At 39.9% G+C, this 72,089-nt stretch overlaps 1 protein-coding gene across 1 annotated transcript; it reads left to right on the forward strand.

Annotated features, from left to right (window-relative positions):
- The first annotated feature begins 17,208 nt into the window (after positions 1-17,208).
- LOC143555537 (benzyl alcohol O-benzoyltransferase-like) lies at positions 17,209-40,976 on the forward strand. Its single transcript, XM_077045074.1, has 3 exons — positions 17,209-17,487; positions 18,200-19,098; positions 40,001-40,976. The coding sequence occupies exons 1-3, from the start codon at positions 17,209-17,211 to the stop codon at positions 40,974-40,976; spliced, it is 2,154 nt and encodes a 717-aa protein (XP_076901189.1).
- The last annotated feature ends 31,113 nt before the right edge of the window (positions 40,977-72,089 follow it).

The following is a 72,089-nucleotide window of genomic DNA, read 5'->3' on the forward strand; positions in this document are numbered from 1 at the left end:
AGAAACCAACCCAAGCCTCGGGTCAAGCCCAAAATTTAAATGACAAAAATAAGGAAGTGGAGTCAAATGTAATTCCATTTCCTTCGGCTTTACTTGACCCGGGCAAGAAAAATGTGATTTCAAAACGGGGTCCTCAAAAGGAGGAAATGTGGGAGGTGTTTAAGCAGGTTAAAGTAAACTTACATTTACTTGAAGCAATAAAACAAGTGCCCGCTTATGCGAAAATTTTGAAAGAATTATGCACTCAAAAGAGGCAACAAAAAGTGCCTAAACGGGTGGATTTAACCCAGCGGGTAAGTGCGGTTTTAAAAGGAGATCTCACTCCTAAGCTTCAAGATCCGGGAACACCCTTAATTAACATTCAAGTAGGTGATTTTCAAATGTCTAGGGCGTTATTGGATCTTGGGGCCGGGGTGAGTATTCTTCCGGGGGGTTTGTATGACCAATATGACTTTGGTCCTTTGAAACGTGTGGAAACCACGGTTGTGTTGGCCGATGTTTCTCATAAACTCCCCCGGGGAATCGTACGGGATGTGATTGTGAAGGTAGAGGAATTCTATCATCCCGTGGATTTCTTGGTCTTGGATTATTCATCGGGTGACTCAAGTCAACAAGAAAATGTTATCTTGGGTCGTCCATTCTTGAACACGGCTCATGCCATCATTGATTGCAGGTTTGGTACTGTTGACATGGCATTTGGCAACCGGAAAATGCGTTTAAATGTTTTTACTAACGTTGATAATTCTTTGAGTGGTGAAGAATGTTTTTTGGCAGATGTGGTGGATCATTGTAAGCCTCATGAATATGATGAAGATTGTATGGAAGCTTGTATTTGTGATGATTCTGAACAGGTACACGTGTGTGCTTTGCGGTTGGAGGAGCACAAACAAGATGCTTTAGCTTTGCAAGAGAAGAGACCACCATGGACACATCAAACGGAAAGTTTGCCAAGGGAGATCAACTCGGACAAAAAACCATCCTTGGAATGTCCACCAAAAGTGGAGTTGAAGGAGCTTCCAAGTCACTTGAAGTACGTTTTCTTAGGAGAGAATGAAACCCTTCCGGTTATCATTGCCTCTAATTTGGAGGAAGTTCAAGAGCGGGCATTGATGAAGGTGTTGGTAGCACACAAGGTGGCCATTGGGTAGACACTTATAGATTTGAAAGGTATTAGTCCTTCTATTGTTATGCATAAAATAATTACAGATGAGGAGGCTAAACCAACACGAGAGACCCAAAGGATATTGAACCCGAACTTGCGGGAAGTGGTGAAGAAGGAGGTAATCAAGTGGTTGGATGCGGGGTCATTTATCCCATTTCAGACAGTGCGTGGGTGAGCCCGACACAGGTAGTGCCCAAGAAAGCCGGCATCCAGGTACTTAAAGATGATAATGGTGAGCAAATCGCCACCCGACCGGTAACCGGGTGGCGAGTGTGCATCGATTATAGGAAATTGAATACCGCCACCTCAAAAAATCATTTTCCGTTACCGTTCATTGACCAAATAATTGAAAAACTTACGGGTCAAAAATATTATTGTTTTTTGGATGGGTATTCAGGGTATAATCAAATTGCAATCCATCCCGATGACCAACACAAGACCACTTTTACTTGCCCATATGGCACCTTTGCTTTTAGATGGATGCCATTTGGGTTGTGTAATGCCCCGACCACTTTTCAAAGATGTATGATGAGCATATTTTCGGATATGGTCGGGGATTCACTTGAAGTTTTCATGGATGACTTTTCCAGTTTTGGTTCGACTTTCGAGGCTTGTCTCAATGATTTAGAAAAAGTTTTAAAACGATGTGTCGAGACAAACTTGGTTTTAAGTTGGGAGAAAAGTCATTTCATGGTGCAAGAAGGTATTGTGTTGGGACATGTAGTGTCAAGTAGGGGGATGGAAGTCGATCAAGCAAAGATAAAAGTAATTTCCTCCTTACCACCCCCGAAAAATGTTAAAGGGGTGAGGTCAATTTTGGGACATGCCGGCTTCTATAGAAGATTCATTAAGGGTTTTAGTGTAATTTCAAAACCCTTATGTAATCTTTTGTTGAAGGATGTCCCTTTTGAGTTTACTAATAAGTGTTTGCACGCGTTTGATGGTTTGAAGAAAAAGTTAGTGCAAGCACCCATTTTGCAATCCCCGGATTGGTCAACGCCGTTTGAAATTATGTGCGATGCGAGTGACAACACGGTGGGAGCGGTTTTGGGTCAAAGAGTGGACACAAAGTCGGTGGTGATCTATTATGCGAGCAAGAATTTATCCGAGGCACAATTGAACTACACCACCACCGAAAAGGAGCTGCTATCGGTGGTGTATGCCTTAGATAAGTTTCGCTCGTATATCTTGGGAAGTAAAGTTGTGGTATACTCGGATCATAGTGTGGTGCGTTATTTGATGGAAAAGAAGGATTCAAAACCGCGTTTGATTCGATGGGTGTTATTGTTGCAAGAGTTTGACCTTGAAATTCGCGACAAGAAGGGATGTGAAAATGTCGTGGCCGATCACTTGTCGAGAATTACCCTTGAGGGTGTTGATGATCCGAAAGAGATAAACGAGAGATTTCCGGATGAAGAGTTGCTCGTTGTTTCGACCGCACCGTGGTATGCCCATTATGTCAATTATTTGGCCACGGGTGCGATTCCGGAATATTGGTCCAAGAAGAGAAGGCAACAATTTGCAGCCCAAGTTAAGCAATACATTTGGGATGAACCGGATCTCTTCAAGATTGGAGCGGATCAAGTAGTGAGAAGATGTGTACTTGAGAATGAAGTACAAGAGATCTTGAAACACGCTCATTCGTCGGCATGTGGGGGCCATTTTAGTGGCTCTAAAACGGGGTACAAAATACTTATGTGTGGATTCTATTGGCCGACGATTTTCAAGGATGCTAGTGAATTCGCTCGACATTGTTTAGATTGCCAACGAATGGGGGGTATATCGAAACGGAATGAAATGCTGTTACAACCTATTTTGGTTGTAGACATTTTCGATGTGTGGGGCATAGACTTCATGGGCCGTTTCCAATTCGTGCGGGTACTTGTACATTCTTGTTGCGGTTGACTATGTGTCAAAATGGGTCGAAGCGGTTGCAACAAGAACTAATGATCATTTCGTGGTGTGCAAGTTTGTACAAGCCAACATCTTCTCAAGATTTGGGATTCCCCGAGTTATCATAAGTGATGGTGGATCGCATTTTAAGAATTTTGCATTTGGAAAATTGTTGAAGCGTTATGGTGTGAATCACCGAATTACAACACCCTATCATCCTCAAACAAGTGGTCAAGTTGAAGTGTCGAATCGGCTAATTAAAGAAATTTTGATGAAGACGGTTCGAGTTGATAGAAAAGACTGGTCGACTAAATTAGATGATGCATTGTGGGCCTATCGCACGACTTACAAGACGCCGATTGGTACTACTCCGTATCGGTTGGTGTATGGAAAGGGATGTCATTTGCCAATGGAGTTGGCTCACCGGGCATTATGGTCAATTAAGAGTGTTAATTTGGATTACAAGGGAGCCGGTGAGTTAAGAAAGTTGAAATTGAACGAGCTGGAGGAAATCCGGGATGAGGCATATGAATGTGCTTCGAATTACAAAGACAAATTGAAGAGAGTGCACGATGCCAAGATAAGGAAACGAACATTTGAGGTTGGGCAAAAAGTGTGGCTTTATAATTCAAGACTCAAATTGTTTCCCGGAAAGCTCAAGAGCAAATGGATGGGCCCGTTTGTGATCACTAGGGTCGGGAAGTTTGGCGATGTGGAGATTGAAGACATGCAAAGTCAAGCTAAACAAGTTGTGAATGGCCATCGTCTCAAACCATACTTAGATGGGAAAGATGTGAACATGCTTAACAATGACAAAGTGAGTTTCCTCTTAAGCTCACCGGATGGTTCCACAGCATAAAGGCCAAGGTGCGTTGTAGGGTCTAAATAGTTTGCGTTGACATTGGTTTTCAAAGTTACCTCTCTCTCTCGTGGAGTGTGTTTGAGTCAAATGTGGGGAAGTCCTTAGGAATTTCTCTACCGCGTTGAGGACAACTCGGGTTTTTCATGGGGGGTAGGGTAATTTTAGTTTTCGTTTATTCTAAGTATCGATTAAACTTTAGTTGTCTTTCCTTAAAAAAAAAAAAAAAGTTCCACCGTGGACCACGGTTCAACCTTGGGCCACGGTCATGTCAGCGTAAGACACGGTCCAGAGAGTCACCACGGTATGGTGCTTTCTGGAAATTCTGGAATAACATCACCGTGGACCACGGTTAACACCGTGACCCACGGTCCCTCCTGGCTTGATCGTTGATTCTGGTCAACCGTGGACCACGGTTCACACCGTGGCCCACGGTGCGCGTAGAACTGCTGCAGATTGACGGGGGTTAAGGGCGCTAAACGAGTTTTAAAATTTTTACAACTATTTTCAACCCAAACTTTACCAACCCTTTTCTATACCTTCATATTCTATCTTTCAAACCCTAATTTCACCATCTCTTTCTCTCATTAACCCCAAAACCTAAACTTGTTAACCATTTCGTAAGTAAATTCGTGAAAGGAATAACAATACAACTCTCTTTCCTTCTCATTCTCAAAGTGTTATCCTGTTTGTGAGGATTTGAATCCCGAAAAGTTCAAAATTTTTGGGGGTTTCTTGTTTGTTCGTTAAGAATTACTTGTATCATTCTAACACACCAACCAAGGTATGTATTTGTTAATTCTTTGAATACATTGCAGAAATTGTTAGGATAGTGTTAATTTGTGTAAACCCACTTGCGTGTTAGTGATAATGGTTACAAATTAGAGTTGTGGATAAGAAATAAATGCTTGAAATTAGTGATTTTTCATGGCAAAGTCGAAAAATTAAGTGTTTATTGAAGAATTGTGACATTGGTTAATTATAATAACAAGTTGTTTATCCACAACTATGGTGGCAAGCAAGTGTGGGGATGGACATATTGAGTTAACTTGGTTGTCTTTGGTGATTTGTGTGTATAGATGGGAAGGAATTCAGACAAGGGGAAAGGAAAGGCGACATCCTCGAGTAGTCGGGCCGCCCAATCCAAAAGACAACGGTTGCGAGAGGAGCAAGAGCATGTTCAAGTGGAAGTCCCAAGGCCCGACTGGAGGGGTGGGATGCTATCGAGTTATGCTGAAGAATAGCAACCGGAGTTATTCAAGGAAAAGATGAGCGGTATAAAAGAAAGATTGGAAGGGTTCATGTGTGAAAGGGAGGTGACCGACTCGGGGTTTGAGGCATTTGGCGTATTCGACAAGTTCGAAGCTTTAGGTTGGGAAGCTGCTCTCCAGTGTTATGATGGAGAAAACGCGGTGTTGTATGACAGGGAAATTGAGGAGTGGGTATCTACCTTGAGGTGCCCACCGTTTAGGAAGGGTTCGGAGATGAAGTTGATCGGTACTGTGGGTGGAACGACCGTGGAAATGTCCTTTGAAACACTCAATCAAGTTGCTCACTTCGACAACAAGCCGGCCAATTCACATGTATACCCGTCGGTCAAGATTTGTTTGACCATCCCGATAGAAGCCCACAATGGTATGATATACTATCGTCGGTATTGGCGGGGGGTAGAGGTACGGGGTCGAACTTTAAGAGGAGGGAGTTGAGGATTCAAGCTCAATTGTTGACGACGATATGTCTATCTAATGTGATACCCCGCCGGAGTGACGTTTCGGTAGTGAGAAACAGTGATATGCCGGTGTTGGCCGCATTGATGAATTGACAACCGCAGATTTCCGTTCGCTACTTGGCCATGTTGAACATATGGACGAGTAGAGAGAGCAACAAGAGGAGGCTGATCCTGCATTGCCGATTGATCACGGCAATACTAAAGTTGCATGGCGCCATTCCAACAGGCGCGGTTGGGTTGAAAAAGACGTTTACGGAACACGAATTGGATTCGTTGGGCCCGGGGTGGACTTATACAAAAAACGAACGGTTCCATCAATTGAAGTAAGTGGATGAAGAACAAGAGGAAATAATAGAAGAGGGAAGTGACGATGATGAAATGGAGATGGTTGGTGAGGCGAATGTTGGTGGTAGTGGGTCCCAACAAAGGGGTTGGGACTATTCTTCGGGTTACGCGTCATATGAAGACAATTGGGCCCACATGGGTTCGATAAACGAGTTGGTGGAGATGCATCGGCCCTCCACTTTTGATACTTGGTCGGAGGAGACCTAGTCACTTTTCGACCACCAAACTTTCATGGGGGCGTATCATGAACGGGCCGAGAAAGAGAGGCACGACCGCAACGAGATGTGGAACCGTGCTCACGCCTATGCGCGCGAGCACGAAACAAACATGCAGTACATGGATGACAGGAACAGAAGAATGCATGAACAATGGCATGCAGGTGAGGAGGTCGTTCCAGATCCACCAAGTGTGGATTACACATCTTTGCCTCCATACGACGGCTCCGTGCGATACCCGAGTCTCCATTGCACCACTCCATATGAGTGGACCTGATGTAGTCGATGGCACCATCACCACCATCTTCGGGAGAGGGCAGCAGCGGCGGAAGTGGAGCGTTTAACTTTGGTGAATTTTCGGACTTCATGACCTCCATTTTCGGACCGCCTCAACCGCCTTACTATTGATAAGGGCCTCGTCACACCAGGTGCATGTGTTTTTGTTTATTGTGTACAGTTGTTATTTGGTTTTCGGTTTAGTTTTTGGGTGGTGGGGAGGAGGATTGAATTTTTTGAGATCATGTTTTTGTGTATGCTTCTCTCAAAACCGTACATTGGGGACAATGTATTGCAAGTGTGGGGATGGGGAATCTTTTAAATGAAAAAAAAAATAAATAAAAAAAAATTTGATGAAAATGCGGTTGAGTAGTATTCTAGGCAAGGTTAGCATGCTTTCGGTTTATCAAATCACATAACATCCCTACTGTCACTTAGGTATTTGGAAAACAGAGAGCGGTGACGAATTGGTAATTCTCCGTTAGAACTTGTGCCATCAATGCACTTCGAGATCTTAGCTTGGCATAAATGCAAAAATGATTGAGGCACTTAGGTTAAAGCCTCGTCTCGGATGAGTGTGAGTGCGGGTTTTGGGGGTTGGGCCTCATACATTACACATATGAGCGTGGGTAATGAGAGGGGCGGGGGGTTGGTTCCTTTAGAAAACTTGATTGGACCTATTCTTTTTATTTGATCAACCCCGATGTATTTGTGATCCGATTCGGCTTGATAGGTTCTTTGTAAATGTAGTTGTTTTGATGCTAATCTATAGAGAGTAGTATGTAAGTGCTTATGTTAGTATGAAATATATATATATATATATATATATACACATAAAGTTGAAGCAATATTTTTAGTCTTGTGTATCGAGTTGATGATACAAGTTGTGTATATAGTAGTGTGTTCGTTTGTTTATTTTAAGTTTTGATGTAACAAGCCGGGTCGGATTACTTGAGTCACTTTCAATATTCCCCATTCCATACCCTTACACCTAGCCTCATTACAACCCATTTAAGACCTTTTGATTTGCATTTGTGTCAAAGCACGAATAGGTGGAGATTTGACGGTGGTACAAGCGTATGTGAGGAGAATCGAGCTTTATTGTGATATTCGGAGCGGTCACCGATTAATGAGTTAATAGTGACGGTGTGTTATGTGTGAGTAAAGACCGAGAGCATGTTAAGGTTGACTAGAATCCTATGTTTTGAAATGTAATGTCAAGTATGCTAGTGCAACTTTTAATTATGTGGGAATAGGGTATGACTCGGGACCTCAACAGAGCCGGTCTTGTGGTATGTTTGGTGGTGTGTTTTGAAAGCAATTGTGATTTAAAAGTGTTGCTTGAGGATAAGCAACGGGTAAGTGTGGGAATGTGACGGGCGACCCGTAGGAAAGCAACTAAGTGATATAAAAGATATAATTATGCTTACGGGATTAAGTTAAATCCATGGAATTAGTTGACTACGGTTGCTGGTGTGTTTGCAGGTTTAAGGAGCTAGATAGCGGTGTTACGAGAACACGGGCGAAAACGGTGAAGGAAAAAGAGTTGGAAAACGAGAGATACGAAGAAATCAAGTCGCGGAAATGACGGTCCACCTGGTGCAAAAACTCCAGAGGCCACCGTACCGTGGAGAAGAAGGAAACCGTGGAGGCGACCGTGGCCCACGGTCGTGCTGGTAGACCTGTTGACTTTTGGTCAAACGTGGACCACGGTTCACACCGTGGCCCACGGTCCTGGGCGGAGACAAAGTTGCATGTGTTTTAATAGGCCGTTTGGGAGTGTCTTTTGATATACTTTTTCATCTTGGCCGGCCTAGAGGCGATTTTGGAGAACACAAACGTTATTTTGGGTCTTGTATTGATTTGTTTTATGTCTTGGATTGTGAGAAACAAGTTACTTGATGCAAAGATGATCTCCCGAACCATGAGTGACTAGTTACTTCGGTATTTCTCTCGGGATATAAGGTTATTTGCAAAACACTTTTGTTTCTTGTTCTTGAACTTGGATTGATTATCTAAATGCTATGTTAGTATGATCTTGTGCTTGTGTGATTGTTTGTAGCTTGTCCATATTGTTTCCATCTAGCTTTTAGCCATATGTTCTTGGTGTCGTTGGCAATCGAGATTGAGTGGAAAGAACTAGGGAGAATGGTATTGATTGATTGATTAAGTAGCAACCTCGCATTCTAGAAATCCGAGTACTTAGTGCTTGATTAATCACAACAATTGCATACACACAAAACCGAGATATTACGGTTTATTCATTGAGCGTTAACAAAAGTGTTGAATAATAACCCGAACCCCGAGAGGAATACTTGTTTAATTATTCGTTTACAACTTTCATTTAGTTTAATTTAGTGTTAAAAAATCAGATCAAAACCAACTTGGAAATTAATTTATGTCATTTACATTTATCTTAGTTTAATCGTTAAGCTACTTGGTTAACACATTTCCCACAAACTCTTCGTGTTCGATACCCACTTACTGCTATCTAATTTAGTTGTATTTGGTTTAAGTTTAGTGAGCCTTCGACTTCACGTCAGGTGGCAACTAGGTATTTCTTTATTGAGTGACAATGATTACAAGTACATAATTTTGTTTATATAGAGATTGAACTAGGCTTAGTAAATTATTGAGCAAGAAATCTAAACTGGGTCGGGCTTCGGTCTGGCCACCCTACACTCGTCTGTCCTTTGGACTTCAAATAATAAACCGGGAAGGCCTACGAACCCAACATGTTCTTGATGGGAGGGGCTCGTGATCATTTATTTTGTTTTTAATGAAAGTTGTTAAAAAAATATATTATATATAGAATATATAAAAATAAGCAAAGATATTAAAAGAACAAATTAATTATTTTCCAGTTCTTAAGAAATTTAAAATTAAATATTTGGCTATAAAGAGAAATAATTTTATTAAGTACTTTCTGGTTATAGAAAAACAACATTAATTTGATTTATCTACCTATTCTAATAAAGTAAAATAACTGGGACACATGTCACTGGGAGATTCACTCTTAGCCAAATTTTCCTGCTAAAACTATTTTTCTATTTTTAATGAATCTTATTTATGTCAGTGTAATCATAACATATCAATTAATTATTTAATTAAATAATTAATTACCTAAATTATAGAAATTAAAATACGTGGATATTTATTTCAGTATAATAAAAATATTTATATCTTTAATGAAATCATATCTATCTTTTTTTTATTAAATCAATTTATAAAAACTTTTCAGTCAATTAGTTCTCCAGGCGAAAAAACATTAGACATTTCATCTTCTGAAACCAACACTTTTGATGTTATTTGACGTACAATAATTTCTATATGCCTATTATGTATCTGCACCCCCTGGGATTGATAAACCTTTTGGACCTTATTAACCAAAGAGATACGACTTTGCACTATAGTTAGCTCAGCACCAATAAAGAATGCCCAAGGAATTCCAAGAATTCTTGTTATACATTTATTCCAACCCTCAATCCTCTTTTCGAGATTCATCGATATTGAATCAATCGAACGCACTTCAAACACCCGTTCCACTTTTGGAAGACCTTGCGTTATATCACCAGATCTTGATTTTTCATATATAAATGTGACTAATGTATCTCCTTCATAAAGGATTTCCCCATAATGTCCATGAATAGTTGCTCCTAGAGTAGCCAAATAAGGCTTAGTTGATCGTATTACCACAGAGTCAACTTGAATAATTAGAACTTGACCTGATTTTAAATGCGGTCCTTTTTTTTGCTATACATACATTTTGACAAAGAAACTGCCCAAGATTAACGATTGTATATGTCTCTTCATAATAATTGTAATGGAGAAAATACCAATTCAAATTGAATGTATTTAAAATGATGTTACTACATGAATAGGGATTATAAATTTGACCATTTTCATCTAGTAAATAATATTGAAGTATTTGAAAAATATATTTTAAATTGTCCAGTTGCAAATAGTTAGTTACCAAGATCTGATTATGGGTTATTAAATAGGAAAATAAATTAAAATGATAAATTGGAAAGCCTGTTCCTAAGGGGCCTAAAGAATTCCTAATTGGAATTAGGGGGTCCTTTTTTATTAATTCTTTTATCACATGGGGAGATTTTACATCGTTGAATGCACCTATTCGAGAACAATTGGATGATGACAAAATTATCAAAGATTGAGATTCCTTATTTCGATTCAACAATGTATGAATAGTTCCTTGATTTGGATTAAGGGATTCTTGAATCCTTGCTTTTTTATAGGAATAAATGAAAGAAAACGGATTAACATTAGCGCGATCTGATCCATTCTCAGAAATCAATCCTGAACCCGGAAGATCATTCCGTTTTCGGGTATATGAAATAGGTGACTTCTGCTAAGTCGATTCTTAGAAAATCTCTAATCAAACTATTTGTCCTTATTTCAACAAAAGAAGCACAGGCCTTTTCGATCTTTTTGTCTTTGTCCCAATTCAACATTAAACAAGTCTCCTAAAGTCCGCATAAACCATATATGGTTTATGTTAAACCATATATGGTTTTAGTTCTGAAACCATATAATTCAACATATTAATTATACTGGATACTATTGAATCAATAATTATTGATTAAACCACATATGATTATAATTATTGATTCCCATATATGATTTTACCAAGGTTTCAGAACCCCTGAATATAACATATACGGACATGTCTGTGAAATAGACATGTCAACGATACTATTTAGTATCGTGTGGATAGCAATAATGAAATATCAATAATTCAGCACACATATATGTTTATGTGTGCTTGTTTAATATGTTTATGATGGTTTGAGTTTAAATATAATTACGTAATTCAAACATAAATATCAATAATTGCTCCACACATACGTGTTTATTATACAATAAACACATATGGTTCTTGTAAATATAGTATCATTATTTAAATATGTTTACTACCCTAATATTGCATAAATGATCCTTCCGTCCACAAGTATATTTAATATATTAAATATCTTAGTATATTAAAAACACAAATATGTATATATATTTGTTGTAAACATTTAAAAACAGTATGTTTATATACCTTTATAAATATATATTAAATGTGCACATATATGGGTCTTCATAGACGAAAAAAAATTGTTATAATTTAAATTTGTTTTCCAAAAGTTTAAAGCGGCCTCAGGGAACTACAGGGGTGGGGCGTACAAATAAGTCCTAAACATCCTGAATGTAAGGCTTGTAAGTTTGGATGGCATGTAAGTCCAACTTTCAACCTTAAAGCTTAAAATTATTTTTATACAGAGAAAAACTTTTGATCAAGCACTAGGGGGTTGGAGTCAAATTGGGGTCATCTGGGGAAAGCCAAATAAGCCTTGAGAAGAGATAAGGGGCATCACAGGTCCATAAGTGATGTCCATATAAGATTTATGCCTAACTGAATCTAATCGTATCATTGACGCAATGAAAATCATGATAATTACCTGCTATCAACCTTTTCACTATGTCACAATAACACTGAAAATGGATCATTGTGAAAATATCTTAATCAATATAATTTCATGTTCAAATCTTTTCTTAAAAAGTGTTGCTTGTTATAAAACAGGTAAAATTTGATCTCAAAATATATTAAATCTACTGAACGCCAGATGGGTAAATTGTTTTTGTTTTAGTTTAGTTTTTTTTCTAATTTTATTTTATTGTTTAATTTTTACCTCATGATTACTCGTGTCGAAACAAATGTCTTTAAGAAATCATTTTTCACATGAATCGGGATTGTTTTAGCTCATGAAATTTGACGGTTGCTAGTCATGATCCTTGGGCCATTATGTTTGACCAAATGTGTCCATAATATTTGTGTTCTTGGCCCAGCCATCTTTGGCCCAAGTTGTTTGCGTTAATGGTGTTCTCAGCCCATCCGGGTTCTCGGCCTAGATGGGTATCTCAGAAGTTCAAAAGGTTTTGTTTACATATTTGATTAAGTTTGGAAGGGAGTCAAAGGGGTTTATCAAGGTCTTCATCCGTTGATCAAGTTTGGAAGATTTGCTGAGATCGAGGCAGATGTTGCTGCTGGTGGTGCAGCTGTAGCTAAGGAACATGTGGTTCCTGCTCAAAGGTACAACAATCAGTACTTACTGCTGAACAAGTTAAAGAGTTCGAAGCGTTCAAGAAAAAGCTCTAGTTGACTGCATTAAAGCCTCCTCAATCAGTCACTGTGACACATGCTGAAGATGATATTGACGAAGAGCCAGCCACCGATCTTATTCCACGCAAACGACGAAAGAAAGATCCAAGACCAGGTGTGCTGGCTAGTGATGTGATACCAACTACTCAACCAACTTTTGCTGAGCCCGTTACTGTTGAAGCATGGAAAGCTCAAGGCCCATCTAATTCTGCTCAACGTACTCAAGAACAGATTTTTGAAGATATTCTTGAGCACGACTAAAATCAAGCAATAAACCAAGGGGGAGATTGTTGGGCTATATTTATGGTTTATGCTTTATTTTTGGGCTTAGTTATGGGCTATATCTTGTAAACCGAAATCTTCAGATTTAGGTGGGCTTTAGTGTGTTTTGGGCTTCGGTTGGTATAGCTATATATATGATGTATGTAGCTCATTGTAGGGTTGCTCTTCTAGTTGGTGGTTGTTCACTCATTATCCTTTTACCGTATAATTGTTAAGGGCTTAAGCACCCGACGTATAATATACGTGTGTTTGGAAGCTTCTTTATTGTGTTTGGTGTGTTCTTGATTTTTTCTCACAGAATCAACTTAGTGGTTAGTTTCCGCCTAACTGTTAAGTATATTGATATCACATTGAAAGATCCTCCAACACGGGACTTACAGACGCGACGACAAACACATTCTTCACAATGAAGACGATGCTATTATGGACCATAAACGACTTTCCAGCTCGTAGTAGTCTATCTGGTTGGAGCGGGCAGGGCTACAAGGAATGCCTGACTTGTAATGAAGACACTCCTTCAATGCATGTAACAAATAAAGTCGTATATGTCGATCACCGTCGATTCTTACATGCTAACCATGCGTGGAGAAAAAGTTTGGACTTTAACGGCGAGCCTGAGACAAGATCCCCTCCGAAACAATTTAGTGCTGTTGACATAGAAGATCAACTCAGTCATCTACTCTATCGTGTACCGGGCAAGCATCCTGATTTTGGAGGTGTTAAGAGAAAGCGAGAGGATTTCGAGTTGAACTGGAACAAACGAAGCATATTTTTTGAACTTGAGTATTTGTCCTCTCTCCAGCTGAAGCACAACTTAGATGTAATGCATATCGAAAAAAATGTGTGCGATAGCTTACTGGGCACTCTTCTAATGAACGATAAAACCAAAGGCACGGCAAATGCACGAGTCAACTTGAAAATTCTAAATATTCGAAGAACACAATGGTTGGAACGAAAGGGTAACAAGTTTTATAGGCCCCACCCAAAATACTCATTAAAGGTCGGTGATCGAAAGCTTTTCTGTCAATTTATAAAAGATGTTAAACTGCCGGATGGGTTTGGATCTAATATCAACAAGAGAGTCACAGATAACAACTCTAACATTACTGGGTTGAAATCTCATGATTGTCATATTCTCATGCAACGCTTGTTACTGATTGGTGTTCGAGGGTTTTTGACCAAAGATATTTATACGCGTATACTAGACATTTGCACGTTCTTTAAGCAGCTTTGTTTAAGAACACTATTGGTAGATGATATGAAGAAAGAAAAGAAAGCCATTCTTTTGATATTGCGTAAGTTAGAGTTGATATATCCTCCAGCGTTTTTTGACATTATGGTTCATTTAGTTTTGCATTTACCAGATGAAGCACTTCGTGGAGGTCCAGTCTGTATGAGATGGATGTATCCATTTGAAAGGTATATGAAAAAACTAAAACATTATGTCAGAAACAAGGCAAGGCCAGAAGGTTCTATAGCTGAAGGTTATGTTGCTGAAGAGGCTCTGTCATTTTGTTCGATGTATCTTCGAGATGTTCAAACTCGGTTCAATCGCCTCGACAAAAACGAAGATGCAGTTGTCGAAAAAACTAAGTTGTGGGTGTTTGAGTCTAAATGTCGCCCGGCTAGCGCAAAGAAGATCAAATATCTTACTATCAACGAGAAGCTCAATTTCGAATGGTTTGTCCTCAATAGCTGCCAAGAAGTTAGGGACTATATGAAGTAAGTGCTCATCTCTTTAACTTTTTATAATTTGTTAAGTATTTTCTCTTTCCTTATTGGGTCTATATTTTTGTCGTCGACTTAGTGAATTCAAATATGAACATCTCCAAGATGACGTTAAAACTAAATTTCCAAAGTGGTTTCTCAAGAAGGTAATCCATATAATCTGTTAGGTATTTCCCTTTTCATTTAGTTATACATTTACCTGATGAAGTAATACATTATTCTATATTTGTTAGTTATATTCGATGAAAGTACAAAATTCTCCTGAATTCCACCCAGAGTTGTATACTCTTTCCATGGGTGCGGAAATAAAAGCCTTTACTTACAGTGCTTGCATAGTCAACGTTGTTCGGTTTATGGTGCATGGTCGTGACGTAAAACGAACAACGCAAAACTCCGGGGTTATAGCAGAAGGAGTGAACCATGAGAAATACTATGGCCATGTAGAAAAGATCATTGAGTTGTGTTATGGAAATGGGTATTCAACCGTCCTATTTCGGTGCAAGTGGTTTGATACTCGAAGGGGTGTTAGACATGATAATAATATCAACGGTATCAACACAGAGCACGAATGGGACAAAGAAGATCAACTCATATTTGCTTCGCAAGTCAAACAAGTGTTTTACATTCAAGAACCTTGTCGAGGAAACCAAAATAATAACCACCGATGGGTTGTCGAGAATGTTAATCATCGAAAAATTTGGGATCTACCTACATTAAACGATGGCCACGTTGAAAATGCTCATCGAACAAGGTATCAAGGAATCATGATGATCTATTCGACCAAGATGACATGGATGAGGAAGAGTGAGAGTATCTTGGACGACGTTTTATCTAGACGATTGTTATGTTTAATACGGTTGTTTTTGTGTTTATATCTTAACTAGTTAGACGATGTTTTATGTTTATGATATATATGCGTATGAAATTTTTTGGATTTGTGTTGTTTTGAAAATCTGGAAATTATCATGAAATGCAAGAAAACGGGTTAGGAAAGGAACCGAAAATAGAGCAGTTCTGGACAGCATGCCTGCTACTATTAGCGGCGACCTGTGGCTATTAGCGGCGACATATGTCGCCGCTAAAAACCTGTTTATTAGCGGTGAAATATATTATTAGCGGCGACAACTTATTAGTGATGACTGTCACTTATCAGCGACGACTTGTGACTATTAACGACAAATTATCAGCGGCGACATGTCGCCGCTAATACTATTAGCGGCGATTTTGGTAACTATTAGCGGTGACATATGTCGCCGCTAATACGTAGTTTTCTTGTAGTGTCACAAGCAAGATCAAAACACAAGGTTATGATCCAAGAATCTCAACTAGTAGAGTCGAAAGCTCTTATACCAATTGTAGGTCCCGAGAATGAATCTAACAACTATTATTGGATCAATCTAACTTAGTGCTTAGCGGAAATCACACTAAGTACCTTAGGTCTCGGATCTTCTTTAGAGTTTTGTTATTTCGGTTTTTGAGAGATGGGAGAAATAGTTGGATGAATAAGATATTTTTCAAAAAGCTTAGATGTAGCATGCACATGCTTCCTTTATATAGGGAAGGCATGTCATGCAATCTTTCTATTTATTAACGGCCAAATGGGCTTTGTTTACATTGACCTTTTGGTCCAACATGATAATGAGCAAAGACGAAACATACAAAACGCAAACAATACAAAAGACTAATAATAAATAAAATATGGCCCAACACGATACACTAAGTTATCCAAAATCCAAATAACAGATTACACAAAAATCGCTAAATTCGAATTACGAAAACACAAACCACCACAAAAAGAAGTTGATACTAATCAAAACATTTCTATTTATAGGTAACCGAAAGTTCTCCAATGTGTAAAGAAAAGCATCCCGAGGTTCTGGTATCATATAATTAAAATAATGAAACCCTTTGAACTATCATGTATTATTATTAATCCACTATATATCTTGACACAGTAAGAATGTTTAACAAGAAAACCTAATAGAATGTCTCTCAAAACATAATTTCAGTATAACAATAAACGCTAATAATATATATTCTTTCTAATATTCCTGTATTCCTTTTACCCAACAACTCCAAACTAAAGTAAAGTTTTATTTGAACGTGAATATTGACTATAGGGTCAAATGAGTAAATACATTACTCCATTTAAAGATTTTCGTATTTTCATATTCACATCCACGAATTAATGCAATATTATTGTACATTTAGAAATTTGTTAATTACAATATATGATTTGTAAAGTGATTAGCACAAAATTCCACATATTTTGTTCACACTATATGTTGCATGAAATGTGACCATCAGGCCACTTATAAAAGGAGCTATCCACAAACCAAAAGAGAGAAGTACCTCACACCAACAAACTGCAATGGCTAAGATTAACGGCAATGCAGTCACTCAACCATTAACCTTCGTAGTCAAGAGACATGCACAGGAGTTAATAAAACCCGCAACACCCACACCTCGAGAACTCAAGCTTCTCTCCGACATTGACCTCAACCATCGCTTCGGTATTTGATCCCATTAATCTTCTTTTATCCTAGCAACCCGAAAATGGGAGACACAAACCCTGCAAGCGTGATTAGGGATGCTTTGGCTAAGTTGCTAGTGTTCTATTACCCGCTTGCTGGTCGGGTAGTAGAAGGTTCGGGAAAGAAGCTGATGGTGGACTGCACTGGGGAGGGTGTGGTGTTTATCGAGGCGGAGGCAGATGTTACATTGGAGCAGTTCGGGAAGACGCTTCACCCACCATATCCTCCTTGCGTGAAAGGGTTCTTTTGTGATGTTCCGACCTCTAAGGACATTGTTAACTCTCCGTTGATATACATTCAGGTGATACCTTAAACGTACTTACACACTTACAAGTTTTAATATTTAATGATTGGTTAATGATTGTTTTAGTTTCACCAAAATGAAATTAATTATTACTATATATGCTAAACTATAATTGGTAACTTTTAATTTTGTTTGACCTCAAATTATATATGAATATTTTTTAAATTATATATGAATATTTTTTTATATAGAGGTGAGAAGAAATCTGGTTTTGGACTCGACCCGCTCCCGCCCGACCTGTAGGTACAAACTAGGTTTTGGTTCCTAAAATAAATCATACCCGAAGCAGGTTCAACCTCTATCAGGTCAAATATCCGATCATACATGAGACCGGTTTTGTTGTGAGAGTAAAAAGGAAAAAATAGTAAAATAAGTATTTATGAATAAAATAAAGATGCTAAGATAGAGATAGATGGTTGGATGTGAAAGGTTTTTAATAAGTAAACAAAAAAATTGGAGATAAATATGTATTTTTAATTAAACTGTACGGATAGAGATAGTCTTCCAAGGTTGAGATAATAAATGATAAGACATGATTGTTGTTAACATTGGCCACACTCACATAATGCGTACATAAAAATATATTTAAAAATGATTTAACTTAAAGGTTATTTAAACTATCAAACGTATCCTATTTCTTTCTCATTGTTGTTCTATTAATCACAAAAATTGTAAAACATATTTACGGACACAAAATCTAACATATAATAAACTTTATTGTCAGGTGACACGTCTATTATGTGGAGCTTTTATCTTTACTTCACAAACCTACCATACCCTATGCGACGGAACAGGAGTTGCACAATTTCTAATGGCATTGGCAGAAATGGCTCGGGGGGAAGCTGTGCCATCAATATCGCCTTTGTGGCAAAGGGAGTTATTTTCTGCCAGGGAACCACCATCTATCACATTTCCTCATCCTGAGTATAATGATATGGCTAATGCTGAAAGCAACTACCCAATCGTGACGGATGAAATGGCCGACAAAACATTTTTCTTCGGTCCTACTGAGATGGCAGCCCTTCGTAGGTTTGTTCCGGAAAATCTTAAAGCGTGCACCACCTTTGAGTTGTTAACAGTTTCTCTTTGGCGTTGTCGTACAATTGCGCAACAACTAGATCCAGAACAAGATGTCCACCTAACTTTCTTTGCCAATGCGCATGGGAGGTTCAGTCCCCCAATCCCTGTAGGGTATTATGGAAATTGTATCGCCATACCAGGCGTGGTTTCAAAAGCCGGAGATCTATGCAATAAACCAATTGGTAATGCAATAGAGCTTGTAATGATGGGCAAGTCTAGGATTTCTGAAGAGTATGTAAGGTCAGCAATGGACCTAATGGTTGTCAAAGGATGGCCGTCTTTAAAACTTCGTTCCAGTTACATAGTGTCAGATCTCTCTAAAGCTGGATGGAACAAAGTTAACTTTGGTTGGGGTGAAGCACTCTATGCTGGGTGGCCTTATGATGATGAAGATATCCCCGGAGTCTTTAGTGTCTACTTGCCTTCTAAAAATGATAATGGGGAATCTGGAATCGTTGTGATGATTGCTTTGCCAATCTTGACAATGATCATTGTGCTTGACTTCTCTCCTTGCACTAACACCTCTTCGTCATCCGACACCCGGATCTTGACGATTTTCTTTTCACAGTTTATTTCGACTTTGTTACGTGCTAACCAATCCATTCCAACTATCACGTCAAAACTACCTAATTCTACCGGTAATAAGTCAATCAGGAAGGATTGATCGTTCAGAATAAAAGGGCAATTCCGAACTATCTGATTAACTATCATGGTTTTACCGTTAGCGACTTCTACGGTATAAGGTTCTATGGGTTCACTAATCAGAAGGTTTGCTATCGATAGGAACTTAACGGAGACAAAACTTTTATCGGCACCCGTATCAAATAATACAGAAGCGTAATGATCAGAGACGAGGTATGTACCTGTCACTACGCTGGGGTCGTGGCGTGCTTCGTTCGCCCCCATCACAAAAGCTCGGCCTCTCGCCGGATTGGACGACGATGCCTGACCCACTGTTTGTCTCCCATTTCCTCCCTGGTTCAGTTTCGGACAGTCTCTCTTGAAGTGATCTGTGCTGCCGCATTCAAAGCAAGCAGGCTGGTGGTCATCATTTGGTTGCCTTGTGGGTATTGTTGTCGGGCTGGTTGGGTCCTAAATGGCTGCGCACGGATAGGTTGCGGTTGTCGGTTCAGATTGTTCAGGTTCCTCCTACAACTCGGTGCGTAGTGCCCATTCCTGCCACACCAGTGGCACACTACCTCCTTGCACACGCCACCATGATGGTAACCGCATTTCCCACACTTAGGGAACGTCCCTTTCTGCGATTCCTGCCTTCCGCCTGAACTAGTCATGGCGTAGTTCTGGGCAGCGGGCCTAGCACGTTTATTTTGCTGCTTCTCCTGGATCCTATTATCATACGTACCTCGCTTTCCCCCAGCAAACTCTCCTGCCACCTTCAGTGACCCACTCCTCACGAAATCGTATGTGACGATACCAGCTTGCGTCACCGCACCCTCAAACGTCTTGTGTCCCCCAGAGTTGACTATACTCCTTACTATTGGAGTTAGTCCCCATATATAACGCTCAACCCTCTTTGACTCTGGGGTGACCAACCATGGAACCAATCGTGACAACTCATTAAATCGGTTCGTATAACCCAAGTGGTCTGCCCCCTGCATCTCCAGGTTCCACAATTCGTTTTCTAATTTCTGCAGTTCGTTTTTCGGACAGAAATGTTCTAGTACAAGGGCCTTGAGCTCTGCCCAGGTCATGCGGTTTGTCGCTGCCTGACCGCGAGTTTGCACTATTGTGTTCCACCATGTCAAGGCATGGTCCGTGAACGTGCAGGTAGCATACTTAACAACGTAATCCTTAGGGCAGTTGCTGATGTTCACAACGGCCTCTAATTTCTCAATCCACTTAACCAACCCATTTGGTCCCTCCGACCCGCTAAATTCTAGGGGCTTGCACAACATAAAATCTTTGATTGAACACCCCTTTGCTGCAGGAGTCGGCTCAGTGCGGTTCGTTTCTACACTAGGTATAGGACCATTACTGTCTGTAACGACCACCCTAGGCGGTACGTCATTACTCGGAATCGGGTTATCGTTCTGTGGAGGATTAACATTTTGTTCCCCATCATTATTGGTGGTCGTTTGATTGCTCGCAGGGCCTGGATTGGTCGTATTATTAATACTGGCAGCGATGCGCGATACTATATCCGGTATCGCCGCCTCTAACTGCCGAGCAATCAGACGACTCACATCCCCTTCTGACATTTGAGCTGACCGTTTTGATGCCATTCTACACAACATTAAGAAAATACATATAATTAATACAATTTCCAGTCTCAATACACAACACATATTCCATTCATTAATAAACATTAGTACATATTACATAAGCATCAGTACACATTTCATAAACATCAGCCCATAGATCAAGTTTTCATACATCGGTCCTACATCGGCATCATTTCGACATAACCCGCTATGGGTCAGTGCTTGAATGATACACCAAAAGTATCTACAATGATATTCCCAAAAAAAAGACCCCCTATGGGCTAGTGGTTGTACTATAACTACCCAAGATTCACTCTATGTTAGCATCGCCACTAACTGCTTACACAGAGTATCAAAAAGTGGACCCTAACTACTACTATCCTAACATGACTAAACATGGTGGTATACCAACCACACCAACACTGCCACCATCACCACCAACACCGCCACCATCACCACCAACACCGCCATCAATCCCCGAATCCGCGCCTCCATCCTGTCAATCATCCACTGGGAGTATGCGCCCTCCCTCCTCAGCTGGCCAATCGCGTACTGGCTGTCCAGTACGCAGTCCGCCAAGTGATTCCTCCTCTGGATACCCACCGTCAAGGCGATGGTGTGCTTAACCACCTGCTCGTGGAGCACTCGGAGCCATGCAGCCTCGGAGGAGGGACGCTCATCCCTCTCCAGCCTAGGGGTACCCCACACGGGTGGAGGCACAGGCTCAAGCTGGAGGCGGGAGGACTCGCCCCTCTGGTAAGTGGGTCTGGGTGGGGTAGAGGTAGGTGGGACATAAGGGACACTGATCCGCGCCGTGAGGCGGGGACCGGGTCTGGGAGGGGTAGGGGTGACCTGTGGTGCGGGTGGTGTAACACCCCGACCAAAGGCGGATTATACATCGGGGCGCCACATATTGTTTCATTACTCGTGACACTATTGGGTGTCAATATTTAATAAATACATTCATTCGCGCGTGCGCAAAGTAGACATAAGATAACATAAATCATCATAAATCAATATATTATAAATCATAATATTCGAACAGCAATAACTTGTCTTGATACATTTTAATCTAGGTCAAAAATAAAGAAAACTTCCTACGTGTCCACAAGCTCCAAAACAGCTACTGCAAACCTGAACATGTGTTAAAATAAAACGTCAAACACTTGCGTGTTGGTGAGAAATCAAGTTTAATACAATACATAGATAACAATAAATCTGCGCGCAACATGTGTATGTCTGGTTTTCAACAAGGGTGTAATCTGATCGGGACCAACTCTAAGATTCATAAGACTGCCAGTGCTCACAATTGAGCTCACAAACAAAACAAACTGTGCATGTGTAAACAAAAGAGAAAATCATAAACGATAGTTCTCCCGTGTTCATCTAATGGTACCATGAAAACTGCGGAATAGACCGACAAGACGGTTAATGATCCACACATACAAATAAACAGCCAAGTCTACGTCCTCAACACATGGGATACTGCGACTAAAGTTCATAAACAAGTTTAAGACTCTAAGTTTGTATGAACACATGAACATCCCAAAACATTAAAAGCAAAAAGGGATTAGGTACGAGATTACTCACTTGATAAACGATGCGGTGTAAGATAAAGCAAGAACCAACTTTAAACAAGCACAAGTTAACCTATAATTAAAGATTATAGTTTTAACGATTGGTTTTAAGTCTTGATTATAAGTTAGCATAATTAATAAGTAAATTATTATATATAATATATTACCGGAAAAGCAGGGTAGAACAGGGAGGAAGACGGAGGCAGAGAGGGAGGCGGCAGAGAGAGCAAGGGGCAAGAGAACAGGAGAGATTAAGTGTTTGTGTGTGATGTGTTATGAAAATATTATTATTATTTATAGGAAAACCCTAGGGAACACAATCCCTAGAAAAAGGGGAAAAGATCTCAAAAAGTAAAAGATTCCAAAAGCAAAAGATATGGAAAGATATGGCAGCTGCAGAGGCAAGATAAAGCTGTCAGGGAACAGTAAAAAGGCATGGGCGGTCAGAAAAAGGTACTGGTCAAGCATGGCAAAAGCAGATTCTCAAAAGATTATGTCAGTCACTTTATCTGTCAACCAATGGGGTTGGTGCGCATGCTGCGCCGAAAGTAACTTTTCAGACATAAAGCAGATTAGGTCAACAGCTCAAAAGATAAGACAACACAAAAGCAAAAGGCTAGATTAAACAGAAGAAAACTCAAAGGGTTTAGCGCGAGAAGGCTAAGGCGCTAAGGCAGACACAGAAGGTCAAGAGAGCGCGAGCGCGAAGGCAGACAGAACTAACCTTAACGCGTCGCGGAAAGAACTACATTTCTAAGCGCGCCGCGGGAGGAACTAAAATTCCTAGCGCGCCGCGGGAAGAACTATAATTCTTCGCGCGTCGAGGGATGAACTACGATTCTTAGCGCGCTGCGAGAAGAACTACAATTCCTTAGCGCGCTGCGGGAAGAATTACAATTCTTAGCGCGCCGCGAGAAGAGTTCGTCTCGCGTATCGCTGGAACAGATGGTCTTCACGCAGGATTCCTTGTAAGGGGTCTGGCGCGTTGAGCTGCGCAGACAACCTTAGGCGGGAAGGAACAAAAGAGTTAGAAGAAAAAGAGGGAAACAAGGCTTAAGGGCGGGACGGCGACAAGAGGGAAAAGAAGGCGGAGAGAGATAAGAAGAGGGACGGGACGGCGGAAAGAAAGAGAGAGAAAGAGGCGGGAAGGAAAAGTATATATTATTATTAAAAGTAAAATATAAGTATAAATAAATATTAAATCATAAAAGAAAGAGATCGGGTAAGAGAAACGGGTACCTGGGTCGGGTCGGATCGGGTCAGATGTCACAGTCTCCCCTACTTTAAGAAATTTCGTCCCGAAATTTATCTCGAAGTAGGTTGCGCAGAGAACAGGTGCGGGTACTTGATCTTCATTTGATCTTCCCTTTCCCATGTAAACTCGGCTCCGCGCTTGGACTCCCAACGAACTTTCACGATAGGGATACGACTGCGCTTGGTTTGCTTTACCTCGCGATCCATAATCTCAACAGGCTTCTCAACGAAATGCATAGTTTCATCAACTTGAACTTCATCAAGTGGAATGTGAAGGTTCTCGTCAGCTAAACACTTCTTGAGATTGGATACATGGAACGTTGGATGCACATTACTGAGCGCGGGCGGCAGGTCAAGTCTGTAGGCAACTTTTCCCACACGCGCGAGAATCTTAAATGGTCCAACATATCGAGGAGCAAGCTTACCCTTCTTCCCAAAGCGGACAACACCTTTCCAGGGCGACACTTTGAGGAGAACAAGATCACCAACTTGAAATTCGAGAGGCTTTCGCCTACGATCTGCGTAACTCTTCTGTCGGCTTCTGGCAGTCAGCAGATGATCACGGATCTTGGCGATTTTATTGGTTGTCTCTTGAACAAGTTCGGGTCCTGTGATTTGAGTTTCACCCACTTCGCTCCAACAAATCGGGGAGCGGCACTTACGACCGTAAAGTGCTTCAAATGGGGCCATACCGATACTGGAATGATAGCTGTTATTATAAGAGAACTCAATCAAAGGCAGGTGTGAATCCCAATTACCTCCAAAATCAAGAACACAAGATCGGAGCATATCCTCAAGAGTTTGAATAGTTCGCTCAGACTGACCGTCAGTCTGGGGATGATATGCCGTACTCATGTCCAAGCGAGTTCCTAGCGCAGATTGGAGAGATTTCCAAAAGCGAGATATAAAACGGCCATCGCGATCGGATATGATGCTCAAAGGAGTACCATGGCGGCAGACAATTTCCTTGACATAAAGCTGCGCGAGTTGCTCAACACGGTAGTTTTCACGAATGGGTAGAAAGTGAGCAGACTTAGTCAAACGATCCACTATTACCCAAATGCTATCATGTTTGCTTGCTGTCAAAGGTAACTTGGTAATAAAGTCCATTGCTACACATTCCCATTTCCACGTAGGAATTTCTGGTTGTTCGAGCAAACCAGAGGGGCGTTGGTGTTCAGCTTTTACTTTAGAACAAGTCAGACATCTAGCTACGAACACAGCAATATCCTTCTTCATACCGGGCCACCAATAAGTAATGCGCAAATCCTTGTACATCTTATCAGCGCCAGGATGAATAGAATACCGAGATTTGTGCGCTTCACTCAGGATATCAGCTCGAAGATTCTCATCAAAGGGAATCCAGATGCGATTGAGATAGCAGAGAATTCCACTCAGATTAGGGACAAAGTGCGCTTCCGCGCCACACGCTAACTCGGCGCGAAGGTTACCATTACTGATGGATGCGCGCTGCGCGTCACGAATACGCGATTCAAGGTTGCTTTGAATCGGCGCGAAGTGAAGCTGGGTGCGCGGCAAGATACAGTTAAGCTGGCAGGGTTTTCGGCTGAGCGCATCGGCTACCACATTAGCCTTACCAGGATGATACCGGATCTCACAATCGTAATCGCTGATGAGTTCGTTCCATCGGCGTTGTCTCATGTTAAGTTCCTTTTGATCAAAGATATGCTGAAGGCTTTTATGGTCAGTGTAGAGGATACACTTAGTACCATAAAGGTAGTGTCTCCAGATCTTCAAGGCAAAAACAACTGCACCAAGCTCGAGGTCGTGAGTTGTATAATTCTTTTCATGAACCTTAAGTTGCCTTGATGCGTAAGCGATAACCTTGCCTCGTTGCATAAGAACACAACCGAGACCTTGGTTGGATGCATCGCAATACACGACAAAATCATCATTACCCTCAGGTAGCGCAAGAACAGGAGCTTCACACAACAAACGCTTGAGCGTTAGAAAGGCTTCTTCTTGCTTCGAGCCCCAAATATACGGTTTACCTTTGTGCGTTAGAGCTGTTAAAGGCAAAGCGATCTTTGAGAAGTTCGAAATAAATCGCCGGTAGTAACCAGCTAAGCCCAGAAAGGAACGGATCTCGGAAGGAGAGGATGGCGTGATCCAGTTCTTGATTGCTTCAATCTTGGATGGGTCGACATGAATACCCATCTTGTTTACAACCTGACCAAGAAACTGTACTTCATCAGACCAGAATTCACACTTGGAAAGCTTAGCATAGAGTTGCTCAACTCTAAGCTTTTGCAACACCAACCGAAGATGTTGCTCGTGCTCGGCCTTGGTCTTAGAATACACCAGAACATCATCGATAAACACAATCACGAATTTATCCAGGAAGGGCCTACACACCCGATTCATTAGATCCATGAAAACGGCGGGTGCGTTGGTTAAACCGAAGGACATGACCAAGAATTCAAAATGGCCATAACGAGTTCGAAAAGCAGTCTTCGGAACATCTTCATCGCGGATGCGCAACTGGTGATAGCCAGAGCGGAGATCAATCTTCGAGAAACAAGAGGCACCTTGGAGTTGATCAAAGAGGTCGTCAATACGCGGTAAGGGATACCGGTTTTTAATGGTGAGTTTGTTCAACTCGCGGTAATCAATACACATGCGGAACGATCCATCTTTCTTTTTAACGAACAACACCGGAGCACCCCAGGGCGAAGAGCTAGGGCGAATGAATCCTTTAGCAGTCAACTCTTGAAGTTGGCTGGCCAATTCTTGCATCTCAGCGGGTGCAAGACGATAAGGAGATTTAGCCACGGGGGAAGCACCAGGGACAAGATCAATACGGAACTCGACTTCACGAGCGGGAGGGATACCAGGAAGATCATCAGGAAAAACTTCAGGGAAATCACGCACAACAGGGATATCGCGAAGCTTCTTCTCTTCAGCAGGTTTAACCACATGGGCTAGGAATGCAATACACTTCTTCCGCATGAGTCTTCGGGCTTCGGCGCAAGACATAAGTTTAAGACCGCGGGAGGGTTTTTCGCCGTAGATGCGAAGAGCACCATTTTCTCGAGGTATGCGAATCATCTTCTTGGCGCAAATAACTTCGGCGCGATTATGCGTAAGCCAGTCCATACCAATGATAACATCAAAGCTTCCAAGAGGCATAGGGATGAGGTCAATCAGAAAATCGTTTTCGTTAAGGTTAAGCGTGCAATCTTTAATCACAGAGTTAATTAAAACAGTTTCACCGTTAGCCAATTCAACTGAAAAATTTTCTTTTAAATCGCTGCGCGGTCGCGCAAGCTTCTGCTCGAAGGCGCGAGAGATAAAACTTCGATCGGCGCCAGTATCAAAAAGTACAGAAGCATAAAATCCGTTAAGCAAAAATGTACCATTAACTACGTCATTATTCGCTTGCGCTTGGTGCGCGGTTATGTTAAAAGCTCGTCCACGCGTCACTTGGTTCGAAATCTGGTTCACCGGATTCGCTTGTGTGATTTGCACTTGTAGTCTCGGGCACGCGTTCCGGAAATGACTGGGATCACCGCAGTTAAAGCACGATCTGGGTCGTGGGTTTTGGTAGGTTGGTTGTGGGTTCTGCGGGTAGACTGGTGGTGTTGGCGCAATTGGGTTGGCGAGAAGGACTCTACAGTTTTCTGCAAGGTGACCAGTACGGCCACATCGGGTACAAAGTCGACACGGGGTTTGGGTTGGGTGGTGAAATCTACAGGTTGGGCAAAAGGGGTGGTTTCCTGTGTAAGGTTTCTTAGTTGGCGGGGCAGGGAGTGCTGGATTGGTTAAGGCATAGTTGTGGACTACAGGAGGTGTTGGGTAGGTTGACAGAGGGTTAGGCGCATAAACTGGAGGTTGGTAAATGGGTTGCTGGACAATGGGCGGGTTGGTAAGCGCATAGGCCTTGCGCCTGCGCTTGAGGTTGTTACGGTTTGAGGGTTCAGGTTTGGTTTCTGTTGGTTCAGGGACAGTCTTGGTGGGTTTGGTCTTTTCTGTTCCCCGCAGGAACAGGGTTCCTGCTCTGACATGGTTGTCGCTGAGCACATCGGCCAACTCGATGGCGTCAGAGAGGGTTACTGGGTTTCTGGCCCATACAGAATCTTGAATTTCCATGGGGAGACCCCCAAGGAATTTCTCTATGGCTCGGCGGGAAGGGGTAACAAGGTGAGGGACAAGCAGGCTTAGTTCATGGAAGCGCGTCGCGTACTCGCGCGCTTCACCGCTGTATTGCTTAAGATTCCAAAATTCCTCCTCTAGGCGCTTAATTTCGTTGGGAGGGCAGAATTCTCGCGTCAGAATTTCCTTGAATTCCTCCCATGTCATGCTAGAAGCAGCCTCTGCGCCACGCGCATGAGCTACTCCATTCCACCATGTAAGCGCTCTAGATTCCAGGACACTGGAAGCATACAGGGTTCGTCTGTCTGAGGGGCATTGGGTATGGAGGAAAGTGTTTTCTATTTTCTCAAGCCACTGGAGCATCACGGTGGCTCCTTCAAGACCTGTGAACTTTGGAGGGTTACCCGCGTTAAAGGACTTAATGTTATAACTGGAGGTATTGTTTTGGCTCAAGGCTTGGGCTATCGCGGCGGCCATTTCCTGGGAACGTTGCTGTCTACGCATGCGCGAGGCTTCTCTTCTCTGAAATCGGCGAGATAGCGGAGGCATTCTATAAAAGTTTTAATTTTAGTTAATATCTTGGTTTTAGCGCAAAGTTTTAATCTTATAAAGCTTGGTTTCGCGGAGTCAGTTACTGTCAAAAGTTAAAGTAAAATAAATGACCCTAAATGCAGACTTAATAAAGGTAACAAATTCGAATCAAGAATCGACAATTCATGTATCACCATGACTTTCCGAATTCCCAATTTAAAATATACGAGCAAACGAGTATTGGAGATTGACGATTCATGTATCACCATGACTTTTCAATCTTCAATATAAAATACACAAGAAAATGAGTATTAGAGGTTGACAATTCATGTATCACCATGACTTTTCAAGTCTCCAACCTCATAACATAATCGTAAATGGAAATTGAAATTCAACTATTCATGTATCACCATGACTTTTCGGATTTTCAAACCCAACAAACGAATATGTAAGTAAAATCAATAAAAATCGAAATTCAACAAAAATCGAAATATCGCGAAATAAGACATAAAATCATATACTGCGCAAGCGCGAGCATATTTATAAATAACGAGTAATTAACAATAAGCGCGCAAACATGAGATTTCTCTCATGCGCGAGAGGGGACTCTTAGGTATTCTAGGCCGTTACGTCTAACCACCTATCCTAAAGTCAACGAGCTCTGATACCAATCTGTAACACCCCGACCAAAGGCGGATTATACATCGGGGCGCCACATATTGTTTCATTACTCGTGACACTATTGGGTGTCAATATTTAATAAATACATTCATTCGCGCGTGCGCAAAGTAGACATAAGATAACATAAATCATCATAAATCAATATATTATAAATCATAATATTCGAACAGCAATAACTTGTCTTGATACATTTTAATCTAGGTCAAAAATAAAGAAAACTTCCTACGTGTCCACAAGCTCCAAAACAGCTACTGCAAACCTGAACATGTGTTAAAATAAAACGTCAAACACTTGCGTGTTGGTGAGAAATCAAGTTTAATACAATACATAGATAACAATAAATCTGCGCGCAACATGTGTATGTCTGGTTTTCAACAAGGGTGTAATCTGATCGGGACCAACTCTAAGATTCATAAGACTGCCAGTGCTCACAATTGAGCTCACAAACAAAACAAACTGTGCATGTGTAAACAAAAGAGAAAATCATAAACGATAGTTCTCCCGTGTTCATCTAATGGTACCATGAAAACTGCGGAATAGACCGACAAGACGGTTAATGATCCACACATACAAATAAACAGCCAAGTCTACGTCCTCAACACATGGGATACTGCGCGACTAAAGTTCATAAACAAGTTTAAGACTCTAAGTTTGTATGAACACATGAACATCCCAAAACATTAAAAGCAAAAAGGGATTAGGTACGAGATTACTCACTTGATAAACGATGCGGTGTAAGATAAAGCAAGAACCAACTTTAAACAAGCACAAGTTAACCTATAATTAAAGATTATAGTTTTAACGATTGGTTTTAAGTCTTGATTATAAGTTAGCATAATTAATAAGTAAATTATTATATATAATATATTACCGGAAAAGCAGGGTAGAACAGGGAGGAAGACGGAGGCAGAGAGGGAGGCGGCAGAGAGAGCAAGGGGCAAGAGAACAGGAGAGATTAAGTGTTTGTGTGTGATGTGTTATGAAAATATTATTATTATTTATAGGAAAACCCTAGGGAACACAATCCCTAGAAAAAGGGGAAAAGATCTCAAAAAGTAAAAGATTCCAAAAGCAAAAGATATGGAAAGATATGGCAGCTGCAGAGGCAAGATAAAGCTGTCAGGGAACAGTAAAAAGGCATGGGCGGTCAGAAAAAGGTACTGGTCAAGCATGGCAAAAGCAGATTCTCAAAAGATTATGTCAGTCACTTTATCTGTCAACCAATGGGGTTGGTGCGCATGCTGCGCCGAAAGTAACTTTTCAGACATAAAGCAGATTAGGTCAACAGCTCAAAAGATAAGACAACACAAAAGCAAAATGCTAGATTAAACAGAAGAAAACTCAAAGGGTTTAGCGCGAGAAGGCTAAGGCGCTAAGGCAGACACAGAAGGTCAAGAGAGCGCGAGCGCGAAGGCAGACAGAACTAACCTTAACGCGTCGCGAAAAGAACTACATTTCTAAGCGCGCCGCGGGAAGAATCACATTTCTTAGCGCGCCGCGGGAGGAACTAAAATTCCTAGCGCGCCGCGGGAAGAACTATAATTCTTCGCGCGTCGAGGGATGAACTACGATTCTTAGCGCGCTGCGAGAAGAACTACAATTCCTTAGCGCGCTGCGGGAAGAATTACAATTCTTAGCGCGCCGCGAGAAGAGTTCGTCTCGCGTATCGCTGGAACAGATGGTCTTAACGCAGGATTCCTTGTAAGGGGTCTGGCGCGTGGAGCTGCGCAGACAACCTTAGGCGGGAAGGAACAAAAGAGTTAGAAGAAAAAGAGGGAAACAAGGCTTAAGGGCGGGACGGCGACAAGAGGGAAAAGAAGGCGGAGAGAGATAAGAAGAGGGACGGGACGGCGGAAAGAAAGAGAGAGAAAGAGGCGGGAAGGAAAAGTATATATTATTATTAAAAGTAAAATATAAGTATAAATAAATATTAAATCATAAAAGAAAGAGATCGGGTAAGAGAAACGGGTACCTGGGTCGGGTCGGATCGGGTCAGATGTCACAGGTGGGGTGGGGGATCTAGCAACCCTAGCATGGGAGGACAAGCTAGCACTCCTACGGCTAGTCTCACTAGGCTCAGTGCTGGATGCTAGGCGTAAGCTCCTGGAGTTCCGGAACTGACCTCCTCCGGGTCCTCCTCCACTGACAAACTTCTTGATCTCGACATCCCTTCCTGTACACAAGTTAGCAAACATATAGTTTCTTCCATAATGTAAATCATGATTAATATACACATACTTATACAACTTTGTCACATAAAAATATTATCATATACTTACACATATGTTGCCGATTTTACCTATTAATGTTCCCCGTGACTTCCCCTGAATTCCCTCGTGCGGACAAGTCTGTTATTATGTTCCGGACCATAATAACTCACTTGTCCATCCAAGTTCATCCAGATCTCGTCACTATAAATTATTAGTTGATATTCAGATCCTATAATACTTGAGCTACTGGTTATATTTTAGGTATCTTTTAAAGACATCCTAATTCTTTATAACCAATGGCTCTGATACCAAGTTCTGTAACACCCCGTAACCGCAGCGGAAACGTAAACGGGATGCAACAGACACATCTGATATCAACAGCATTGCTTATAAAAAAAACACCACTACATTAATTTACACCATATTACATTGTTCCGAGTTTAGTTATCGTCTAGGCGATAGCACATAAGTTTTACCAACAGTACATTAACATATTTAATACAAAATAAAGATCATCAAGCTTCCACAAAAAGCACGCATCGTCAAGCATGTAGCAATTATTCCAGTTTGGTGGTACCTAAAAAGCATGTAAAGAAAACGGGTCAACTACGAATAGTTGGTGAGTTTCACTAATTTAAATAAACAGTGACAAATCATTATAATAATCATATATTATCGATGTAATTATGTTGAGCCCACAAGTGAAACCTCTGACTATCACACACAACCCCGTGGCATACTCTGCCCACGAACCTGCCCCAAACCGCTATGCCTAACATTACATAGCAAAGTATATATAACACCCAAAATAGACATGTGCAACTGGCTGGGAAACATCAGCAAATCCATGCCGGACCAGTTGGGTTTGTCGGACCAATAGTACTATCCACACTCTACCGGGTTTCAGTTAATCACTCGTGTTGCGGGGCCTTACAATGTTAGTAACTCAGACAATTACCATCTTAATACATTTCCGTACGATTCCCGTACAATAAACCATATATAAATACACGCAAATCCATGCGTTCAGTATGTACTTAAACATTTTAGTAACAACATGCTTTCCGCCCCGGGAAAATATTTAAAAACAATTCAGGAAAAGGGGCTCGTGAAACTCACCTTATCGCAACTAATTAGGTAACACAATACGCCAGCTACTAGTCCTGATCTGTAATACGATCCCTAAGTTCGTTACTATACAATCACTATTAATATAACTTTAACCGTGTTAGCCGGTGCGTCTGGGAACCCTGTTAACCCCGTACTGTACTCGTTCCGGGGGTAGTGTTAACCCAGAAACACTTCTCCGGACTCAGATTGTGATATCGTCTAGAGTTCACTAGTCAAAATTACTATTAGTCGTTTTTCCCGTTTTGCGTGCCTAGCACGGTTATCCGTTTTTACGTTTCAAAAACGAGTTTGGTCACACACGACCCGAAAATAGTTGTTGACTAATAATTTAATTATAGTTGTGAATTTAGAGCTCGGTTTAGACGCCCCGTTTGGCCGCGGGACCCGTTTCCGTCACTAGTGTACCGGAAACTGTTAAATCGGGTAAAAGGTACCCAAATCATCCGAATTATTTTCGGATGATTTATTTTTACTTGTTTAACTCAATTATATGAAAATAGTTCATTTTTAGGGTTTTTATACACCAGTCAGCTCGCTTATGCGAACTTTACCGGTTTACGCGTTTTAAGCTTTAAAAGTTTGTTTTTGCACCAATAATTATCCGTTTAATCCCGAATCTTGAAATTTTGCACAAAACACTTTTTGACAGCGGAGAATTTTATAAAAATATTTCCAGAATTAATTTTTATATTTAAAATTTATTTATCTATTTTTAAACACCATTAAAACACTAAATATGACGTAAATACCAAACGATCTTAGAAAAATCCCAAATTTTTCCTGGATGACCCCTGACATCCACATAGTCCCCTGTAATTTTTCCAGAACCAAAATCTTCTTTTACATACCATTTTCACTAAAACCGAGCTAGAAAACCCTAGAACTCGTTTCACCGAAAAGCCTACTTAGAATTCTCCAACGGACCTAAAATTTTATGTGTGACTTTTACATGTTGTAAAAAGCTTATCTGAAATTTTCCAGAATTTTTCATGATATTTAACTATTTTTCACCATTTTTGGCCAAAACCGAGCATTAAATTCACCAAATATTCATCCTTTGTCCAAAAATTACCAAAAATTCACAGAACTCATATTTTCATATATCTAACACCTATGTAAAATTTCATGACCTAACTCTAAACACATCACAATCTGTCCAAATCTCAAACATCATACAGAAACCGAACTACCTTGTGTTTCTAGCTTCAAATCGCAAGGATTTCGATTTCTAGCCTTTGCTATCAACTAGATACAACACCTTCAAGCACAATAACACCACACCAAGCAAGTTACACCCACAATCAAGCCATTTCTTTCATGGTTTCGGTTATGACTTAAAAACAAAGATTTAACCGTAAAAATTCGTTTTTGGTTCGTTTAACTCCTTTCTTGGACCAAGATCCCTTGTATAACCCGTATACATCACTTGATCATGCAAGAATCGGTTTTCATCTTTGAAACCTTATTTTCTCGCAAAGAAACTCAAAAAACGAAGATGAACACGTAAATAACACGACTTTTACCTCGGTTTTCTTGCTAAAACTTTGGAATTTTGGATCTTAAAGTGGAGAGGAGATGAAGATAAAAAAAGAAAATAATAAGGGGAATGGGACTTTTGAGTCCGATCGGTGTGAAGGGAAGGTGGGGTGGGACCCACCTTTCCATTTTTAACCACATATTTGGATTCTCGAAATCCGGATAATGTTTTGGATAATCTGGTTCAGTTCATTTTTCGGTTAAATGTTTAATTCGGCTTAAAACGAAGCTAAAACGGTCGTTTTTCGGCTTAAAAATGAAATTTATATAAAACCGATTTAAAAACTTAAACCATGACATTTATTAACTTAAAACATCATATTATTAATAATTGTGCATCTTTTTCGGCTTGATCGATCGTCTCTTGCTCGGTTTGGTATTAAAGGTTTCGTTTAATGTACCGACGTACCATTAAATCGAAGATCCTTTTTCTGTGCTTTAATTCACTCATCCCGAAGCTTTAATACTTCGCAAACATCACTAATTATTATATATTTCGTCTATAATGCAATCCCCGATCGTTCGGGCTTCAATAACCGTTAATCGGCTAATCGTATTTCCAATACGATTAACCGTATAATCGAGTATAATCCGTAAAGTGAATCTTACATACTCGTATAAACGCATTATAATTCATATATTCATTATTAAATAACACATAAATAGTATATACCGGCTAGGGTATACCTGAATTCGCCAGAATCTTTACAAAAATGGGCCAATGAACCTCCGATCGCAGCCGCCACCCCACCCCCTTTTTTTTTCCTTTCACATATAAACTAGATTTGAGATATTTTTACACATATTTTAAAACACAACTTCTGGAACTCTTCTTCTACAGCCAAAACCAGCAAGAAAACTAGGTAAAAACCTTATGATTAATCGATTTTTGATTCGTTTAAACTCGTTTAACAACATATAAACATGTCTTGATTCTTAAAAATCATTCCTGACCATGTAAAAATCCTAAAAATGGTCCATAAACATGTTTTGATCATACACATGATAAGGAACCTGTTTTGATAGTTTTTTTTGGCCATAAACACGGATTAAAGGGTTGAAACGGCGTTTTTACGGTTCAAAAGTTCGTTTTTGTGCACTAGCTGAAACCCTAAGTTAAAGGGCTATTCTATTGATGAAACCTTCTTGTTTTGTGATATAGTGTGACATTTGTCAATTTCGGGTTATTTTATACTTGTATTATTAATGTAAACCCGACCCGTTTTGTATCCCGAACCTTTCGATATTATCAAAATGATGAATTGTATGTTAAATATTGTTTTATAGTTGTTGGATAAAAAAACACCCTTTTCGGTTCTTAAAATTCCCCGAAAACGCTCAAAACGAACTCTAGGGACTAAAACTATCAAAATGGAGACTTGAAGGACCCATTTGTAGTTTGTGCTTTCTTGGGTCTATAACCAACCCATTTTCATGAAACACCCTTTATGAAAGACCCATTCAACTTACCCTATATATACACACCCATCTTCTTCATTTGTGCTTGCTCATTTCTTCATTTCTCTCTCAAATTCTTGAATTCTAAGGTTGTTCTTCATAAGCTAATCTTTCATTTTAACTAACTTCTCAATACTTAAAGCTTGATGTTACAACATATATATAATATACACTCCTTGTTTACCTTCGGTCTTTCATTTCTCCGGTCTCGGCCGGTTGAAATGTCGGACTAGTAAGGCAATGTTACATGGAGGACTTTGTAGTCCTTGTTTATATATTTAACAAATCTAACCATATAACTTGTTATACTTGCTTAAATTCTACATATTTTAGTTTATTTTTCATATTTGTCAAGTTCCATGGTATTGGGTATGTGGTGACTAGCCTCGGTTTCATCCCGAGTTGAGAACCGAACCAAAAACCGAACTTTTGTTTAAAAGCATTATTGTTAACTTTTTGAATTTAAAACTTGAGTATTATTATTTATAAGTTATTTTACAAGTTCCATGGTAATTGGGTATGTGGTAACCATCCTCCGTCTTATTCCGAGTCAAGGACCGAACCAAAAACCGAACTTTTGTTTAAAAGCTTTATTGTTAACTTTTTGAATGTAAAACTTGAGTATTATTATTTATAAGTTATTTTACAGGTTACATGGTAATTGGGTATGTGGTAACCATCCTCGGTCTTATTCCGAGTCAAGGACCGAACCAAAAACCGAACTAAACCGAGTTCACTCGCTTAAGACACACAAGTGTGTTTTTAGCCACCAAAACTCATATTTTTCTTCAAGATTATATTTTAAATCAATTTTAGTTAATTTCTAAACATACTTGGCATGTCGGTAACCAACTTGATCTTATAACAAGTTCGAAGCGATAAGGTCGTATACTCGCTTAACGAACGTTAAGGTTCTTCACAATAGAACTACATACTTGGTTAAGTCTATTTTGATTTTATTGAGTTATCTCATAACATTTATTATTTTGGGAAGTTAACTGTGAGCTTGGTCAATTATCAAGTCTCGAATCGACAAACCCGAACACTCGTTTAAACCTCGTTTTGGTATTCTTATAACCAAAGGTTTTGCAATATCGCATTTTAACCCACATTATTACTTAACATAGGTTGAGTAAAAAAAGACAAAAACTAATGAATAGAATACCGAGACCCAGTTTCGAGTAAACTTATTTTACAAAACTCGTTTCTTTAATTTCTCAAATATTTACATTTTAAATCCTAAACTTTATTTATTTACTTTATTTGTCATGTATTTTATTTTAAACCCTTCCAAGACTACCTACTAACACAAGACCCGTTTAATATAGGTCTTGCTCGTTAAACCGATCTCTCCGATTATTCACGACACTATCTTTCAAGTTACTTGTTAATGTGAGTACTTTTTCATCCCCCGTTTTCCATCTTTCGTTTTGGGGGTGGCATTGCATACTTATTCAAATTCAAATGATTTATACTTGAGTCTTAAACCACAACACGTATTGTATATGTTTACTTAAATAAATGCTCGATTTGGTGTTATATGCTTTACATGATTATTTGCAAATTCTTGAATGCTAAGGCGGGTAGCCTCTTGAATGCTAAGGCGGGTAGCCTCATCAAAGTATGATCATACGTTAATTCCGAGTATATATGGTATCCCCATATAGAAAGGTGTCGTCAATGTATTCTTATTGACGATTTCATTATTGTCGTCAATGTATTCTTATTGACGGTTTCATTTATCTAAATTGTTGCTATTATTTATTGTTTTCATATACTAGTTGTGGATTTCATACTATATACTTATTGTCCAAAACTATGAAAATTGCTCACCAACCTTCGTGTTGACAAACTCTATTTTATACAATGTTACAGGTTTGATGTTAGCTTGATTGGATTACTTGAAGAAACTTATTATCTTGGCTTTAGGATATTAGAAATAAAAGAACAAGTTATTTGTTTATCTATCTATTTGGCATTTTGTATGAACAATTGTTGTGTTATTTATGATGATATGGATTTAATTGAGTTGTTTAAATATTCTAACTTTATAGTGTCATTGTGCAATGAGCAATCATGTCGCGCCTTGACGTTTTCGCCTTTGTCGGGGTGTGACATATAGGACTTGTATCTAGCTTGCATAGAAGCACAAGAACCTGAAAATTTGATTAGAAAGTCGGAAACGAGCCAAACCCGCTAAGGTAATGCCGAAACACTCGCTTACGGGCTATTTAGGTTAAGGTTGCGATGTGAATATTTTTAGGACTTGAAATTTTTAAGGGACATCAAGGACCATGTCAATGAGTCCCTTTTCAAATTTGGTAATTTTTCGACCATCCGAAAATATTTGGCGAATTTATTACCGAATTAGGACGTTTATTTGGGAAAAACAGTTAAAATTCTTCAAAAATTATGAAAATTTTATGGGAACTCAGATATGATGTATTTTGATAACATATGAATTTTGGGATCATTTGGAAAAGTTTAAAGGTGTTTTGTTTATTTGCGTTCGTGTGAATTTTTATAGCCGAATTTGGGCCAAAAAGAATATTTCACGACCTTTTTACATTCTGGAATTGATACAAGTTGTTTCGGGACATGATTTGAGTATTCAGGAATTTTTGTGGAATTTTTGGAAATTGTTTGGGGTAAACGGACGATTTTCAAGCGAAATATAGCTGATAAAATGAATTTCTATAAATTAATAAATCAGTAAATAATTCCAAAAATATTTTTATAAAAATCTACATATTTTAATTGATAAGTGGCTAAATTTTCATAATTTAATGATTAACGGTTAATTAATTATGCTAATTTGAATATTAAACAAATTCAGTTTCTATAAAAACCGGCAAGTTCGCGATTAACGAATCTGCGGGAATGTCAAGACACCAAGAGTGATCAAAAATCATATCTTTGGACTAATTAGGTAAAAACGAACTTTTCTATGAGAAACCTGGACAATCCAGGTGGATTGTGCGCGTTTCTTCTCAAATCAAACTGAATAAATGGAAACGGGCCCCGTGGCTAATCCAGGACCCCAGTATGTGATCCTTCTTTATAACTTAATCATTTTATTAACCAACACATTTACCCAAGCTTATTTTCCCATAACTATTTTCTGAACGCGTAAATGAACAACATGGCCCGGCCGGGAAAACGGGAATCTGAGCCAAGTTCAGTTTTAAGTATTAGACATTGAACAACATCACAACCTAAGCCTATTGCCACTTTCTGGGCATTCCAGCTACACTCAGATTAGTTATACAGCCCAGTTTAGTATTGAAATTATAATAATATTAAAATATTAATATTATTATAATATTGATTATAGGAACTACTAATAGCGGACCGAACAAACCACGAGTTGATACAGTACTAATTATCTACTAAACCATGAGTTTCATGACCCCACTTTTTAAACAGTTTTACGAACTTTTGGGGTGAAAAGCATGTTTGATTACATATACATACCTGAAACATGTATTGATGTGAATTATCTAAGTGCTAACACACGAAAGTCCCCACTAACACAGTGATTAACTTCGAGCCGGTGGCTTGTGAATAGTACTATTGGTTTGACAAACCCAAACGGAGCCGGCATGTATTGCTGAGACTTTACCCCGTTTGCACATGACCATAATTATACAACACGCTATGTAGTGTTATACATAGCTACTTGGGGCATGTTGTGGGTGGAAAGGGGCCACAGTGGTTGATTGAGCGTGGGAAATGGATACACGCAGCACATACAGTCAAGGCGTCACTGTAGCTTAGCATAATTACATCATTTACATACATACATACTTATTTCATGATTACAAGTGTTGACTTGTGAATACTCATTACTGTTTTCTTGAAACTCGTGAAACTCACAAACTCTAGTAGTTGACCTGTTTTAAACTGCTTTTCAGGTGTACCTAAATCGGAATGATTTGGTGATCTGTTACTTGCCTGAGGTGTGTGGTTGATGCTATGTGAATAGAAGCAAGAGCGTTAGTAGTAAGAACATATAGTTAACGAACTAGTTTTGTTTGAATCACCTAGACTGTAAAACAATGATAGAACAATGAAATGTAATAAATTAGTTTGTAATGTTTCTTTATAAACAATGTGTTGATACCAGAGGTGTCTGTTACATTCCCGTTTTACGCTTCCGCATTATGCTAGTCGGGGTGTGACAGTATGTACTAGCCATTTCAAGAATATATGACAAGAAAATTATCGATGCCTCTTAAAACCCCGTCAACCATCATTATATTTGGAAAATGATTATGAGACATATGAATCTATACAATTACCCTAACATTATTTCTCGATCAAAGAAGCGAACATTTGGATTGTGCTTTATATAAAATAGATAACCATTTCAAGAATATATGACAACAAAATTATCGATGCCTCTTAAGAACCCCATCAACCATCATTATATCTGGAAAATGATTATGAGACATATGAATCTACACAATTACCCTAACATCATTTCTCAATCAAAGAAGCAAACATTTGGATTGTGCTTTATATAAAATAGATAACCTCAAGACAGAGTTAATTGAGGTCAGAGAAAAGAAAAAAAATCATAATGAAATCCTTTTGAAACATGACAGAATCATTAAAGCGTTTCATAAACAAATAGACTTCTTTTATTTGCACCATTTGTTTCAGTGTCACGCAATTATAGAAGTTTCTTTCATACTAAATCAATTCCATTTTACAGAATGTCGAATCCTAGTAATCAAAAGAACAATGACGAAACTTCAAGCAACAGGAATATAACAGAACCAACACAGGAGATTCCTGAGCAGTATCTAGTCAAAATGAAAGAAATGATTCGTAACACGATCGATGAAATGAAAGAAGAGATACATCCAAATAAGTCGGTTAGAACTCATCTATATCGAAATCCTTCTCGTCATAATGAAAGCATTCCTAATTCCAACATTAATAGCAAGATTTCCAAGGACCATTCAGTAACCCAAGGTTGTAGTTTCGAGGAATTCAAAACCTTTGAACCAAAAGAATTTTATGGTGACCAAGGTGTCATACCATCTTTACGATGGCTTGATAAGATCGAGACCATTGTTATCATAAGTCGATGTTCCGAGATTCAAAAGATTCAGTACGCATCTCTGAAATTTAAAGGTGAAGCCCTACAATGGTGGAACAATCTAATCATGTTAAAGGGCAGAGAAACCATATATCAAATGGAAGCATTCAAAGAACTTGTATTACACCAGTTTTGCCAAATGCATGAAATCGACCATATTCAAATCAAGTTTCTAGGCCACAATATGGAAGGCGCAAATCTTAAGGACTATAATGACAAGTTCCTTGAATATTGCCAATCAAATCCACGTCTAAATGATTCAAAATACAACAAAGTTATTCAATACATATATAGGCTACCCGAAGGAATAAGAGATGTAGTAAAATCCCATATGCCACCAACAACCTCCTTGGCCATGGAATTGGTCAAATACTTGATCAATAATATGACAAAAGATACGAAAGTCAAAGAGAAAAATAATGCAAAGAAGAAAGAAACAGCAACAGTAAAACAAATAAAGAAGATCAAGGAGGAGAAATCATTTAAACTCAAAAGACCAACTTGTGAGAATTGTGGTAAACGACATTTTGGAAAATGTCAAAAACAAAACAAAAACGGTAAATTAGTCAAATGTACCTTTTTATAATAAAGTCAGTCATTCTGAGGACAACTGTAGAAAGAAAGCTGTTGCATGTTTTATATGTGGAGAAATGGGCCACTTCAAAACAGATTGCCTAAAAAAAATTAATCAAGACTGACATATGACAAGTCAATAATCACTATAAAAAAAATTATTATTTAGAGACTAAATTATTTGTGACTGATATGTCAGTCTCGAATACATAGTATCTAGGACTAATTTATCAATCACTAATAATATCAGAGACTGATTTTATGTGTCAAATGTTGGAGACTAATAATTAGTCGCTAATTCTTTGACACCTTATTTGAGACAAAATATATGTCCCAAATGTGTGTAGGAAAGACAGGGTTTTGGTGAAAACCTACTGGTGCCTGATTTCAATCCCAAATATATGATAAAAAATTACTCAAATATACAACGACCGATCGTTAATCTCTAATTTAGAAGGAGCATATTAGAGACTTAGCATAAAGTATTATGGACTGGTGTTTCATATAACACCCACAAAACTTCGGTCCAAATTTGACAAGTTTATAAAGGTAAAGAACCAAAAATACTCATGAGATAAGTAATGGGAAAGGTAAGATAAGAAAAGAAAGCATTTTTATGTTAAATAAGTAAGGGAACTCCATCCCATATGGAAAGTGGGAAAATGGAATCCCTTAATAAGGAAGGAGTTTTCCATGATAATGTTCTTATGTGGCTAACCACTCTCACTAGTCCTAGCGGAGGGTCCGAAACACCCGACACGTATGAGTACGGACACGGACACGGACACGAACTCGGACTCGGACACGGACACAGACTTGGACCCGGACACGGAAACGGACTCGGGCGATGGGCATAATGTGGCATTTTGATGGCTTTTTGAACGGTGGAAAAGAGATCGAGATATGACGAGCTACCAAAGACCAAGGACTGAAAATGAAAATTTAGCACCTTTGCGCGACGCGAAGAAAACAGGCAAGAAAACTTCGCGCGACGCCAAGTTGCTATGAAGTAACCTTAATCGGTTCTGACACGTGTCGACACGTGGCAGGTCTAGTGGGTTGACTCGGCAAACCTTTTGGTCAACTTCGCGCGACGCAAAGTATGCTTCGCACGACGCGAAGGAATATAATAACAATTGCGGCTACGTTTATCCTTCACGCGACGCGAAGACTCCTTCGCGTGACACGAAGATGCACTGATTCTGCCTATAAATAGCCAGCCATGGGATGAAGTCTCCATCACATCACGCTCACATAACCTCGAAAACCAGGCCATCGTCCCGACATTTCCGACGCGTTAGTTGTCAGGAAGTACGCGTAAGTAAGAGTACTGCCCACGTGAAGTTTTAGAGTTTCGTATAAGAAAGCCTTACGAGGTAGGGGTTCTGCCCGATTATTTTATTTTATATGGCTTGGACCCTAGTCAGGGGTATAGTCTATACCTTGATCATGTAAATAAGAGAAATGTAGCTTCCATAAGATAAGATTATAAATGAAATAGTATTCTATATTTTAAATAAAGATATTTCTTATGAAAGAAGAAATTTGATATACATGTTTCTTCATGAAGAAGAAACATAGCATATAAATGTTTTATAAAAAGAAATAAATATCAAGGTAGAGGTAATGCAAATAGACTAAAGGTCTAAAGCTAGATTATAGATCAAATTATTTATGAAGTATTATTCTCGTACTATAGGTCCGAGATAAAGATCAGGAATATATCATCAAGAAATGTTGATTATAAGAAAAGGTGAATACGCCCCAACCTTTATATAGTATGAAAATATTTTATGACGTGAATACGTTTGTAACGCCCGTTAATTTTCGGTTCAAGGATTCGAAGCTTGTAAAGTATGTATATTTCTCGGGATTTAACCGACATTACTCGAAAACATTCTCGTCATCCCGGTACGTTAGAAACATTTAACTTTTCAACCAAGATGTTAATTCTCTAAAATTTGAAGGGCTAGATGTGAAAAATTTTTATATCATAAACCTAACCCTAAACCCTTCCTCATTGTTCCGATCGGCAGCTTCCAGCCCCACCCTCCAGCCAAGATGTGAGCATAAAACATCAATTGAAGGTTAGTTCTACGATTCCCCAAGTTTTTTACACCTTAATTGATCTTTATATTTCGCATATTGATCGATAAACGACTTGTTTTAGGTTAACCGGGTGGCTGTCCAATTGAGCGGTTTCGGGACTGTTTTGGTTGAGGTTTTTGCACCAAAATCTTCCTAGGTATGTCTAGTATAACATACTTAAAAATCATGTTCATTGGTGTTCGTCAGATTGGTCAACTAGTTGTAGTTTGATTGTTAGTGTTCGGTTGACTAGAATTGTAGTTTGATGCGTTTAACGCGAGGGTTGAAGTGATTAACGACCAATTCAGCTTGGGGGAACTTGGTTTGATGTACGGGCTGTTGAAATATTTTTATAAGTTATGGGGCTGAATTGGTTGTCGGTTACTCAAACGGGTCGGTACAACTCGCAATTGAGTTTATTGAATAGTTGGTGCGTTGTACTTGCGAGTTACCGACCCATTTGACTCGTGTAGCGTCATGTGGACTTGTTGGCTGTGATTTTATCATATTGGGTCCACACAGGGCTGAGTTGGATGTTAACGGCCTAAACGAATCTTAAACGTGTGTGTTAGCGTCACCTAGTGCTTCCGGGGGTAAATTGGGAAACCTTTATTCCCGGGAGTATCTAAGGGTCGTGTTGGTGAATGTAAGGCCCCAGGGGCTGTTATGATTGATTTTGATGAGATCGAGACTTTAGGTAACTCGAACCATGTTAGAACGTCTCGTAGGATAAACGAGTCCTATCGATGTCGATTGTAATGTTTGTATGTAAACCGACAGGTGTTTTGAGTTTTGGGATTTCTTAGGGGTTACCTAACTCGTGGTGAATGCGTGTCGTGTGTTAGGTGAGTTCATAATGCCCATTTTTACTCTTTTAAGATTTTGGGTTAGCATGCACACCTAAGTGATTTTGCTTGATGAATTGTTTAAAATTATTTTGGATGGGCTTACTTGTATAGGGTAGGCCTTGAGATGATATTATCGTATGTATGTATGTATTATTGTATGGCCAATATTTGGCGATGTTAGTAGTCGTTATCGACTACGGATGTTACGTATGCCTACTTTGTGTTTGCATACGTTGGATGAGATGTTACGTGTTTGGGTTGTACGTTTGCTCGACCCTGATGTTATTACTTGGATGTTATATATATATATATATATGGATGTACTTATAAAGATGTTTATATATATATATATATGTATGTATATATATATATATATATAAGGATGATTATTTATTGATGATGATAGCCTAACTGATGTATCCCTTTTATATTTTAAAATCCTTGGAATGACTATTATGATTATTATTATTGATGTTATTTATTAAAACTTGAACTCACTCAGCTCAAGCTGACTTTGTGTGCATGTTAGTGTGAGTTTCAGATTAGGACGAGGATGCCTTATCGCTTGGACGTGCACAAAACTACTTGGACGGTGAAGGGTGTACATGGATGGAAGATTTCAATATTAAACATTTATTTTTAAAAAGTTTTATCAAATATATTTAAATTGGTTTTGGGCATAACTCCTGGGTTTTGGGAACTTATTTCATTAATTATGGTTTTCCGCTGAATTACACTCTGAATTGGTTGTTTTAATGAAATGAATTGTTTTCAAGTTTAAGTATTTTTATAAGTATGATGGATGAATACCAACTGTAGGATTCCCGGGATTCGGGGTCTTACAACGTCTATGTACTGTCTTTTGAAAGATATTTACTCTTTTATAACTATGAACTATTATCCATATGTAAAAGAGTTATGAAAGTATTTACATGAGGGTTGGTTCAAATACTCTAAAACGTTTTGATGCAAGGTAGTACTAAACACTCAAACTAACATACACATGTGTCTGGATCCTTACATATATGTACTGTAGTGGCACACTACAGACATATTAACCATGAGGCAAGTGACTGTCTCTAGGGCGAGTGAAGTCCGATTATGTGGTTTGTGCGTATGTTTAGTTCCGATGAGATGGGATTGAGACCTACTGAGTCGTTGAATGCTATTGGTGTTGTGTTATAACGAATTGTGAAAACCTTTTGTTGAGTCAGCATATTCACCAGCATATAGCAGACGTATTTTCAACTGTTTTCAGGTAACCAAGAGTAATATATAGTGATGAATATGCCAGTTGATATAGAAGTTTACTAGGCATAGAATGCAGCTGGTGGCTCAGCTAATTTTCTAATGATTCATATGTAAAACTTGTTTTCAAACAAGAAATATTGTAAAACAAACAAGGGTATTTAATTCCTTATGTTACAAAAATAAAATATTTTAAATTAACATTTTTCGATGCAAACTTTGATAAATTGACACAAATGGTACCAACTGTTAGTCACACGCCTAGGCCCGAAGGCGGGGTGTGACAGGTTGGTATCAGAGCTAGCTGTGACATTTGAGCCAAAACAAGGTACACCTTAGTACGTATTTACCGATTAAGCAAATAAACGCCTTTTGCGTAGCAAACGAACGATTAACCGAACGGGTCGGGTTATGACCCGGATATCTCGGGGGGGCATCTATAAGTGATATACGTATAATACAAGCTAAAACATTAGAAATATGGCCTTAGTTTGATAGCAAACAAGTTAAACGAAAATATGCTCGTTTAACTACCTGCTATAGATTTAAACGCGAAAGATAGTTACAAACCAAGCATTGTATCATACGTTAAGCCGAAAAAGACTTACCAAACACTTATTTGAAATGTTTTAAGCGATCTGTGAAAATATTTTTGATTTTTACAAACATATAGTATGTTTTTATAATTTTACACAAAACTAGCCGAAAAACACTTGTTTTCGCGTTGTTTAACGCACCCGATAAGTTTCTCGCGCCAAAAACCGAACCCGAACTAAATTTGGACCGGGCTTTTCGTATTTGGGCTTGAGAAACCAGATTATTGGGCCAAAACAGCCCATCATGGGCCCATGAAGGCTTCCGATCGGACAGCCCAACCCACCCCTCATTCTTTTTATAAAACTTGTTTTGGAAGCTTGTTTATCCATTTTGGTTTATAAAAACTGATGTCCAAGCAGCTACAAGCTGAAATTCTAGAAAACCTTCAAACCCTAAGGTAAAGAGCTTAAATAAGTAGCTTTTGTACTTGTTTAAACTTGTTTAATACCATAAAAACATGTCTTGGTTACTAAAAATCATTCCTAACTGTGTAAAAATCCTAAAAATGGTCCATAAACATGTTTTGATCATACACATGGTAAGGAACCTGTTTTGATAGTTTTTTTGGCCATAAACACGGATTAAAGGGTTGAAACGACGTTTTTACGGTTCAAAAGTTTGTTTTTGTGCACTAGCTGAAACCCTAAGTTAAGGGCTGTTATGTTGATGAAATATTGCTTGGTTTGTGATATAGGACTTGTACCAAGCTTGCTTAGAAGCACAAGAACCTGAAAACTTGATTAAAAAGTCAAAAACGAGCCAAACCCGCTAAGGTAATGCCGAAACACTCGCTTACGGGCTATTTAGGTTAAGGTTATGATGTTCATATTGTTAGGACTTGAACTTTTTCAGTAACATCAGGGACCATGTCAATGAGTCCCTGTTCAAATTTGGTAATTTTTCGACCATCCGAGAATATTTGGCGAATTTATTACTGAATTGGGACGTTTATTTGGGAAAAATAGCTAAAATACTTCAAAAATTATGAAATTTTTCTGGGTACTCAGGTCTGATGTATTTTGATCACATACGAATTTTAGGATCATTTGGAGAAGTTTAAAGATGTTTTGTTTATTTGCGTTCGTGTGAATTTTTACAGCCGAATTTGGGCCGAAAAGAATATTGCACCAGCTTTTTACATTTTGGAATTGATACAGGTTGTTTTGGGACATGATTTGAGTATTCAGGAATTTTTGTGGAATTTTTGGAAATTGTTTGGGGTAAACGGACGATTTTCAGGCGAAATATAGCTGATAAAATGAATTTTTATATATTAATAAATCAGTAAATAAATTCCAGAAATATTTTTATAAAAATATAAATATTTTAATTGATAAGTGGTTAAATTTTCATAATTTAATGATTAACGGTTAATTAATTATACTAATCTGAATATTAAACAAATTCAGTTTTTATAAAAACCGGCAAGTTCGCGACTAGTGAATCTGCGGGAATATCAAAACACCAAGAGTAATCAAAAATCATATTTTTGAACTAATTAAGTAAAAACGAACTTTTCTATAAAAAACCTGGACAATCCGGATGGATTGTGTGCGTTCCTTTTTAAATCAAACTGAATAAACGGAAACGGGCCCCGTAGCTAATCCGGGACCCCAGTAGGTGATCCTTCTTTATAACTTAATCACTTTATTAACCAATACATTTACCCAAGCTTATTTTCCCATAACTGTGTTCTGAACGCGTAAACGAACAACTTGGCCCAACTAGGAAAACTGGAATCTGAGCCAAGTTCGGTTTTAAGTATTAGACATTGAACAACATCAGAACCTAAGTCTATTGCCACTTTCTGGGCGTTCCAGCTACACCCAGATTAGTTATACAGCCCAATTTAGTATTGAGATTATAATAATATTAAAATATTAATATTATTATAATATTGATTATAGGAACTACTGATAGCGGGCCGAACAAACCACGAGCTGATACAGTACTGAATATGTACTAAACCGTGAGTTTCATGACCCCACTTCTAAACTGTTTTACGAACTTTTGGGGTGAAAAGCATGTTTGCTTATATCTATATACTTATCTGAAACATGTGATGATGTGAATTATCTAAGTGCTAACACACGAAAGTCCCCACGATCACAGTGATTAACTTCGAGCCGGTGGCTTGTAAATAGTACTATTGGTTTGACAAACCCAGGTGGGGCCAGCACGGTTGCTGAGACATTATCCCATTTGCACATGTCCATAATTTTTACGAACAAGCTATGTAGTGTTAGACATAGCTACCGGGGCATGTTGTGGGCGGAAAGGGGCCACAGTGGTTGATTGAGCGTGGGAAATGGAGGCACGCAGCACGAACAGTCCAGGCTTCACTGTAGCTTAGCATAATTACATCACATACATCATTTACATACATACATACTTATCTCATGATTACAAGTGCTGACTTTTGAATACTCATTACTGTTTTCTTGAAACTCGTGAAACTCACCAACTCTAGTAGTTGACCCGTTTTAAACTGCTTTTCAGGTATACCTAAATCGGAATGATTGGGTGATCTGTCACTTTCCTGAAGTGTGTGGTTGGTGCTATGTGAATAGAAGAAAAGGCGCTAGAAGTAAGAACGTTTAGTTAATGAACTAGTTTTGTTTGTACCACCTAGATTGTAAAACAATGATAGAACGAAGAAATGTAATATAATGTAAATTAGTTTGTAATGTTTCTTTATAAACAATGTGTTGATACCAGAAGTGTCTGTTACATTCCCGTTTTACGCTTCCGCATTGTGCTAGTCGGGGTGTGACACTATCGGTTTTAGCGAATTAAATATTTGATAAAAGTACTTAGGCTTTAACCAATTTAAGTGCATGAAAGTATGGATAAGATATATACCTTTTGTAAATTCTTAGAGATAATAATTAATAGTTACCTCCTATTTCTCGTCTATAGAATGTCGAAAAGAGGAAATTTAAACGTTGAAGTTAATAGTGGACCCTCAAGTAATACAAGAGGGAGATTGAAGAAAAATATTTAAAATCAGAAAGTGAATGCTACCCCTCCTGCTGGTGATCAATTCGTGAGAAAGGAGGATATGCAAGAAATGATTGCATAAGGAATTGCTGAAGTTTTTTTAGCTATGCTCGAGACTATGAGAGAGAAAGAAACGTCAAGAAATTAGAAATCTAACAAGTCCAAGAGGGACGAAGAGGAAGAACATGTGAGTTCTAATGCTGATAGTGATTATGAAGAAAAGAAAACTAAGAAACAAAAGACTAAGAAAGGCTATAGTTATAAGACATACCGGATGTTTAAGCCTAAAGTTTTTCGTGGAAGCAATGGTGTTATTGCTGCACTAGGATGGCTTGAAAAAATAGAAGCCATTAATGCCATCAGTAAGTGTTCTGAGGAAGAAGCAATTCAGTATTCCTCCTAATCATTCAAAGGCGAAGCTCTACAATGGTGGAACACCCTTATACAAGCTAAAGGTAGATTAAACATGAACAAAATGAGTTGGGAAGAATTCAAGGATCTCGTAATCAGGAAGTTTTACCTGATGAATGAGAAAGATGAATTTCAAATCAAGTTTTTAAACCATAGGGTCGTTGGGACGAACCTTAAAGACTACAATACTAAATTCCTAGAGTATTGCAGGATAGTACCACACTTGGTAACACCGGAAAATAATAAGGTCACTCGTTATATCTGAGGGTTGCCAAAGGAGATTAGAGATACGGTCAGATCATCTCTACCGCAAACTATTGATTTAGCCATGGAATTGGCTGGGTATATGATGAATGGGTTGATCAGAACTCGTGAAGAAGAAAAGAAAGAGAATACCTTCAAGAGAGAGATTGTGTTCAAGAAGAATGATCGGGAAAACAAGAAACCATATCGTGGAGAGAAGAGGAACTCCCAGTCACCAATTCCGTTGTGTAAGATATGCAACCGAAGACACTTTGAAAGGTGCATGTTCAATCAATCAGTCACCTGTACTAATTGTAAACAAGTGGGGTCATGCAACAACTGATTGCTGGAAGAATAAGATTGCTTGTTATGGTTGTGGAGAGACGGGATATTTTCAAAATGAATGCCCGAAGAAGTGAACTAGAGGAGAAGGTGCAAATGGTAGTGGCACCAAGAATGAAGGTAAGAACGGAAAAGCACATGTTTTTGTGCTCAACAACGAGAAGGCAGCTGAAATGCCGGAAGTCATAACCGGTACGTTTCTCGTTAATAATGTTTATGCAAGGGTTTTGTTCGATTCAGGCGCAAACCAAAGTTTTATAGATAAGAAATTTTGTGGCTTATTAAATGAACCCTTAGTTAAGTTAGACAAATCACTCATAGTTGAAACGGCCAACGGAAATCTAGTTAGAATATCTGAAGTCTTGAAGAAGGGCAGAATTCTATTAGCAGGACATGTCATACCTGTCCAGTTGTTACCCATGACATTGGCAGGCTTTGATATCGTCTTAGGTATAGACTGGTTATCCGATAACCAAGCCCGTATCTTATGTGATAAGAAAGCAATTGAAATTCGTACCACAAAGGGAAGGACAATCCAAATTGTTGGAGACAAAGATGCAGGTCATGTTAGCTTAATCTCAATGATTAAAGCTAATAAATGTCTACGCAGAGGATGCTTAGCATTCATGGTGTATGTGACGGAAGAACCTAAAGAGAAGAAATTAGAAGACATAACAATTGTTTCAGAATTTCCTGATGTTTTCCCAGAAGAATTACCAGGAATAACACCGGAGCGTGATGTTGAATTTAGAATAGACTTGATACCTGGAACCACTCCAATAGCCAAATCCCCGCATAGACTAGCTCCAACCGAAATGAAAGAATTAAAGAAACAGTTAGACGAACTGTTGAAGAAAGGATTTATAAGACCAAGTTCTTCACCTTGGGGAGCTCCGATCTTATTTGTGAAAAAGAAGTTCGGTTCGATGAGAATGTGCATCGATTATCGTGAGCTGAACAAAGTAACAATCAAGAACAAGTACCCGCTTCCAAGAATCGATGATTTGTTTGATCAACTTCAAGGAGCAAGTTGTTTTTCGAAGATTGATTTACGATCAGGTTATCATCAATTAAAGGTCCAAGAAGAAGATATTCTAAAGACTGCATTTAGAACCAGATATGCAAATTTTGAATTCTCGGTCATGCCGTTTGGACTTACAAATGCTCCCGCAGCATTCATGGATATGATGAACAGAGTTTGTAAGCCTTATTTAGATAAATTTGTAATTGTATTCATCAATGATATACTTATTTATTCTAAATCGGAAGATCATAAGGTTCATCTTAGAATCTTGCTTGAATTACTTCGAAACGAGAAATTATATGCTAAGTTTTCTAAGTGTGAATTCTGGCTGCATGAAGTACAATTTCTTGGTCATGTTATCAATGAAAATGGAATTCAAGCAGATCTCGCCAAAATTGAAGCAATAGCTAAATGGGAAATTCCTAGATTGCCAACCGAAGTTCGAAGTTTCCTAGGTTTGGCTGGATATTATAGAAGATTCATCGAGAATTTCTCCCGCATAACAGTTCCCTTTGTAGGTTCCCAGCCGGATCAACACAAGATTATCTCGTAACACGAGGGTGCGGAATCCCCTACGTATACGATACGAGTGTTTAATCGGGAGACACGAAAAGAAACACGTAACACGTAGGACAAAGGTTACTTTGTTATTAGATGTGAATGCCAATCACACCGAAACGCTACTGGGGCTTACAAGACGAACACCCCAAAAAACCTACAAACTGACGGCGCAAGTTAGGTTAATATAACACGACAACTTCGCCTAACACCCTAGGCGAAGTTGTCCCTAACTTCGCCAGAAGCTAAGTTCGCCAAAACCAAAAACAAAACTAACTAGTTTATCACGACAAACCAAACATCGTAATGATTACAGACACGATAAACTCGAGACAAATGAACTATTGACACAATGCACCAACAGACTCCCCCTTGGCAGTAGCTTCATTTTTCATACATCTTCGTCTCGTCATGTAATCCAAAAATCCATACCTTCCATCTTCAAGCATGTACACCTTGTCTCACACAAACTGAGACCACCCTTTGATATTTCTTTGCTTCATCTTTCCAGGCAGGAATATAAAAAATCTTCTTTTCGTTGAGTACCTGTAAATCAGCTTGAGACAAATTAACCAAGTGCATAGGATCATACACCCTTAAGATCTCCTGTTCATCTTGATCTTCCATCACGGCTTCAGCAGTCTGGCAATCGACATACTACCATTTAAGATCTTTCAAAACATCTTGAGGCATAGTCTTCATTGGAACTTCTTTCATACAACGAATCGGTTTGTACTTCATCACCATCCAGGGCTTGCCATCAGCCCGCATTCCTCAATCTGTATCTTCAACCAACTTCTTCTTTTGAGGCTTCAACAACTCAAACTTTTTCTTCTTAACAACTTCACTCCACACTATTTTACCAACCCAACTAGCAAAGTTGTCCCCACTCCTATTAATCAACCTTAAACGAGCCAAATCCTTCACCTCACACTCAGGTAACGTATTGAACGATCTCAATTCTTAGAAAAATACTGAATCCCATCATATCTTTTCACCACAAACACTTTTAGCTGATCATCATACAACCAACAGATAATTCCTTTTTTCGATTCAACATACCCTTTAATATTATAACTCTTCTTGAACATCGTAGGTACCACTGGCTTCTTTGTTTTGATAAACTAATGAGCATATTCTTCTTTCTACCGTGGTTGTTCCTCCCACTCAGAATCACCCGACATATTATCATCTTGACCCACACATTCTTGACTTGGAATATCATGTTCAACACTACCATCAGGTATCTCACTTTCCTCTAAGCCACTGTCAATCTCAATCTGTTCACCAAGCTTTTCAATCTCACTAAGAGGCAACACATCTTCATCCATATCTTCCTCATCATCCACCAAAACAGTTTCACCTGTACTGCCAGATGGACCAGTAGACTCCCCCTGAGATGTGGAATCCCCAAGAGTTTGTTCAGTTCTTGGCAGCTCACCACCTGCATCTTTCGAAGCATTGGGATCATCATCTCTGTCCTCTCTCCTATTGGTTCTCAACTCATCCCCTTTGCAACTGGTCTCCCCCTGATATGCTAAGAACAATTTAAGCATTTCAAAAAGTTTACTGAATTTGGTTCTCAGCCACTAGTCGTTGAAGAGTTTATGTTATTCACAGAAGACAAACGTATAATAATATAAAATAAACATAAGTAAAATAGCATTGACGGGATCAAATTTCAGTCTGTAGAGAACCCAGCATGTTTAAGAATAGATCCGAACGTGGAATCATACTAATTAAGAGGCTGTCACAAGGATCCATGTTCAGCATTATTATGACATAGAGAAACAGGTTGAAGGCAGGTATAAAACTTAGCATGATTCTCATTGCTTCAATGATATGGATTAGGTTCAATTAGGCTCAAAATTTAGATGGACATCACTTAAGGAACTGTGATGCCTCCTATCTATTCTCAAGGCGTATTTGGCTTTCCCCAGATCACCCCGAGTTGACTTCGACCTGCAGTGTCTGATTTAAACAATGTACATTTGAATCGGCTTCACAATCCTTACATCTTGCACAAGACTCAGTTGGTGCCTCATCCATGTTGTTTTAGACGTTGTGAATTTCAAAGGCAATAATAATTCCCCCTTTTTTATTTTTTATTTTTAAAGAACTATAACAAACACCTGCAAGTCCCGAATCTGGATCACTGCAGAAGGATAACACAATATACGCAGGGATCAAGACACTAACGGGCTCGTGTATGACTGGGTAATCACTTTTCTGCCTATCATTTGGAGAGATATATGTGGATACATGCACATTTTAAAATGACTCTCCACAGTAATCGAGCAGATTTAATTTGTATCACATTAACTTTTACGCATTATGGAAAGCTACCGTACCAAACAATGACTGTTCTAAAGTCTTTTAAGCCTAATAACTTCACATGTTAGGTGCACAAAATCAGTTCATCTATCATTTTCCAAATGTTGGATCAATTTTCAATTTAACATTAATTTTGAAGTTTCATGAGAAGCTATAGACTGAAAAAGTATATCATTTCCCCTTAAAAAAAATTTTATATTCAGACGCCCCGATCACTTCTAAGTCTTTGGGTAAATGGCTATCCCAAAAATCCAGTGGATTAGCAGGACCAAACACATACAAATATGTGTCCCTCCGACCGAGTGTAACCGACATAATTTTCAGCGAAGGAATAAAAACTCATCACAACCGCCCCAGTGGCTTTCAGTTATTAGGTTAATGGCTATCCTTTGAATCTACACGTAGATACAAGGACCAAACATATTCAAGAACATGTCCTTCAAACTTGAGCGACCGACATAATTCTCAGCGATAGTGAAGTTTTTTTTTTTAGGACAAAAAGGTTAAACATGGTTACTCGGGATTGATCATCCCATTAAGCTCAATAAGATTTTGAAAACGGGACCGGTCAAAAGCTTTTGTAAAAAGATCGGCAAAATTATCTAGTGAATCAACCTTTTCAAGCAAGATTAGTTTCTTCTCAGTACAATCCCGTATGAAATGATGACGAATGTCAATATGTTTTGTTTTACTATGTTTTACGGGATTGTTAGTTACTGAGATAGCAGCAGTGTTATCAATGAAAATAGGAGTTTAAGTGAAATTCAGACCATAATCTCGCATTTGTTGTTGTATCCATAAAACCTGGGAGCAGCAGTTTGATGCTGCCATGTATTCTGCTTCACAAGTGGATATGGCCACTGAAGTCTGCTTCTTGCATTGCCAAGACACCAATTTTCCTCTTAGAAATTGACAGCGACAAGTTGTTGACTTCCTGTTCTGGTTGCATCCTCCATAGTCTGAGTCTGTGTATGCTACCGGATCCAGTTCTCCTCTTTTTGGATACCAGAGACCCAATTTAGGCTTCCCTTTAAGGTACCGCAAAATTCTCTTCACTCCCTTCATGTGTGACTCCTTTGGGTTTGCCTGAAAACGGGCACAAAGGCAAACTGCAAACATAATGTCAGGTCTGGAAGCAGTTAAGTACATCAAAGAACCTATAATTGCTCGATACAGAGTGGGATCCACATCTTCATTACTGTCGGAGTCAGGGCCTAGTTTGTGGTTGACACAAATTGGAGTGTCAAACGGGGTGCTTTCTTCCATCATAAAACTTTTAAGCACGTCGTGAACATATTTAGTTTGATGGATGAACATGCCATCCTTCGTCTGATCTACCTGTAAGCCCAAAAAGAAAGTTAGTTCACCCATGGCGCTCATTTCTTGACAATGTAGTTCATCTTACGTAGATGGATATGACCCATCCTTCGGTGCCATAATTCCGACTCAGTTTCTGTTGCTTTTGACAAGAGGCATGATTCTTCTGTCTCCATCTTGGTGGACCTCGTGTCCATCACATATGTATTCTTCTCTCTTGGAGCTTTCATCACAATCCAGGTTTCAGGAATCTGGAAACCAGGATGAAGCACGAGTGCTTCATCCTTTGTAAAGTGCACAGTGTAGTCTTTGTCACAGATCTGAGAGACGCTCAGAAGATTGTGCTTTAACTCTTCCACAAAATTAACCTTCTCCAACTTGATTTTCCCATTAGTAACAGTACCGACTCCAGAAATTTTTCCTCCACTTTCTCCTGCAAAACTAACTCTTCCTCCTTGTACCGCTTTCAAATCACGTAATAAATTCTTGTTACCAGTCATGTGCCGGGAACAGCCACTGTCGACAACCCACATGTTGTTCACAGCCCTGTTCGACTGTTCCTGCACAGTTAAAGGAACGAATTAAAAGCGGGGGACCCAAGCCCTTTCGGTCTTGGGTTGGTCAAACCTGTCAAACGGCATCCAACTCCTTGGTTGCCCAAAGTTCCCTTGGGGGAGGTTTTCATTTGATCTGAATGGAAGATTTCTAGAAAACTGATTATGAGGCCATCCAAACATCCTTGATTTTCTAGCGTTAATGGATTCGAAGTTACCCATTCTATGATTAACTGGGAAAAAACGAGATTGGTTTCTTTGAAATCTTAAATTTGTCCAACGATTAAAGTTGGATGCATTAGAATTTTTACCCGTACCAGTTTTAGTGTTCGTTCCATTTTCAACTTTGGTTGGCCTCAAATTTTTAGATTTCTTCTTCTTCAGCAGACAGTTGTTGACAAAGTGACCTACCTTGTTACATCGAAAACAGCTTTTGTTCGGACAATTAATTTTCTTTGGACAATCTGTGTCTATCCGAACATTCTTTTCAGAAGTTGCAGCAGAGGATGAAGTTACTTCACTGACAGTTTGTTTCACATAAGGGGGAACGAATGGGTTTAGAGAAGATTTTGTTTTGCTAAAAGTATCACTCTCCCCACTTCTGAGTAACACAACTTCATCATCCACTTTGCGAATGTTCACAGAATCCTTATGCGTGGAGTCTTGATCCACAACTGACGATTCTGTCTGAACCAATTCATTAACATCTTTATTGAGGTTCTCATGATTGCTCAATTTAACGTTGGTGTTGCTTGATTGAACTCTAACGGGTGAGTCGATGGAGCTGACATTTCCCGTTACTGTATGATCAGGTTTAACAAAGACAGGTGGCTGATTACAAGGATTATAAGTGTAGTTATTGTTAAAAGGTGGTGGAACTTCATTGTATCCAATTCCTCCTTTATCGTTAGGAGAACGTTGAACACTTAGGACATGATTAAGCATCATTGAGGAGTTCCTAAACTGTTCAAGTTTTCTGTTTAGTTCCACCACTTTCACTTGATAATCAGCTATCTGTTTGTCCTTTTCAGCAATAAGTTTGGTTTTTTCTTCCACAACTTCATAACTTAGATCGATTACTTGAATTTTCTCAGCTAATGTTGCCTTAAGGCATCTTATGTCTTTTTCACCAGCATTAATTTTGACCGAGTAACTGTTTTCCCTTTGTTTAGAGTAATGATGTTCTTCTTTTACAATTTTTATTTCTTTTTCCAAACTTACAAACTGATCAGTTAAAGCATTTAATTGATCAGACAATTTTTCACATTGTTCACAATGAGGTTCAGAACATACCTCTGAGAGCTGATCATTCACTTCTGCCATATATGTTTGATCCTCCACTGGTTCCTTGTCACTTCTTTCACTCACGATATTCACCTGATTTGCTTGCTCAATCACCTCCTCAACTTTGATGTTCCAATTATATCCACCATTCTGTTGAGAAACCATGGCTTTTATTTCACTTCCATTCCCATTCTGCTGAGTAGGCCTGTTCTGACCCCGTTCAACTCTCTCCTTTGGGCACTCTCTCGCAAAGTGTCCATTTTGTTGACAGTTGTAGCAACGAACTTTTGACTTGTCAAATCCCGGTCACTCTCCCACGAACTTTCGTCCAGTCTTCTTCATAAACCGTTTTACCCTTCTTACTATCATCGCCATTTGCCACTGCAGATCCATTTCTTCCATGTCATCAGCATCTATCTGATCATAGTCCTCATCCAAGGTTGCAGGGTCAACTATCTTTCCCTTGATGTAATTCTCAGACGCAATGAAAGAGGCATAAAGAGCAAATTGTTGTTCAGCAGATTTTACACTCATAGGCATCTTTGAGTAATTTACATTTGAAGGACTAGTAGAAGAATTACTGACTGAGGATTGAGATTTTGAAGAACCACTTCCACTTGCTACAAAGCATATATCTCCATCCATATTCATCACCACATGACCATCTTGCGTAGAATTTGGTTCCTCGCCTGAGTAATAGGCGGTCGAATCTGTTTTAGAGCTTGAGTTTGCAAAGCCTTTTGCACCATACATTCCCGGATCCTGAACCTGATCAGTAGGCGTCTCTTTTCGTAACATGTTAAGCTCATAATTACGTAACTTGTTAACCACCTTCTCTAAATCAAAACTATCAAATTCTTTATCTTCTTTCATCAGAACTATGTACATCTCCCATATTGATGGAAGAGCATCAAGAAGTTTTTCCACAATCTCACTCTCAGAATACCTTATGGAGTAGTTGTCCAATTCGGTCATCAAGTGATAGTATCTTGTAATGATGTCATCAAACGATTCATTCTTAAAGTACTTGAATACCGAGAACTGAGTTTTTAGTAACTTTATCTTGGAGTTTCGAATTCCAACGTTACCTTCATAGCGGCTCTCCAATGCTTCCCACAATTCTCTAGCCGTCTTGTACTTTCAGAAAGTATGAAGAATTTCCTGAGGTAGTGCCATGGTGATTGCAGCTAATGCCTTACTTTCTGCCTCGTACATCTTCTTCTCATCGTCCTCCATCTTGTTATATTTTTTCAGTTGCTCACGTCCTTCAAACTCAGTTTTTGGAGGGATATAGCCATCCTGAATGCATACCCACATCTTTGCATCTTGATATTTCACATACTGCTCAAATCTGTCTTTCCACGCAACAAAATCAGTGCCTTTAAGTAACTTTGGAGCTTTAGACGCTAACCCAGCTTCAACTTCCATTTTCACCAGTTCAGTGATGTTTATTGATGTCATTTTTAAACTGAAACAGGAGCTGGAACCAAATGAAACGGTATTTCGTGAAGACGAAGAAAGTATAACTTCACCAAGGAATAACTTCGCCAAAGAACAACTTCGCCAAAGAACAACTTCACCAGATTACAACTTCGCCAAAGAGGTAACTTCGCCAAAGACTAACTTCGCCAAAGAATAACTTTGCCAAAGAATAACTTCGCCAAATAATAACTTCACCAAATAACTTCGCCAGTTATAACTTCGCTGAAACCCTAGCTACAGGTGACGGCAACTTCGCAGGTCACGAGATCTGATTTTGAGCGGTGTTTTTCTTGTTTCGAATGATTAAAAGGTAGTATGGAGTGCTACAGGGGCAATATAATGTAGGAATGGACTGAACGAACGGTGTTTTACGCGAAACGATTCCGCGAAAAGTCTAACGGAGTTCGTTTAACACAAGTGTAATAATCCCGAACCACACAATCATGAGCAAATGCTCTGATACCAATTGTAGGTTCCCAGCCAGATCAACACAGGATTATCTCGTAACACGAGGGTGCGGAATCCCCTACGTATACGATACGAGTGTTTAATCGAGAGACACGTAAAGAAACACGTAACATGTAGGACAAAGGTTACTTTGTTATTAGATGTGAATGCCAATCACATCGAAATGCTACTGCGGCTTACAAGACGAACACCCCAAAAAACCTACAAACTGACGGCGCAAGTTAGGTTAATATAATACGACAACTTCGCCTAACACCCTAGGCGAAGTTGTCCCTAACTTCGCCAGAAGCTAAGTTCGCCAAAACCAAAAACAAAACTAACTAGTTTATCACGACAAACCAAACATCGTAATGATTACAGACACGATAAACTCGAGACAAATGAACTATTGACACAATGCACCAACACCCTTAACTTCTTTAACTCGAAAGAATGTTAAGTATGAATAGGGAACCAAGCAACAAGAAGCATTTGATTTACTTAAACAAAAGCTTACAAATGCACCTATAGTGGCTTTGCCAGAGTGGACAGAAGACTTTGTTTTATTTAGTGACGTATCTCATTCAGGTATGGGTTGTGTACTAATGCAACAAAATAAAATAATAGCTTATGCTTCTCGTCAATTGAAGGTACACGAAAATAATTATACGACTCATGATCTGGAATTAGGTGCCATAATTTTTGCCTTGAAGTTATGGAGACACTATCTATATGGAGTTAAGTTTATCATGTACACTGATTATAAAAGCTTAAAGCACATCTTTGATCAAAAGGAACATAACATGCGTCAAAGAAGATGGATGGAAACCTTAAATGACTATGATTGTGAAATCATCTATCACGAAGGAAAAGCAAATGTAGTAGCTGACGCATTGAGTCGCAAAGAACATGAAAAACCCAAGAGGGTTAGAGCCTTAAGACTAGAACTACAAATAGATTTAATCAAACAAATTAAGGAGGCTCAAAAGAAAGCAATCGAAGAAAACAAAATCTCCAAAGAAAAACATAATGGTACAATCAACTCTTTAGTCAAAGGAGATGATGAGATACTCAGACTTGGAAACAGAATCTAGGTAACAAAGATTGATGGTTTGTGTGAAAAGATTATGAGTGAAGCTCCTCGATCGAAGTATATGATGCATCCCGGTAGTGATAAAATGTATCAAAATCTTAAGCCTAACTACTGGTGGAACGGGATGAAGAAGGATTTTGCTCTGTACGTAGCCATTTGAAGCATTGTATGGAAGAAAATGTAGAACGCTGGTATGTTGGTCTGAAACTGGAGATAATCAAATTTCTGGAACAGGGATAGTCCAAGAAATAATGGATTAGATATTACAAATCCGTGAATGACTTAAGAGGGCAAGAGATCGACAAAAAAATTATGCGGAGATTCGCCGTAAGATGTTAGAATTCCAGGTAGATGAAAAAGTTCTATTGAAAGTATCACCCAAGAAAGGTGTTGTACGATTCAGCAACAAAGGAAAATTAAGTCCTTGTTTTGTGGGATCATTTGAAGTGTTAGAACGAGTCGGTACTGTAGCTTATCGCTTACGATTGCCAGAAGAGATGAAAGGCATACATGATGTATTTCATGTTTCTAATTTACGCAAGTGTTTGGCTGATGAAACTTTAGTTATGCCTTTAAAGGATGTTGAAATCAACGAAAATCTAAAATTTGTAGAACAACCTCTACAAGTTGAAGATTTCCAAGTTAAGAGACTTAAACGACGAAAGCTAAAGTTAGTTAAGATAAAATGGAAATCCCGGAGAGGACCAAAATTTACTTGGGAGTTAGAATCGGAAATGAGAAGGAAGTATCCACATCTGTTCTAATGAATCTCGAGGACGAGATTCATTCCAAGGTGGGGAGGATATAACACCCACAAAATTTCGGTCCAAATTTGACAAGTTTATAAAGGTAAAGAACCAAAAATATTCATGAGATAAGTAATGGGAAAGGCCTTGGCCAAGATTCTGTTTCCAAGTCTGAGTATCTCATCACCAAAACGATGCCAAGGCCTTACCCACTAATGATGCCCGAGTTGTACTATGTTTTCTCAATGGGCTAGCTATGAGTGGATACCAGAGACCACCCGCCAGGGGTCTAAGACCGTCGATTCTATTTCACGCGGTATGCATTCGGTGGATACCACCACCACACTGACGGCACAGGTCGAGGCGTTGGCGAAAATGGTGAAGGAGATGTAGGTAAAAAGTCAGCTGTGTGAGATCTGCAGAGGCGGGCATGATATCGTTCAGTGCCCAGTCAGTTCGCAGGAGGAGGCCGTCGACTTCATAGGAAATCCAAACCGAAATCCAAATTCTTCCAATTCTTATAATTCGGGATGGAGAGGTAATCAAAACTCTAACTGGAGGAGCGGCAGCCAGTCCGGTTTTCAGCAACGTCAGAGTTTATTTCAGGATGCGGGCGAAGGAACGAGCAGTAGGGAGAAGAAGCCCACTTTGGAGGAGATGATGGCGCAACAAACACAGATGCTGTCACAGCTTATGTCACGAGAGGATTCCCGACACAAGGAGACGCAGGAGAAGCTTCGAGAGCACGAGCAGTTCATGAGGAATCAAGGAGCGTCAATTCAGAGTCTCGAGCGGCAGATGGGAGAGATAGCGAGTAGGTTGAACGAGAGGCCGCAGGGTTCACTACCAAGTAACACCGAGCAGAACCCAAAGGGATTCGCTAAAGCTGTGACAACGAGGAGCGGTGCAGGGGCACGAGAGGAGCCCGGGATTCAGTAGAGAGGAGTCGTCGAGGCATCATTAGTGGGTAAGGCCTTGGCCTCAACCCATTTCGAGACATAATCAACCGCCACGAGTATATACTTGTTCCCACGCGAAGATGGAAACGGTCCCATGAAATCAATGCCCCACACATCGAAAACCTTACAAACCTGAATAGCATTCTGGGGCATTTCATTTCGCGACAAGATGTTTCCAACACGCTGGCAACGATCACAACTCTTCACAAACGCGTGCGCATCCTTAAAAACCGAAGGCCAATAGAATCCACAATCAAACACCTTCTTTGCCGTCAAACTCGCACCATGGTGACCTCCTGTCGGTCCAACATGTCAATGGCTAAGAATCTGCCATCCCTCCTTAACGTCAACACACCTCCTGATCAACTGGTCAGCACCTATACGAAAAAGATACGGGTCGTCCCACAGGTAAAACTTAACATCAGCAAAGAATTTCTTTAATGAAATACGATGAACTGGCGATAGAACCCAGCATGACCCAGAAAACTCCAGATGGATCTCACGGAAGTGGGCGGGGGAAGATTAGAGATGGTGTCGACCTTCCCTCGGTCGACCTCTATACCCGCACTCGAAATACGATGCCCCAAAACGAGGCCCTCGTGTACCATGAAGTGACACTTCTCCTAGTTAAGAACTAGGTCGGTGTCAATGCATCGGGCCAACATCCTCTCAAGGTTGGAGAGACACCGATCGAAAGAGCTCCCAAATACAGAAAAATCGTCCATGAACACCTCCATGGAGTCCTCGATCATGTCATGAAATATAGCCACCATGCACCTCTGAAATGTGGCTGGAGCGTTACACAGTCCGAATGGCATACGTCGATAGGCAAACGTACCGAATGGGCAGGTAAACATGGTTTTCTCCTGGTCATCGGGAGCAATAGGAATCTAAAAGTACCCAGAGAAACCATCTAAGAAGCAGTAGTACTGCTGACCTGCCAAACGCTCCAACATCTGATCAATGAAGGGTAGAGGAAAGTGGTCTTTCCTCATGGCATCATTCAGGCTGCGGTAATCGATGCAGACTCTCCAACCGGTCACAGTCCTAGTGGGGATGAGCTCGTTCCTCTCATTGGTGACGACAGTCATGCCACCCTTTTTGGGAACCACTTGGACTGGACTAACCCACGAACTATCAGAAATAGGGAAAATGATCCCCGCATCAAGGAGTCTGATGATCTCCATCTTCACGACCTCCTGCATCTTCGGATTAAGCCGCCGCTGCGGCTGAACGACAGTCCTATAATTATCCTCCATGAGGATTTTATGCGTGCAAAACGAAGGGTTGATACCCTTGATGTCGATAATCTTCCATGCAATGGCCTCCTTGTGCTCCCGAAGCACCCTCAACAATCTTTCTCTCTCGACCTCCGTCAAAGCAGATGCGACAATAACCGGCAGCTTCCTCTCTTCATCCAAAAATGCGTACTCCATATGGGCAGGTAACTCCTTAAGCTCTAAGGAAGGAGGGGGGCTCTCAACAGAAGGTTGGTCCATCGGATTGTCACGTACGATCTCGACAGACACTTCAGACTCAGGGGGATGTGACTCGGCGTCATCTTCCGTTGACTGATCTGTCATGGCAACCATCTCAATCTCCGGAATGTCCCTATCGAGAATCTGAGTGTTGGAGGAAGATCCTCCACAGATCTCGTTGAAAAACTCCCCAACATGCTCCATGATGGGATCAATAAAGTACAGAGAGTCATCAGCAGACTTGGGGTGTTTCAGTGACTGTCGAACGTCAAAGGTGACGTTCTCATTCCCAACTCTCAAAATCAACTTACCCTCACAGACGTCGATCAACGCCTGTGCAGTGGCAAGGAATGGTCGGCCTAAAATAAGCGGTACGCTATCATCATCGTTCATGTCCAGAATGACAAAGTCCACCGGGAAGATGAACTTGTCGACACGAACCAGCATGTTCTCGACCACCCCTCGAGGGTATTTCACAGAACGATCAGCAAGCTGGATACTCATCCTAGTAGGCCTCGGTTCGCCTAGACCCAACTTGCAATACACAGAATACGGCATGAGATTAATGTTGGCACCGAGATCAGCCAGCGCATGAATAACCGTATCATCACTCAAGATGCAGGGAATCGTGAAACTCCCTGGATCGGCCATCTTTTCCGGTAATTTCCGTTGTAAGACAGCAGAACAGCTAGCACTCAATGGGATGGAAGCAACCTCAGCAAGCTTCTCCTTATTCGAAAGGAGATCCTTGAGGAACTTCGAGTGTTTAGGCATCTGAGTCAGTGCCTCAAGGAATGGAATGTTAAGGTGAAGCTGCTTCAAAAGATCAAGAAATTTGGAACTTTGCTCATCATCTCTGTCTCGGCAGAGTCTTCCGGGGTATGGTACTCTGGGCTTGTAGACTCTCGGCGGCTCGCTCGGTAGCTGCTGTCTCTCGGCCTATGCTGAACTCCCTGGGCTGCTTCTCCAATGCACCTGGGCCGGTGGAGACTCCATCTGAATCCCCTCATCCACTGCTCCTCTACAACTACTGCAGGCTCCTCGACGACTCCTCTCTGCTGAATCCCGGGCTCCTCTCGTGCCCCTGCACCGCTCCTCGTTGTCACAGCTTTAGCAATCCCTTTGGGTTCTGCTCGGTGTTACTTGGTAGTGAACCCTGCGGCCTCTCGTTCAACCTACTCGCTATCTCTCCCATCTGCCGCTCGAGACTCTGAATTGATGCTCCCTGATTCCTCATGAACTGCTCGTGCTCTCGAAGCTTCTCCTGCGTCTCCTTGTGTCGGGAATCCTCTCGTGACATAAGCTGTGACAGCATCTGTGTTTGTTGCGCCATCATCTCCACCAAAGTGGGCTTCTTCTCCCCACTGCTCGTTCCTTCGCCCGCATCCTGAAATAAACTCTGACATTGCTGAAAACCAGACTGGCTGCCGCTCCTCCAGTTAGAGTTCTGATTACCTCTCCATCACGAATTATAAGAATTGGAAGAATTTGGATTTCGGTTTGGATTTCCTATGAAGTCGACGGCCTCCTCCTGCGAACTGACTGGGCACTGAACGGTATCATGCCCGCCTCTGCAGATCTCACACAGCTGACCTTTTACCTGCATCTCCTTCACCATCTTCGCCAACGCCTCGACCTGTGCCGTCAGTGTGGTGGTGGTGTCCACCGAATGCATACCGTGTGAAATAGAATCGACGGTCTTACCACCCCTGGCGGGTGGTCTCTGGTATCCACTCATAGCTAGCCCATTGAATAAAGCGATACACTCATCAGGGTCCTTCGTCGTCAACAGATTTCCTCCCGTCGCCGTGTCGAGCATACTCTGCGTCGCGTACGTCACTACATTATAGAACTTTTCGAAGACCGCCCAATCTTGCAATCCGTGGTTCGGGCACAATGCTAATAGATTCTTGAATCGCTCCCAGGTCTCGTAAAAACTCTCGGTGTCCTCCATCTGAAAAGAATGTATCTGGTTACGCAAACGAGCGGCCTTAGCCGGAGGATCGTATTTTTCAAGAAATTGAGTCTGTATGGCAGCCCAAGTGGCTATAGAGCCCTGTGGGAGGGACTCAAGCCACAGACTCGCTTGATCAGCGAGAGAAAACGGAAAGACGCAGAGCTTAACGGCGTCTTCGGAAATGCCCGCAAGATGGAAAGTGTCACAAATATGCACAATGCGGGTTAGATGAGAGTGCGGGTTCTCATGAAGCAACCCGTGAAACTGAGCAGAATGAGCAATGGTATTCAGAATGTTCGACGGGATCTGCCAGTTCATCGCAACTCCAATGGCGGGTGGTGCGATGCTGGATCTCGCGCCAGCATTGGCCGGTCGGGCCCGGTCCGAAACTGTCCTCCTCGGTGGTATGTCGCCCATGATCCTATCCCTATCGTCAGGGTCAACGGATGAAGAAGTGGACGAGGGTGAAACTGGACAATGTCTCTCACGAAACTCTCTCTCTGGCTCGGGGAACGCCTTAGTGTCGGGTGGTCCACGAGATCGAGTCTGTCGCATAAAAACTATAATTAGAGATAAGATTATCTAAACTATTCTAACAAATAAGTAAAATAAAACAAAAATAATTACAAGTAGCACAAAAGGTAAGTCCTACTCGGATTGCTCTCAAAACGCCTAAAACCGTGTCCCCGACAACGGCGCCAAAAACTTGATGTGTCTCTAATAACCCTATAATAATGACCCTCACAACTAAGCTTTAATATTAAAACGAAAATCCTAAACCCACACACAACCGGCAAGTGTACCGATCGCAAGTAGTATAGACCTAGGAAGTCCGAGTATCGAACACGTGGACACGTTAGAACGCTAAAGATCACTAACCCTAGACAAGACCTACCTTAAAATAATATTATATTGATTTTTGATTTCTTTTAACTAACTGGATTAACTAACAAAACTTACCAAAAATAGAAAACTTAACGACAAACTAACTGTGTTAACTTAGGATGGAGAAAAACGTCTACCTATGTCTGAATCAAATTATAGGCCTAACAAGCTAATGGATTGAATGACTTCAAGACACCGGTCCCTAAAGATGACACGACTAAGGATCGCTTGGCTCACTGGATCACCTCTCGGTCTCACTCAACAAGCCTAAACTATTCAAAATCGCCTAAAACGACCAAACCGGGAAACAATTGCTAACGTGTTCTAATGAAGGATCACCTCTCGGTCTCACCAACACTCGACCCTAATGGCAATGAATACTACACAACCAAGGATAGATGAACAATTCAACTTAAACCAAAATAGATCAACTAGTCGCTCAAAACACCTAAACCTGACAAGAAACAAACTCGCTCTCGCGCAATCCTTATTCTGGCATGCAAAGGCAATGAGACAACCCTAACTTCCTATCACCTCTCGGTCTCAAGGAAGGTGTCTAACCGCTGTACTTAATCCAATATATCATGCAACAAAACCCTACGGTTGTTCCTACCACAAACAAACCCTAAACACAAAGTCTAGAATCAAACAATGTACCGATCAATCAATACAAAACTAATCAATCAACACACGGGGTTTATGCAATGAGTCACTAAAATTTCCAGCCACTAAACACAACCTATTTCATGTCAAAATCAAACTTTACAATAACAATTAAGGTCTATCAATCAAACAATCCATAAAACCTATCAAAACCTAACAATTAACATCATTCCTAGGTAGAACTAACAAGTTTAGCCGAGCATATTTTTTGGACAGCAGCTATTGATTAATAAAAACATCATATAAACCATTCCAATCATCATAACAATCATCCAATGATCAATACTAATTATAAACAATTCAATCTCTTAATCAAGTGCAAAACTAGTTAACAATCAAACAAGAGAATTAAAGTGTTGAACAATGTTTAAAAAGAAAGGATATGGATGAATATGGGGCTGCTCCTTGCTGTCAAAACTGGTGAAAAACGATCACCGATACTTGTTCTTGCTTGTTCTTCCTTCCCTATCCGCCACAATATCAAACCCTAAGCCGACAAAACCTTTTTTCTTTTTCTTTCTTTCCTGGAAATCCCGATCGGACAAACTGTAGCAGCTAGGGTTTTTTTATTTTTTTTATGTTATAATATAATATGGTCTTGGGCCTCCATGATGCATACGGGTCGGGCCTTGAGCTTTGTCTTGAACTTGTATGCGTAAAAGGCTCGTAGAATGCTCGAAAAGTCCCGGTTTTCTTCTTTCTTTCACCCAAAACCTACAAGATTAATAAATGTATGTAAAACCTATCTAAAACTAGTTAAAACATATAAAATATAATATAATACGTGGATAAACTGTGCAGAAAATACGAGTGCTTTACAACACATCAGATAAGAAAAGAAAGCATTTTATGTTAAATAAGTAAGGGAACTCCATCCCACATGGAAAGTGGGAAAGAAATGGAAGCATTTTATAAGGAAGGAATTTTCCATGATATGTTCTTATGTGGCTAACCACTCTCACTAGTCCTAGCAGAGGGTGCGAAGCACCCGACGCGAATGCGCACGGACACGGACTCAGACTCGGACACGGACACAGACTCTGGCGATAGGCGTAATGCCACATAAGGGATGCTTTAGTATTTTTGAACGGTGGAAAAGAGATCGAGATATGACGAGCTACCAAAGACTTAGGACTGAAAATGAAAGTTTAGCACCTTCACGCGACGCGAAGAAAACAAGTAAGAAAACTTCGCGTGACGCGAAGTTGCTATGAAGTAACCTTACCCGGTTCTGACACGTGTTGACACGTGGCAGGTCGAGTGGGTTGACTCAGCAAACCTATTGGTCAACTTCGTACGACGCGAAAGAATATAATAATAACTGCGGCTACGTTTGTCATCCGCGTGACACAAACAATCCTTCGCGCGATGCGAAGATGCAATGATTCTGCCTATAAATAGCCAGCCATGGGATGAAGTCTCCATCACATCACACTCACATAACCTCGAAAACTGTGCCATAGCCCCGACATTTCCGACGCGTTAGTTGTCTAGAAGTACGCGCAAGTAAGAAACTGCCCACGTGAAGTTTTAGAGTTTCGTATAAGCAAGCCATACGAGGTAGGGGTTCTGCCCGATTATTTTATTTTATATGGCTTGGACCCTAGTCAGGAGTATAGTCTATACCTTGATCATGTAAATAAGAGAAATGTAGCTTCCATAAGATGAAGTTATAAATGAAATATTATTCTTTATTTTATATAAAGATATTTCTTATGAAATAAGAAATTTGATATACACGTTTCTTAAGAATAAACATAGCATATAAATGTTTTATAAAAAGAAATAAATATCAAGGTATATGTTATGCAAATAGACTAAAGGTCTAAAGCTAGATTATAGATCTAGTTATTTATAAAGTATTATTCTCGTACTATAGGTCCGAGATAAATATCAGGAATATATCAGCAAGAAACGTTGATTATAACAAAAGGTGAATACGCCCCAACCTTTATACAGTATGAAAATATTTTATGACGTGAATACGTCTGTGTACTGTCTTTTGAAAGATATTTACTCTTTTAAAACTATGGACTGTTATCCATATGTGAAAGAGTTATGAACGTATTAACATGAGGGTTGGTTCGAATCCTCTAAAATGTTTTGATGCAAGATAGTACTAAACACTCAGACTAAAATACACATGTGCCTGGATCCTTACATATATGTACTCTAGTGGGCACACTACAGATATAATAACTGTTGGGGCAAGGATTCTTGATCCTTGTGGATAAGCTATTCTTGGCGACTGTTTCCAGGAATAAAGATCCTTTATGGATCAAAGATCCTCAACAGTTAAAGACTTGATCAAAGCATTGAAGATTATAGACGTTGGAAGGAGTTACAACTCGTCTATAACAATGAGTAACCGTTCCAAGATTCTCTCCAGGATAATTAATGCTCTTTATGGCTATTTATTATTCAATTATCCTTCTTGTAACTACATATATTGAAATGTAGCTGATCACAACACACAACACTCAAGCACACTTAAAATTTTTAGCAAAAATACTCTGTAATCACGATTAGCTATTGTTCCACCATTTGTAATCTTTTTAGTTCAATATAATTGGTAGTGATAGTTTTCACTACCCGAGGTTTTTGCGCCGGCGGGATACTAGTTACCAAGGGCTTTTCCTCGTATAAATCTTCGTGTTCATTGCCTATAATCGTTACTTTGGTTATTCCGTTCATTTTTGCACCAATCCTCACATACGAATTTGGTTTATTGATCCTTAGCCCGATTTTTAACCAAAACAATTTGGCGCCCACCGTGGGGCTATTGGTGCTTTAATCCCAGAAATTGTTACCTCTATTCAATCCCTACACTTAAAGTTATAACTCAATGGCCTCTCAAGGAAAAGCCGTTTCTACAACCGCTGCATCAAGTGTTTCGGCTCAAGTGTCTTTACCACCACTACCTGTCTCTATGAAGCCACAAAAACCTATAACTGTTTCTCAGAAGAAGGAGACTGCAGTTTTCTCCGGATCAAAATCCACTACCATCTCCCAAACGGTAACTGCTAACAACGATGTTTCTATTTTGTGTTCGCAGATGAAGAGCTATATGGAGCAGCAGAACAAGACCAACCAAATGATCCTTCATGAGATTGAGGAAATTAGAAGAGCTAAAAAGGCTGTTGAAGACGTAAGCCCCATCATGCCAAAAATTCTTAACTTTAGCACTCCGGAATTCCCGGGACAGAGATATCCAGCATCCTCTTACCCTCAACAAGGATCCTCTAACCTCTTCCAGAAGAAATACTCTGACCAGTACACTCAAGGATCATCTATCCTTCAACAAGGATCTTTGGGTCAACCCGTGAGATCCTCCAATCACCTTTTGCAAGGATCCTCAGCCTTCCAATCCGGACCCTCTGGATTTTATCAAGGATCCTTCACCCATCAACTCCAAGGATCCTCAACCTTTCAACCAGGATCCTTGGGCTTTCAAACAGAATCCATCATCCATCATCATCCAGAATCCTACTATCCTTATGGAAAGGAGCCTCTGAAAGAACCCCAATCCAGGCCATCGGAAATCCATGAAGACGACTTCATACCCATGCAGACTACTGCTCCTACCGGACCAAGTGTTGATGCTGAAACGACGTACCCCGGGCGCAGCTATGGAGCTAGATCTTTCGATCACACAAAAGGTAACATTTATGATAACCTATCGAGTGTACCAGGAGTCATCAAACCCATTCCCGAAGTACTAACAGAAAGCCATAATATATCCAGGTTTGCTCCACCAATTTGCGATGCTGAGATACCAAAGCACTTTACTGCCCCTAGTATGAGGTTATATGATGGGTCCACGGATCCTGAGGAACATGTAGCCTTATATCGCGAAAGAATGGAAATCCACCCGATCCCAGATAGGTTGAAGGAAGCCTGCTTGTGTAAGGGCTTTGGCTCAACCCTCACTGGATCCGCCCTTAAATGGCTGCTAAGTCCTCCTCCTTACTCTATTACTTCCTTTTCTCATTTAATCAATTTATTTAATAGTCAATTTTCATGCAGTACATCCTTCGAAAAATTAACTAGTGATTTGTATAGAGTTGTCCAACCTCGTGGGGAACCCCTTAGGCAATTCCTTACAAGGTTTGGAAGAGAGGCCTTGGAAATTCCAAACTTGGATGTCCCAACAGCTGTTGAGACATTCAAAATGGGGTTACAAAAAGACTCCATTTTATCAAGATCTTGTGATTACCCCTTGCAGGAGTTTGGATGAAGTCCGAAACAGAGCTTTAAGATTCATCGGGTTGGAAGAGGATCAAAGAAAACAAGACCAACTGAGCCCTCTGGCGAAAAATGAATCTCAAGACAAGAAACAAGGATCCTATTTCAGAAACAGCAACTCTAAGTTGCACAACAAGCCAGGTGGCCAAAAGATCAATGCTGTAGAGGAGGAGGAAGACGATGAAGACTGCCGGAGAATATCCGATTATTGCTTCTCCGTAGATATAGGAGGAGTGATGCTTGCCGTTGGGAACTTGGGCGACAAAGCAAGATGGCCGAGAAAAAATGAGAAGGCACCTCTCCCCAAAGACAAATCAAAGTGGTGTGCCTTTCACGAGGACTTCAGCCATATGACAGATGATTGCATAGCCTTGAGGAAGCAGATAAGCTACCTCCTCAGCAAGGGCCACCTTAAGGAGCTATTTGGAAGAAAAAATCCCAGGAACCAGGATCCTGAACCGGTTACAGAAAAGGCTACTCCACCTCCCCCAGACGCTCAAGTTATCAACACGATCTTTGGAGGATCCGACATATGCAGAACCTCTTACTCGGCTGCAAAGAAGTACGCCAAAGAAAGCAAATTGGAGAATGGTGAAAGGCCGATCAGGACTTCTACAACGGTCGAGCAAAAAGTCATCTCTTTTGTTGAGGATGATCGGGTCACCGTTCAGGATCCTCATCATGACGGTTTAATCATTACTTTATTTATTTCTAACCATTATGTACGCAGGATACTCATTGATGGAGGAAGCTCAGTTAACATTATCCAACTAGAAGTACTTCGAAGGATGAATATCCCAGAGTTGAAAGTTGTCCCACGATCCTCAGTTCTTGTAGGGTTTAGTGGGGAAACAAAGAATACATTGGGGGACATCAAACTACCCATATATATAGAGGGAGTAAATTCTATTCAAAAATTTTGTGTTATCGATTCCTTGTCTTGTTGCAATGTTATTCTTGGCAGGCCATGGATACACGAAATGAATGCGGTTCCTTCCACCTACCATCAATGTGTGAAGCTACCTACCCCATGGGGAATAGCAAAGATCGAAAGTGATTAGTAAGATGCTAAGGATTGCTACACTTCCTCAATGAAGTCTACAAAAAAGTTGAGGGAAGCATAGAAATCACATAAAACAAGGAGAAATGTCATGGAAACTGGGGAACAAGACTCCAAACAAGTGGTCTTGTATCCTGAGGATCCTGACGGCAAAGTCCTGATAGGCATTGAAATACAAGAATCTATTGAGAAGGATCTAGTACCCTTCCTAAAACGAAGAAAGTCAACCTTTGCGTGGAAGCATGAAGACATGACAGGTATTT

Source organism: Bidens hawaiensis, unplaced genomic scaffold, assembly GCF_021521415.1.
Source record: "Bidens hawaiensis isolate Kalapana, Puna unplaced genomic scaffold, B.hawaiensis_p1.1 tig00018140_1, whole genome shotgun sequence".
In the NCBI taxonomy this organism is placed as follows: domain Eukaryota; kingdom Viridiplantae; phylum Streptophyta; class Magnoliopsida; order Asterales; family Asteraceae; genus Bidens; species Bidens hawaiensis.

What these genes read in the sequence shown, in the direction of transcription:
- LOC143555537 (XM_077045074.1), top strand. Translation starts at nt 17,209, where the DNA reads ATGGGAGACACAAACCCTGCAAGCGTGATTAGGGATGCTTTGGCTAAG. An exon ending in CTCCGTTGATATACATTCAG is followed by an intron (nt 17,488 to 18,199) that starts GTGATACCTTAA and finishes CTAACATATAAT; the next exon opens with AAACTTTATTGTCAGGTGAC. An exon ending in CCTTGCACTAACACCTCTTC is followed by an intron (nt 19,099 to 40,000) that starts GTCATCCGACAC and finishes TCCATTTTACAG; the next exon opens with AATGTCGAATCCTAGTAATC.